This window comes from Lissotriton vulgaris, chromosome 8 (genome assembly GCF_964263255.1).
Source record: "Lissotriton vulgaris chromosome 8, aLisVul1.2, whole genome shotgun sequence".
In the NCBI taxonomy this organism is placed as follows: Eukaryota; Metazoa; Chordata; class Amphibia; order Caudata; family Salamandridae; genus Lissotriton; species Lissotriton vulgaris.
Window position 1 is genome coordinate 484,626,836 of NC_141696.1, and position 72,089 is coordinate 484,698,924.

Sequence of the window (72,089 nt, forward strand, 5' to 3'; positions counted from 1 at the left end):
AAATCCCTTAATAATATGCCCCAGAATTCTTTTAAGAGGGTATTTGTTGTCATGCAAAAGAAAGGTTTCATTAGTAACTGTTACACTAAGTTGAGGAGGAATGTTAATATCAGAGAAGATTTGGGGTGTGAAACGTAGGGGGTTACTTGCCTGTTTTTTACGTTGAATAATTCTGCGTAGGTTGGGAATTGTGGGCGTAGAACTTACTATATGTGTAGGACTGTTTTGTTATATCTCCCTGAAAACTGAGCCACAGGGTTCATTGGAGGTAGATGCAAGGGCATTCATTTCATTTATATTTTCTCTTACCTCTATCTCCATTGCAGAGGCAGAATGGTTATACTCGGTGGTCCTTTCAACAGTGTCACCAAGAGTAACCGCTCTGCCTGTGCAATGGGATGAGTAATAATGCACACACCTCAAATGACACCTCGGCTCAGTTAATCTCTCCTTACAAAAAACATAGCCACTGTAACTTACAAGTCTATTTCCCCTGCTTGATTGAAAATAGATGGCTTGCTTTCTTGCTGCCATTCTCTTTAGAAAGAAGAAAAAGAGAAAAAAATGTTTTAGTGATTTTGTGTGTGGTTGCAGTTAATTTTTTTGCCTGCAAGTGAAAAGTTAGTGTACATTAATTATTTTTGAGTTTTTTTAAACAAAATTGTACTAGGTTTTAATTGCATTGGCTTGCTAATGTTGGTTTGGAATTGTTTGCTGTTTTGATACCTTTGATTAAATAAAAGGTTAATTTTGGATAGACTTGACAAAATGAAAAAGGTTACTGTTTTTGGGTTTCTCTGTTGTGTGGTTGGATAGTTCTTTTGTACATTTTGTTCTTTATGTTGTGTTTGGAGCTTTTAATTCTTTGGTTCTGAAAAAAGTGAAGAAATGTTATAACTTTTTTGTTTGGAAAAGTTTTAGTTTTGCAAATTGTCTGCAAAAAAATAGATTAGTGTTTATGTTCTAGAAAAAAAGTAATTTTGCTTTTGCTTTTTTTAATGCAATGATACCGCTTTAAAAAAAAAATCTTTTTATTGTTTTAGGCAGAAAGGAAAAACAAACTTAAACAGTTTGACCAATTTGGCAGATGTTTGACAGATAAGACAAATCAGAAGCAATAAACACAGTGGCGACATTTATCAAAATAATACACATTACATAATTAACAATTGTGTAACCCTGGGCTGTTTCAAGGGGATAGTGACTCTTCCTCAGGGGTGTGTACAGGTGCGATACAGATCCCTCCTCTATAAGCATTCCACCTGGACCACACCGCTGACCACTTTTTGGGGCATCCACGTGCTACGCATGCAGTTTTCTCTCTAAACATGCACCAGTCAAGACTTCTTTCCCAAGCGGCCAGGGTGGGTGGTGCCTCCGCTCCCCATAGACGGGCTATCTCCTGCTTGGCCACCATTGCCCCCAGTGTGGTCGACGACCTCTCCCTGCCTGTCAGATCAGTGGGGCCCCACATGTTCAAGAGGCAACGCTTTGCCTCCGGACGAATGTCTTTGTGCAACACTTCCTGCATTACTTCATGTAGTTCCCGCCAATAACTTTGTATCTAGTCGCATTCCCAAAGTATGTGAATGAAGGTACCCATGTGTCCACAACATTGCCTGCAATTGCCCCATCCCTCTTCCCCATGCCGGGATGGCGACCTCCCTGGGCGAGGCCACCGCCTCCCGTCATTCCTTGTAATCGAATTCTAAACCATCCCTCTCCCAGTCCTCCTGCAGCCGCCTCAACGGATCAGGGGTGTAGTTGAATATTTTCTTGTACGTTAGGGAGATTGCTTTTTGGGGAAGGTATCCATCAAGCAGACGGTCCTCAAGTGGCGAAGACTCTGGGGGGTTCTGCATGTATCAGAACTGTTCCGTGTTAGAGAGTTCATACTGTTGCTGGAGCGTGGCAAAGGGAACCACGGCACCCTTGATCCAGAAGTCACCTAGTCGAGATATGCCGACCAAATCCCACTTGGTGGACCAGATAGTCCCACAACAGCTGAAAAGGGTCTGACCGTTTATTGTTAACTATCACCTGGGCCATTGGTGCCGAATAGAGGAGTATCGCCCATGATATGAAGACTGGCCCAAACCCCAACTTGGCCAGGACCGCAAGAGGTAGGGCCACTCCATGATGTCAAACGCCATGGAAGCCTCAAGGGATACTATCACCACGGGCTCATCCACAGTGGCAGCTCTGCCCAGCACCCCATGGACCCTACGCAGATTAAGGGCATAAAGTCCGACTAGTCCTGGTGGACCAGAGATGTGATCACCCGCGTGAGCCGTGTGGCTAAGATTTTGGCAAGGATCTTGGGTCCCGCGTTCAGGAGGGAGATCGGTCTATAGGAAGTGCATTTATTTCTGGGTTCGCTCTCCTTGGGGATAACGACCAGGGACGCAAGCCTCTGGTCAGGGGGAAGAACGCCAACCCTCCTGTTCTCTTCAAACATGGAGAGGAGAAACAGGGCTAAGCCATCGGGACGTAGTTTGTAAAGATCGATGGGTAGGCCGTTAGGCCCGAGTGCCTTACCCGGTCGAAGACTCTGAATAGCTTGGACTATTCATCATTGGTTATGGCACTGTCGAGGAATTTAGCATATTCCTCAGAGAGTGAGGGCAAGCAGATATCACGAAGGAGGTCCGAAGAGTCCTCCTCGCGAAAATGAGATGAGGACTGGTAAATGTTCCCATAGTGGGATGCAAATTCGCGGACTATGGCCACAGGGTCGGAGTGGACCCCACCCTGATCGTCGACCAGTTCGGGGACCATCTTGTTGGCCCTCTCCTTTCTGTCCAGCCAGGCGAGGAGTTTCCCTGCTTTGTCACCCCACTCGTATACCCTCCCGTCTCTCTCACTCCCCCAATTCTTAGCCTTGTCTGTCGCAATGCTTCTGTATTCGTCCCTCCTAAGCTGCAGGAGGTGGATTGTTTCCAGATCTAGGTCCCTGCATGCACTATTTTCAAGGGATATGATCTCTGCCTCAATGCATTCCAGGTCTTTCTGCTTTTCCTTTTTAACACCAGCAATGAAGGAGAGGGATTGACCCCTGAGTACAGATTTGAACGCCTCCCAAAGAGTCAGAGGGGAGTCAACGGATCACTGATTCTCTAGAAAATAATGGTCAATTGCCGATAGCAGAGCTTTGCGAACTGCGGGATTGCGGAGGTACCGGGGACTGATGAGCTCAAGCACGCCCACTCTAGAGTCCCCAATGACCAAGAAGCATGCCTGGTACCAGCCCAGGGACCAATTACTTGAGACCAAAGAAAAAAACAAGGAAACTAGCTGCATCGTATGCGTCACTACGTTCAACACAAAGAGCAATGGAAAAAAAAAGATTTTACAAAAGTATTGGAACTTGGTGGCAGGAGAACTACAGATGGTTCAACAACCCTTGTTTGCATTCAAAAGGGGGAGAAATATAAATGACACAGTGGTGAAATCTTTTCTGGAACCCCCAAAGCAACCAGACCTCAGAAGTTGCTTGAGCCTCCCGCCTGTGACAGGGCACCACAAGTGTGGTAATTGCAAGGCTTGTGATTACTGCCAGGAAGGTTCACGTTTTACACATAACACCAGAACATACAAACTAACACAGTTCACTAACTGTAACAGTTCACATGTGATTTATGCCATCACTTGCACAAAGATATACATTGGGCAGACAACTCAAAAAGTTAAAATAAGGATCCTACAACATATGAGTAGAATCTGGTGTAGCTCAGTGGGAGCACCATTAGTGGAACATTTCAGCACACACAGTCACAAACCTGAGGACATCAAGTGGAGGGTCATTGAAAAGATAATTCCCAATGCCAGAGGCAAGTCCATCTCTAAGTCACTCAACTACAAGGAGTGCAGATGGATACATTCTCTGAACGCAGTTCAGGATGGGCTCAATGAGAAACAGGAGACGGCTAAACAGATGGGAGAGCTGTGAAACCACATTGTACCCCCTGCATAACTGTAATTCTCATGGATTAGATCTCAAATACCCTGATCCCGGTAACATATAAGCCCTTTGCAATAGATCTTTTATGTTGTAAATAACTGAGGTTTAAACTGAAATGCAACGAGTACAGAATTTTGTTATACAGTGATCTGAACTTGTGCAATATTTTATGTTCATTTGTAATGCTTAATATTTCCAGTTGGCATGAATCACTTGCATTGACAGTTCTAGTAAGAATAATGTAAGACATTTAAGCTCGTTAGAAACAAAAAAAAAAATTGTATCCTGTAATTTTCTGAATTTTAAACTAAAACGCAATGAGTACATCATTTGTTTATACAGTGAACTCAACTGGTGCAAAACTCTATGTCAAATTGAATTTGTACTACCTGATGCTCAATATGTCCGGCCGGCATGAATCACTGTCACTGACAGTTCTGGATAGGATAATGCACGTCTACCTTTTCTAATGATTATCAAAAATGAAAGAAAGTCTTTTCACAAATTTGTTGGTCGCAAAAAAAACCTTAATTGACTCAATTCAGTGCGTTGGACTATTCCCCATTGCTTGACCTATATTGCAGCACAATCCAATATGGTGCTCACTGAAGTATAGGCTGATCACACCGGCCCGACTTATAATTAATTTCTGTGATTCCTCCACCCATTGGTCGCAGCATTATGTGTATGAGTTTAAACGGGTTGCCAGCCAATGTTCCACCAAGCTGACAGTCACTATTTGAAGCCCCAATGGTTGTAACAGTCATTTTGATAAACGTATACTTGGTTGAAAGAGAAAACACAGTTAATCACAAAGACGACACTGTCGATCTAATATCCATTTCCAGGCATCGTGGAAAGGATGCATCCCGGGGTTGCTAGGCAAGGGGAGATGCGCGGCGTCTGGCTCTCTCCGACGCCAGCAGGGAAAGCAATTGTGTGCACGCGCACAGCACGTTGCTTAGTTACGAGTTGACGCTCTGACGGCGGAACGTCCTCATGGCGTGGAAACTGGTTTATACAGGCACCGATCACACTCGGCTTCCCTGAATGACAATCGGACGGCGCGTGGACAGCGATAAGGAAACAGATCACGTTTGCTGTCTTGCTACGGCAAATCACATTAATTCCCAGGTGAGCAAGTCCCCGTAGGCTCTGCATCATGTTAGGGAACTCTCTGATTCCCTTGTGCTCTAGCGTAATACGTTGCTGGTGCTCAAATTGTGCTAGAGAATACTAGTATGGACGCGTCCAACAGCTGTCCTCCGTTTCTGTTACAGATCGCTTCTGTGTAGCGGCTGGAACTACCATCGCCTAAAGTCACTAAAGGGACACCAGGACTGACGAGGTCCCTAGACTTGATGAGTGAACCTGTACACTAGAGAGTCTGAATGGGCCACCAATTAGCTCACCCATCTGTCTCAGTACATTCAGGTGTCTTTTGAACACACGAAATGCGTATGTGGCATTGATTACCATACCCCTTTGTCTTATTAGAATCTACCCTCAAGAGAGCCAGACTTCTTGCCATTTAATACAACCTGTGATTATCTCACAAGCTAAGCCAGGGTCCTACTCACAAGAGGTCCCATAGGTGAGTCTATAACCAATTGTTGCCGCTTATTGTGTTAATTTAAAGAGTTTCACGCAAATCCTAACCTGACGGTATATTAATTTAACCAACAGGCGACACATCCCCCTCTTCCTGTCCCACAGTCCTGATGAAGACCCGCATTGACCCAAGAATTGGGCTCTCATAGGGTCGAAACGTCAACGGTTAAAAATTCATTGGACCAGCTGAGAGTATTCCACAACACAAGCTAACAGAAGTGGCACACTGGAATAACTGCAATTGAGAGCCAAACTGGCCAAGCAATCCCTTCTGCCTTCCCTTCGCTCACTTGTACATAGAATCACTAATTTATGTCACCATTGCACAACATGTCACTGCGCACCTAAAATCACGTTCACATTATTTGATGCTCCGCTCTGCAAATGTACTTGATTTTTCTTGATTTTTATGAATTGATGAAGGGTACTTATGAATGCAACTAATTCATATAAAAATCTACCTTTACCCTGTCTGGTTTGGATTTACAATATTGTTTTGTGTAAAGTTTTGATTGAAGTAATTAACGACTGATGAAAATCGTGTATGAATAGTTCTTAATTGGAAGCGATCAGGTTGCAAACCCGACAGAACCATTGTTTATACTAATCAATGCATTCCAGGTCTTTCTGCTTTTCCTTTTTAACACCAGCGATGAGGGAGAGGGCTTGACCCCTGAGTATAGATTTGAACGCCTCCCAAAGAGTCAGAGGGGAGTCAACGGATCGCTGATTCTCTAGAAAATAATGGTCAATTGCCGATAGCAGAGCTTTCAGAACTGCGGGATTGCGGAGGTACCAGGGACTGATGGGCACAAGCACGCCCACTCTGGAGTCCCCAATGACCAGTCTGGACCATAGTGGCAAGTGATCCGAGATCCCCCGTGCAAGGGGGTGTGGGCTGCAAGGGTCAGGAGGTAATCAATGCGAGAGAAACTGCGATGGGCTGCTGAAAAGAATGTGTATTCATTGTCGCAAGGGTGATGCGCCCGCCAGACATCTGCCAGACCAAAGGTGTCTAAGAAGTCTGGGAACCAGTTTTGCGCCGGGCCAACATCGCGGGGGCATCGATCAAGTAAACCAGAACCAACTGCATTAAAGTCCCCTCCCAGAAGGAGCAAACGATCAGGCAGGGAAAGCAGGTGGGTCCCTAGGTCAGTAAATGTCTTCGCTTGTAGGCCCAGTGGCACTTATACAGAGGTTAAGGTGAGTGTAACTCCCTCCCACCGACCCGTCACTGTGGCGTATCTGCCGAGTCCATCGGTGTGTGTCACTTGTGTATGGAAGGGGAAAGCGTTTTTGACCAGGGTTCCCACCCCTCTGGATCCAGAGGTGAAACCTGTGTGGGCTATCAGTTTGTACCCCCACCTGTTTAACGCTCTACATGAATTACCCACCAGGTGCGTCTTCTGTAGGAATACTTCATCAGGGGATTGAAGTTTAAGATATTGGAGAACTAAAGTACGCTTCACCCTGTCACCCAGCCCATTGACATTCCAGCTCATCAGGGTAAAACCTTTATCCCACTGCGTAGCCATGTGTGACTTTAAGTGTGTGTCTGTCACCAAGAATTATCTCAGCCAATGTCGTCGAATAAACCCCCCTCCCACACCCAACACCAACCATCCCCCTCCCTGCTCCCCTGCACATTGGGCCTAGAACTACCCATGGGTAACTTGCAGAGTGCCTGTCGCCCAACCCACAAAATTAAGTGACTTAACGGTGGGGAAAAGTGAGAGTGCTCCCTCCCTCCGCCGACCACATGAACAAGTCCAAACAACATAGTCCCCCATGAGGAACGGTGTCCCAAATCTTCAAGGTCAAGTAGAGGCCAGTAGGAAGCAAACCCATCAGTGCATCCCCAATGTACACGTAGTTATTCCCAAGAGTCAGACAGGCCCCCCCGACCCAGAGGTAAAACATTGGAAAGGGGTTACCAAGCCAGAACCAGGTGCGCATCCGTGCCTCTGGTCAAGGCTGGTTCAATGAGCATTGTGTTCCGCAGCATAGCACCAGCCCTCCAGCCAGTCCTCTGCATCCTCTGGACGGCCAAAGAACCAAGGTTTGCCGTGTGCCTCCACTTGCAGCCTGGCCGGAAAGAGCATGGCGTACTTAATACCTTTGTCCATGAGTTTCTTCTTTACTGCCAGGATGGACCTCCTCTGCCCCTGCACAGCCTGGGGGAAGTCCAGAAAGAAGGAAATAACTGCATTTTCAAATTTGAGAGGGGGGCCGCTCTGGCACATTGTAGGATAGTGTCGCGATTGCGGAAATTGAGCAGCCGGGCCAAAAGGGGACACCGGGGAGCCCCCGGTTTCGGAAGCCCCCAGGAACTCTGTGTGCTCTCTCCACTAGAAAGAACTTGGACAGTCCCTTAGGGCATAGGTTGCTTAGGATCAGGTCCACCACAAACAGTTCCAGCGATTGTGCCTCCACCCCCTCCGGCACTCCAATGATGCGGACGTTGTTACGCCTAAAGCACCCTTCATAGTCGTCAATCTTGTCCTCTTGGTATTTGAGCAATGACTGCCGATTTTGAAGCTCTGTATAGATTTGCGAGACGTCCTCGACCAGGTTGGAAGTGGTCACCTGGAGTTGCTGAACCTTCTCCCTCATCTTTACAAAGTTGGCTCTGATGAGTTCCATCGATGCCCAGACCCCAGCTATCGCCGCCATGACATCTTTTAAGGACAGTTTAGAGGGGCTCTCCTCTGCACCCCAGGTTTTGTTGTCCTGGGAGGGTGCCGCAGACCGAGCGGCCCTGGAGTAGGAGTATTTATCCAGTTTTGTCTGCTGCGTATGCTTGGGGCCCCTTCCCCTCATGGTGTCGCCGATCACCCTTGGCGTCTACCAGTGGCGACCACCAATGACCCCGGGTGCCACACAGAGGCCCAAGAGAAGGTGGAGGTGGGGGGGGGGGCAGAGAGGATCAGAGATGGTGAGGTGGAGGCCCCCCGATGTTGACTGCCACATAAAATCCACCAGGCGCCACCAGCGCAAGACACAGGAGGGTACCGGCCACTCCCTATCTCCAGGGGGGCAGCGCAGTAAGTTGTAAGGCCTTCTGGACAGTTCCTTGAAAGCTCATGGTAGGGCGCTGCTCCACTATGAACGTGCGGAGGGGTCCACTCCCCGGTCCGGCCCGCAATGGATCAGGAACCAGTGATGGCGGGGGGTGGTGGGAGGAGGCACAGCACGTGCGGCAGGAGTCCTGGCAAGAGCTTCACACAGGCAGTCAGGAGCGCCGGTGGCCACACAACAGGAAATCCATCCCCCAGATGCCCTGGCAGGCACCTGGTGGCAGATGTGGTAAAGAGGCAGAGGGCACACCGGGCGAGGTGAGAGTGTGGGAGGGAATCACTCCTACCTCCGCCACACCTCCGATGTCATGCAGGTGTGGGCACCGCCTCCGGAATGCTCCCGGTCCGCCTCCGTGAAAAAGGCCGTTCTCACCGGCCTTGCGTGGCGCAACACAGCCGCTCCCATCCGCAGGATACACGGGGACCTGAAAATTCCAGGTCCCTGCTCAACGCCACCTACAGGCTGCGGCGAAGATGAGGCTTGGGGTGCTCCGTCGAGCACATTGGCGCTCAGGTGACCGGCCAGGATAGGACCGGAACACTTCAGGGTACCGTTCCTGCTGCTGGGGCCAGATATTTTTGCCGGATGGTGTGGTCGGGCGTGTTTAGGAGCGGAGCTGCTCTCTCACGCGGCCATCTCGCTCGGGCTCGAAGCCACGCCCCTCAATGATGCAGTTTAAAAAAAATGCTTCTTTACTTGAAACCTGTAAAAAGAAATAATAATTGTGGTTTTGTATCATTTTTACCTTGTATATTTTGGCTTCTTCAGTATTGAAGGGCTTGTTTGAATGAATGTGGTTGTGGATGTTTTCCTCTACTCTTGTTGGGTTTTATGATTTTATCTGTTGAGAATTGTAAAGAAAAAAAACTGTTTGATTGCATGCTTTACAAAGAACTGAAATGAAAATGTGAAATTTACAGTTTTAATATTTCATTTAAGAACAATCAATTTGTCCCCACGTCCATCCAGCACTTTCCCATAGGCAAGCATCTGTCAGAGTTAGAATAGTAAATGTGCCCTCACCACCATCCAACAGTTTCCCTGAGGCAAGCAGCTGTCAGAGTAGGAATAGTAAATTTCCCCCACCACCATCCAGCACTTTCCCTGAGGTAAGCACCTGTTGGAGTAGGAAAAGTAAATTTGCTCCCACCACCATCCAGCACTTTCCCTGAGGCAAGCACCTCTCAGAGTAGGGATAGTAAATTTTCCCCCATTACCATCCAACACTTTTCCTGAAGCAAGCACCCGTCGGAGTAAGAATTATAAATTTGCCTCACCACCATCTAGCCCTTTCCCTGAGGCAAGCACCTGTTGGAGTAGGGATAGTACATTTGCCCCTACCACCATCCAACACTTTCCCTGAGGTAAACACCTGTCGGAGTAGGAATAGTAAATGTGCCCCGACCACCATCCAACACTTTCCCTGAGGCAAGCACCTGTCGGAGTAGGAATAGTAAATTTGCCTCACCTCCATCCAACACTTTCCCTGAGGCAAGCACCAGTCGGAGTAGGAATAATAAATGTACCCCCACCACCAGCCAACACTTTCCCTGAGGCAAGCACCTGTCGGAGTAGGGATAGTAAATTTGCCCACACCACCATCCAGTACTTTACATGAGCATGTTCCCTGAGGCAAAGTCATGAAGGATGAAAAACATATTTTTTAAACATATCACTTATTAGTTCCTGCAAATATATTATTTCGGACATTAATAAAGTTTTTTGTGTTCAGATCATTTTTTACTGTTCACTTACATTTGATTCTGTAAACGTTTGTTTGCTCTTGGTAGGTATTTGGTTTTGCTGTATGTCCAATCTCTGTTAATGTCAAAAGAAACACTTTAATATTCTTTTTTTTTGTTTATGGCTTTTTTACTTTGAAAATCATTAAGTGCTTTTATTCACTTACTTTTTAATGGAAAGTTCTTTTTAAGAATATCTGCTGAATATTTGGGGCTACTTTTCAAATTCAGTAAATGCTGTAAATAAGTTAAGTTAAATATATTACTTGAGAATAAGGTGTAATTGTTTGGAAGCTGTTTGTTTTTAAATGTACACTTCGGTCTGTAGATGGCAGTGTTCAACTGGTAAATCGGCTAAATTCTCCTGCTACTCCTGCTGTGTGTGGTTACTATGGAAGTCAGTTTACCACTGAGTACAGAATGGTGGATGGCTAGTTTTATACATTTTTTGGGGGTAAACGAGAATTTAAAAGTAAATATGTTTTGAGAACAGTTTTTTTCACATGCTTTATAGCATTACTAAATGCATATTTATTTTGTTTTGTGTAAAAATGTTCGCTAAGACGTTTCTTCTCGGAATGTCAGCCATTTTGAGTAGATGCTGGCTCTGAGGCGGTAATAAAAACAGTCGAAGGACTGTTGTTTTACGTGCTTCCAATTGATTGTATGTATAATCTCTTTTTGCCTCTGTCATTAGTGTGTATTTAAAAAAATGCTGTAAAAACATCTGTAATTTTCGTCATTTTTTCAAACATATTTTTAGATTTTATTATTAATACCCAGGAATTGTAATGAATAGGTACTATAAAAATACCCGAGTATTAAAATTAGTACATGGGTATTAATAATGTCCCCCACCCAAAACCCTTATTTCCCTTGCATCCCTTCCAAGGGGATGGATGCAAAAATATCAAGTTACTGATATTTTAGTAAAAAACAATAAAAACATATTATGCGTTGTAATGGTATGCGTTGTATTAGTATGCATTGTAATGGTATGCATTGTAATGGTAGTTTTAATATATTTCAATGAACATGCGTTGTAATGGTATGCGTTGTAAAAACATGCAACGTAATGGTAATAGCATTGTAAAAACTGTGATGTAAAAGTATGCGTTGTAATGATATGCATTGTAACGTCATATATTCCTCTGTACACTTAAGATTTTTAGATTATTCCTTCTAGATTGGATCTCTAGCCTTTCATATCACCTTTCAATTGCTTAGTCTGCTCTTTCAAGTTAGTAATTTCTAGAGTATTCTTTGCAAGCCCCAAATTTGCCTGTTTCAATGTTTCCTCCAAGAGTCTTGTCATGGCATTTTAGTTTGCCTTATTGTGTGTGTTTTAAGTTGAATTAGTTTTTTTTCTTTTTTTTCTCTGGTAGATTTTTTACACCTAGTAGCTGATCAAAGACTCCTAGCAATTAACGCATTTCATTTATTTATTGATTCATGATGAAAGAAAGCTTCTTTCATCACGTAGCAGCACTGGTTTGCAGGGTAGCCGTATGAGGAGACGCACTATTTTGAAGGTTGCAGCAGTGACTTTTATGAAATAACGACCTTTGAACAGAAAAAGGAATCCATTATGAAATGAAAAAAACATACCTGATTTCATCTCAAATACTTTTTTAGAAAACAAGGATCTATGAGAGCCTCCCATACTTAATCACCATATTCAGTGAGAAGGGATTCACCATACAGGAGTCATCATCTCGTGGCATTATATAGAAATATAGAGGGAATAATTTTTGAGCAAACCTGGATTGATGAAAATCTCAGCACTACTAACTGAACCTCGAAGGAAGATAGCTGTCGTATATATGGTGGGTCAAAAATCCCCTGGCTTCTGGTTTGTAAGGAATGTTTGTATCTGCATAGGTCCTGAGGAAGGTGGTGGACAATCCACGAAACGCGCATCGACCTTGCGTGGGACCAAATTTAACATCTTATGGTTTAAAGTCAGGCAGAATACTTTTCTGCCTTATGAATCAAGATTTGTTCAGATACTGCATTTGTATGGTGTGTGTGGATGGTTATAAGTTGGAATGAATGATATTGAATGAGTGAAATTGTGTTAATATTTGTTGTGTTTTTATAGCCAAGGGGCTAGTTATTATGAAATTGTAATTGTATTTGTTGGAATATGAGTTTTGCACAAAACTATGTATAAAAAAGATAAAAAATACTTTATAAGAAATGAAAATGAAAAACAAAGAATGATGAAACAAAATTCAAAAGAAATGTTATACACTAGTCCTGAGGCTGTTGTTGTGTGTGAACATATCGCAATATGCAAACAATGTTGGTAACTAAAATTATATAGTTCATGAGGGAATTTCTTTAGTATATTTACAGCCTGAGAGTATACACTGGTAAGGGCTCCACTAAAAATCTTGTAGGTTGCTCTTCCATGTTAGGAATTAGTGAGAAGATTGTATGGGAGCTTGTGCAAACACACCTCCATAAAGGTTATAACATGTATATGGACAACTTGTATGCAATCATCCAGAAGGGTCTGTAGTGTGAGTTACTGGAAAGGATTCCCTCAGCAGCTTGTTTGTATGATGCCCAATAAAGGCAACAGCAGTGTGTTGCAACAAACTGGTCACTGTGATATTCTCAGCTAGGAAGCAAGTATATGTGCTCACTGCAATTCATAAGAAGAGCACTTTCCAGTCACACTTTAAAAATATCCAGTTACTTCAACCACATAATGTGAGCTGTAAAATGTGCACATAGTGTTAGGTGATGGCTATGCATCTGATCCAGGTGGTAATACACAATGGATATGCTGTTAATATTCAGACTACCAGGGGACGTCTGATGTCCATCCATTACTTTCAGTTGACCGTTATTGATAGCCTTAGAGCTGTAGAAGTTGCAGCTTCTCTATTTCATCTGTTATATGGAGTTACTGCAGGACTGGTAATGTGTCAACCACATTCCTGCAACAGAGAATAATTATAATCCATACAATGCATGGTCTGCCCTTGGCAAGGAAAGAGGCAAGACAGTCATTATCACTGTCCCAAGGCCTGTGTCAAACAGGGCTATGTCGTCCCTTACCTTGTCCTGTGACTGAAGCCTCTTGGATGACGTAGATGATTTCGCAGAGACGCAAGGGACCAACTTCCCAAATAACTAACTAAAAACTTACTGAACTTTATTCACAGCAAGGTTTAAACTAGTAATAGGGCAGGAGGGCCGGTACTGGACGTTGAATGGTTGATTTGTTCTTGCTGTCGACCTGCGAAACAACAAGTACCAAAGGTATTACTGTAAGGCTGGGCAAAAGATTCTCCTAACTATCCTACAGACATTGACATTGGCTTTCCTAACCTATTCTGTCAGAGTGTGAGTGTGTAGTTGTTTTATTTAAGCACCTACCTGCGATCGGTGTTGTCTTGTCTTTCGTCCAGTATTTCTTTGTCTTGTCTTGATGGTCAAGTCGTCAGATGACTTCTGGTTATTGGTCTAGAGGTGTCCTTTCATGGGTCTTGGCATAGAGAGCTACAAAACAAAGGGGTCAATTTTAGACTGTTCCTTCGATATCTTTCCTCATAAATTACACCTAATCTTTCACTTACTTGTATTTTGCTTCTTAGAATTCTGCAAGGGGTTCCAATTGTCTTTTACTTGAGCGAAGACTAATGAGAACAGGGGCTTTGACCAAAAAACATAACCAAAGTATCTTTTTTGCACATCACAGACCACTATACGATTAAAGGTTAAAACAAATAGCGAAGGTTTGCACAATTACACAAGATTCTTCAAGCGCTAAATTGTTTGTTGAAGTGAGATCCCTTTTTTACACCACAATTACTTCTTGTAATGTAACAATGTCTAAAACACAATTTCTTCAACAAATACTCTTTAGGAACTTGTCTCTCAGTATTAAAGTCTCATCTGTCTTCTTTCCCTTTTTCTTTAAGAAAGAATTGTCCAAAAATTAACCTTGACCTTTCTTGCGAAGGGCGCCTTGTAAAGATTAAAGAATGTACTTAGCTTTCCTTTTTTTGTTTCGCAGGAATCGGAAGTAAAGAGGAATCGCTGAAAAGAATGCTGACTGCCGGATTTCTGTCTGTTCAGGTAAGTTCCATCGAGAGCACCCGGGCGCGATCCTTCTTAGAAGCAAGGCGGAAGGCAAAGCGTCTTCTGGAAGGCTGGGAGCGGTTTAAATATGTGACCGCACCCAGCCGCGCACTAGAAACGTGCATGCGTACAAAGCCGAGTTCTAGAAAAAGGCACTTTTACCTGCATGCAAGCCGGCATCTCCACTCCCAGGCAAAGGTTTCCTTAATGATACAGTCTCTTTGGCCTCACAAGGAAACATGAAAGGAAATACAAATAGTAGCATGAATGAAATGACGAAAGTTACTGAAAAATACACGCATGTCAAATGAATAAAAAGTGAAATCACACAAATCAGACTGATGCTTGATGCGTGCTGGGTGCACGGGAAAGGGGTGGGTTTTTTATGGGATTAAAAAAATGCACATTATTAAGGTGGCTCAGAGGGCTCTTTCTTTAGCGTTTTGTGAGGAAGCTTGGGCGATTCATGACAGTACTCCCTCCTCAAGATCCCCCCAAGGACTGTAGAAATGGGTTTCGGTTTGTCTGGGTGTCGTAAATGAAAAGTCCTTACAATTTTTGGAGCATGTTTTAGGTGTTCTAATGGCTCCCATGATCTTTCATCTGGGCCATAGCCTTTCCAGTCAACTAGATAGAAAAGTTCTCCCCTGACTATTTTGGAATCTAAGATTGTTTTCACTTCAAATTCTGGGTGTCCTTCTATACTAATGGGAGGAGGTGGTTGAAGTATACAGGGTTGAGAATGGAAAGGTTTAATCAATGAAACATGGAAGACTGGATGGATCTGATATTTCTGAGGGAGAACTAATTTTACACAAACAGGATTGATGACTTTTTCAATAGGAAAGGGACCTATAAATCTGGGATTAAATGTTTTGTTCCCTCTTAGTTTTAGATTCTTGGTACTTAACCAAACCTTATCTCCAGGTTTGTATTCTGGTTGCTCAGTTCGATGTTTATCAGTTGCCTTTCTCTGGGTCTCTTTTGCCTTAGCTAGATTGTATTTTGCTTCTTCTTGGACAGTAGATAGTTTAGAAACATAATCAAAAATGGCCGGTACTGACTCTATTTTGTCAGTATGCTTAGGAATGCTTTTGGGATGAAATCCATAGTTACAAAAGAATGGGGACATCTTGATTGAAGCATGTTCTGTGTTGTTATAGGCAAATTCTAAAGGACTTAAAAGACCCAACCATTTCTCAGATACACCAGGTAACATGCAAAGAAGAAATTGTTCTATGGTCTGGTTGATTCGTTCTGTCAAACCATCAGTCTGGGGGTGGTAACTGGACGACAGCCATATTTCCATGTTTAGTAAAGAGCTTAGGTTACGCCAAACTCGAGAAATGAATTGGGAACCCCTGTCCGAAATTACCACAGATGGAATGCCATGTAAACGGATTATATGTATCATAATCAGATGAGCAAGTTCTATGGCTGTGGGAAGTCTTTTTAGGGGAATAAAATGGGCCATGCGAGTGAATTGGTCAACTACAGTTAAAATTATTGTAAATCCCTTCTTGGTTTCAGGTAGTTCAACGATAAAATCTAAGGATATCGTATGCCACGGTTGAGGTGGAATAGGGAGCGGCAATAACAAATCACTTGGAGCTTGATGAGAGGATTTATTTTGAATACAAATGCTACATGTCTCTACAAATAGTTGTACGTCTTTATACATAGAGGGCCACCAAAAGTCTTGTTTAATGAGTTCGTAAGTTTTCATGATACTGGGATGAGCAGATAAAGGAGTGTCATGATGAAGATGAATGATGGTCTTCTGGAGTGTCTCTGTAGGTACAAAAATAAGATCATGAGCCAGCATCAGATTGTCTTTTTCTTGAAGGAAAGTATGATCTTTTTTCCATTGAACTAAGTCTTTTTCTTCCAAAGCTTTCTTTATTTCGCTAATTACATCACAAACTGATAAACTAGCCTGAAAACAAGAAATTGGGATTACTGGATGAATAATTTCCGGCTGGTCTTGACCTTTGTCCCCAATTCTGGATAAAGCGTCAGCCTTTAGGTTCTCTTTTCCAGGTCGATAAGTGATTACAAAATTATAATCATTGAAGAACATTGACTATCGCAACTGTCTAGATGATAAAGCTTTTACCGATCTTAAAACTTGAAGGTTTCTGTGGTCAGTATAAATTGTTACAGGATGACGAGCTTCTAGCAAGTAGTGACGCCATTCTTCAAATACTGCTTTGATAGCCAATAGTTCTTTGTCTGCGATTGCATAATTTTGTTCAGCTTCAGATAATTTTCTGGAATAAAAGGCTATTGGGTGCATTTGACCTGTGTCAAAATTTCTTTGTGACAAAATACCACCCAAGGCAAACTGAGAAGCGTCTGCTTCCACTACAAAAGGTTGGCTGGGATCTGGATGGCACAGAACAGGAGCTGATGTGAATCTTTTCTTTAATTCTTGGAAAGCATTTTCAGCCGGAGCTGACCATAGGAATTTCACGCCTTTTCTTAACAATTTAGTAATGGGAGTAATTATCTGAGAAAAGTTTTGGATACAGCGGCGATAAAAATTTGCAAATCCTAGAAAGCTTTGTATTTGCTTAACTGTAGTGGGACTTGGCCAAGAGCTGACTGCGTCCACTTTCTTTGGATCCATCTCGATTCCCTTGGGACTGATGATATAGCCAAGGAGATCAACCTTAGAGACATGAAACAGACTTTTCTCCAGTTTAACATATAGAGAATTAGAAAGCAATTTTTGGAGAATAGCACGCACTTGCTGTACATGTTCCTCTTCTGAGTTGGAGTAGATGAGGATATCATCAATGTAGACAACACAGCATACATCTATGAATTCGTGCAAAACTTTGTTTATAAAAAATTGGAAAGCTGCTGGAGCGTTGCAGAGACAAAAAGGCATTACTTGGTACTCGAAGAGACCAAACTTAGTGCGAAAGGCCGTCTTCCACTCATCGCCTTTACGCACTCTTACCAGACGGTATGCTCCACGTAGGTCCAGTTTTGTATAAACTGTTGCCTTTTTTATCTCGTCCAGTAGTGTAGGAATAAGAGGTAGGCACCAGATCTATCCTGCAGTCAAAGTCCCTGTGTGGCGGAAGTGTGTTTGCCCTCTTCTTGTCAAAAACGTCCAAAAGATCAGAGTATTCAGAAGGAACTCCATCCAAAACTAAAACATTGGGTGATTCGTCCCTGAAATCAAAACCTTGAATTATATCTTCTGTTCTCTTTAAAAGAAAACAATGATGTGAACAGTGAGATGATTTAAACTTTAGTGTCTTGGAAACCCAATCTATGTGTGGGTTGTGTTGAATCAACCATGGAATTCCTAGTATCAATTTGAATTGAGGGGCATCTATGATGTCAAAATGAATTCTTTCCCTGTGAATAGGTGAACTGTCCATTTCTAATAATTCAGTTTGTCTATTTATTGGACCTGAAGTCAGTTCCTTGCCGTCTACTGCTCTCACTGTTTCGGGGTGACTCTTAAGAAGTGAGTTAAAGCCTAACTGAAGGAAGAAGTGTGTATCGATAACATTTCCTGTAGCTCCAGAATCTATTATAGCTTCTACTTTCTTAGTGTTAGAGGCTGGAAGCAGCCCTCTTAATTCTACTAATATACAAAAATGCTTACACCCAAGGGGTGGAAGAGTAGAGGCCAAACTGGAAAACACACCCGATAAACTGACCTCGTCTTTTACCGAGTTTCCTAGTTTTCCGATCTTTCTTGAGTGATGGCTACCTCTGAGGATTTAGGTTTTATCTTGTTTGGCCGAGTCGGATATTCCTTTACGAAATGTCCGGTTTTACCACAGTAAAGGCATTGGTTTAATCTTCATCTTTTTTCTTTTGCATCCTTTGATAAAGGACCTCGTATAGAACCTATTTGCATTGGTTCTACAGAATCAATTCTGGGACTGACCTCTCGAGAAGTTGTAGTCTTTTCTTTTAAGAAAACCAGTTTGTGATCGGATTTTCCCTTTTCTCCTCTTCCTTTGGTTAAACGGTGGTTTAATTTTACCACCAAATCAATGAACTCACTGATGTCATCAGGGGGTTCCAGAATTTGGGTTATCATGTCTTTCAATTCGTCTTTTAATCCTCTGTAGAAGATTGAGTCTCTTTTATCATATGGCCAGTCTGCTTCTAGAACCAGGCGGTTAAACATAGAGATGTAATGAAGCAGATCTGAGGATCCCTGCCTTAAACTAAGAAGTTCATTGTCTGCGGATTGTACAAAGACATGTTTGGCAAACATCTTTTTTAAAGCACGTTCGAAATTCCTAAAATTACACAGAATTTGGTCATCATTCTCAACTAAAGGGACTGACCAAAGAGCAGCTTCACCGCCTAGGTAAGATAACATAAAGGCTACCTTAGAGGAGTCATCGGGGAAAGCTGATGTTTTGGCTAGGAAGTGTAAATGACACTGCTGTAAAAATACTGAAAACTTATTACAGTCTCCATAAAAACTCTCTGGTTGGGCTAAGGGAGTAGGAACTGGAGTTACCACTTGGATTTGAGTTTGGGGCCCAGAATCCAAGGAGGAACCTTGAAAGGTTGCAGGCTTCATAATTGGCTTATGCTGAGTTGCATCTTGTAAAGTTGACATATCTCTGCGTAAAGCAGCGTTTTCTTGTCTTAAATCATCCAAGATGGCTGCTAAATCCTGTAAGGTCACTTGGTCCATTGCGTCAGGGCGAAAACATTCTCGTAGGCTTTTCCTTCTGTCAAACAGGGCTACGTCGTCCCTTACCTTGTCCTGTGACCGAAGCCTCTTGGATGACGTAGATGATTTCGCAGAGACGCAAGGGTCCAACTTCCCAAATAACTAACTAAAAACTTACTGAACTTTATTCACAGCAAGGTTTAAACTAGTAATAGGGGAGAAGGGTCGGTACGGACGTTGAATGGTTGATTTGTTCTTGCTGTCAACCTGCGAAACAACAAGTACCGAAGGAATTACTGTAAGACTAGCAAAAGTATCTCCTAACTATACTACAGACATTTACATTGGCTTTCCTAACCTATTCTGTCAGAGTGTGAGTGTGTAGTTGTTTTATTTAAGCTCCTACCTGCGATCAGTGTTGTCTTGTCTTTCGTCCAGTATTTCTTTGTCTTGTCTTGATGGTCAAGTCGTCAGATGACTTCTGGTTATTGGTCTAGAGGTGTCCTTTCATGGGTCTGGGCATAGAGAGCTACAAAACAAAGGGGCCAATTATAGACTGTTCCTTCGATATCTTTCCTCATAAATTACACCTAATCTTTCACTTACTTGCATTTTCCTTCTTAGAATTCTGCAAGGGGTTCCGATTGTCTTTTACTTGAGCGAAGACTAATGAGAACAGGTGCTTTGACCAAAAAACATAACCAAAGTATCTTTTTTGCACATCACAGACCACTATGTGATTAAAGGTTAAAACAAATAGCGAAGGTTTGCACAATTACACAAGATTCATCAAGCGCTAAATTGTTTGTTGAAGTGAGATCCTTTTTTTACACCACAATTACTTCTTGTAATGTAACAATGTCTAAAACACGATTTCGTCAACAAATACTCTTTAGGAACTTGTCTCTCAGTATTAAAGTCTCATCTGTCTTCTTTCCCTTTTTCTTTAAGAAAGAATTGTCCAAAAATTAACCTTGACCTTTCTTGCGAAGGGCGCCTGTAAAGATTAAAGAATGTACTTAGCTTTCCTTTTCTTGTTTCGCAGGAATCGGAAGTGAAGAGGAATCGCTGAAAAGAATGCTGAATGCCGGATTTCTTTCTGTTCAGGTAAGTTCCATCGAGAGCACCCGGCCGCAATCCTTCTTAGAAGCAAGGCGGAAGGCAAAGCGTATTCTGGAAGGCTGGGTGCGGTTTAAATAGGTGACCACACCCAGCCGCACCCAGCCGCGCACAAGAAACGTGCGTGCGTTTAAAGCCGAGTTCTAGAAAAAGGCACTTTTACCTGCATGCAAGCCGGCATCTCCACTCCCAGGCAAAGGCTGCCTTAATGATAGAGTCTCTTTGGCCTCACAAGGAAACATGAAAGGAAATACAAATAGTAGCATGAAAGAAATGACGAAAGTTACTGAAAAATACACACATGTCAAATGAATAAAAAGTGAAATCACTCAAATCAGACTGATGCTTGATGCGTGCTGGGTGCACGGGAAAGGGGTGGGTTTTTTATGGGATTAAAAAAACGCACATTATTAAGGTGGCTCAGAGGGCTCTTTCTTTAGGGTTTTGTGTGGAAGCTTGGGCGATTTATGACAGCCTGCCTCCGCCAGGAGTGTTTTCTAACTCAATTCACTTTGTACCATTCAAAAGTGAAGTTCCTGGAAACGGACTAAAGTGGAGCATTCAGATTAACAGTATCTAAATGTAAATGGTTGTGCATTGATATGTAACTTCTCAGTCCAGTTACCTGACTAGCTATGCAGCCTTTGAAAATGTCCCATCTAACTTGGAAAGTCGTTCTAATACTTCTTGTAGGAAAGTGTCATTTTTGTATGGTCACCACCAAATATTTTTCTCCAGGGCTGCGAGTTGTACTCTGAAAGTGCACTGAGCCTGTTAACAGTCCCCAGTGCCACTGCTCTCTCCCTAAAATATGGTGCATGTGAATTGGTAACCTCATTTGGCAAGGACTTTAACCCCCTTATAAGTTGCTGGCAAGTGGTACCAGGAGTACCCAGTGCATGGGAGTTAAAGGGGTCACTAGAACCTGAAGCACTGATTGTGCCACCAAGAGTGACCCAAGTAAAAAGATGACAGCAGTCCTACCACTGCAGACTGCATGAGCAGTGCAAACTGCTCAAACTCGACTTTGCCTTCATCATGAGTGGCAAGGTCACAGCACTATTTTTAATATATGTCAGTCACCCCTATGGTAAGCCTCTTGAGCACAGGAAGCAGGATGCATTATATTAAAAGTGTGGACATATTATTATTATTTTTAGTGGCTACCCATCCAAGGTTTTCCCTGTGCTACATAGCAGAAAAGGAACCCAAAACACAACAGAAGTGACTCCAGAAGTCAAAGTTTAAAACACTCAGGTTTTAAACTTCTTGTGGAAGACTGAAAGCAAGCGGCAGGCTCTCAAGTGAAGAAGAAGAGAATTAAGCTTTGAGATAAGCATGGCCTAGATGAATATTCATTGGGTTGGGGACGAGGGACAGCCTAGAATGTTTTAGAGCCATCTCCAGATCCTGAATCAGGTGGCAGCTACGTTGGTGATTAGGTGAAAAGTATCATGTTTGATATCAAATAATTTGCCTCATCCAACCTGACTTTTTCAAAAAGTCGGATTTAATGTGACATGCACTAAGGTGGCTATCTTAGAGGTTGCCCACCTGGTTGTCCAAGCCTTTGCTGTGTCCTGTAACACAAACCAGAAATCTGATCCCAAGCCAGGAAGTGTGAACTCTCTCAGGAGTCAGAAACAAAGGCCTGCCTTGGGGAAGGTGAGTACCATTGAGTTGGGTAACAATAAACATCTGTTATTCAGTGCCAAGAGACTTATGGGTGAACGTACGCTTTAAAAATACACATGTTATGTTATGTTATGTTATTGCGGGAGGTATCTTCTCTCTCCATGACGGGATGGCTAGGGAAGTGGCACATCAAGACAGTGAGATTCAAAGATTACACCGCCTCTGATATGGAACCAAGCTTCCTACCATAGGGGAAAAAGCCAACCACCTGCCTGAGGCACATTTGCAACTCGGGCAGGTGTGAAAATTAGAAAGTCCGAAGGCGTACACCTCCATGAGGCTAGACACACCCCTAAGATGGGCTACCTGGTCTGTACAGCCAAAGAAGTGTTCTGTCATTTTTAAAAGTGGCAGAATAGAGTCTTCTGGGTAGAAAAGGTGCAACTCTTCCCAGGAAGGGGTCACCTCAGGGGAGGATTAGCTGCTGGGTCTATAAGCCCATTGCCTACAAACTCCCACACCCCTAACACCCATAATCTAGGTTTTAAGGGGCTTTCCTGGCACCAGAACCTAAAATCTGATCCCCTTGCAATCAAATGACAAAGAAGAGACCTGAGTCTGCGACTTTAGGACCTGCACACATAAAATGCACCAAAGACTGCACCTGTTACAACAACCATGCAACAGAACAGCTAGACTTGTCCAGTACCAGAGACTGGTTCAAAACGAAAGAGGAACCCCTCTGCAAGACAAAGGCAACTCCAGAACTCCCTTGGACTAGAGGTGTTATTCCCTGCAGCCTGAAGGCAAGAATCACAACCGGATCCAAAGAATCACTGGTCATCGGGCCCGCCGAGGGAATTGCCAAAAAGTAAATGATCCAGGGCATTGTGGGAAATGCAGTCTTGCCCTCCAGCAAGTTTCAGGCAGCTATCATTTTCCCTTGGACTCCAGGACGTCGAAGTGACCGAAGACTTGTTGGTGGCCAGTCTGCCTACCACTAACTTTGTCTGACACTGTGTCTCTTGGGAACCCTGCAACATCTTCAACCCAATGCTTCTGTGGTCATGTTGTTGAGATTTTACATCCCCTTCCTTACCAGCACTGTTTAAGGGGTAAAACCAGCAAATCCACATCTCCCAGTTAACACCAGGGGCAGAAAGGACAACTCTGTAGCCGGGCCTATGACCCAGGTAAAAATCAATTGACTGTCCAAGCCTGGTCCTGTGACATGCCTCATTTTCACCCTCAGGGGTTTTCACTGAAGTCGATCTGCAAGTTACGATTGTCAGTAGAAAATTTCCCCATTGAATGCAACGTTAAAGTTTTAGAGGAGTGAAATGCACTGATTTATTTTTTGACTAAAATCCACAACCCTGGTTATATTCATCTGATTCTGTTTGCTTTGGTGTCTAAATTTATATAAAAAAATCTGTTTTATGTTTAATAATTCATGTTGGATTTCTTTTGAGTTGTGTCAATTACTTATCGCCCATGTTGGTACTCATGTTCCTCTAGTAAAGTCTGATTGCTCTGTGCCACACTACCAGAACTTAGCTAGGGATTTATGAGTGTGAATTGAAAGGCCTTATTTGGGGTAATGTAAGATGATTGCATAGTGAAGCCAAACCAGCCTCACTGCATATTAATACACTTTCCTTCAGTTCTAATCTAAAAAGCACAATAATGCAAGACTATTTGTCCTCCTAAATTAGAATTGAGCCACTGCGTCACCATTGACTCCAGTAAATAGGTACACATTAGTTATACTTGTGGATTGCTTGCCACCTTCATCTTCCATCAAAATGTGGCCGAAGTTCCATCTGCCTTATTACAAGTGCATTAAAGTCAATACACTGTACAGAGCGATGGACACAATGTCTGCCATGTTTTGACAGAGTACCATGTCCACCAAACCCTAAGATAAGATGGGGTTTTGTTTTTATTGTGAGAAGCGTGGGAACCCTGGGTATTAGGAATGTTGCGAATCCCCACAGGTCCCAGAATTTTCATCACAGAAGTAAGCGTATTGATTTTAGCCAAAATTTGAGGATTTAAAGATGTCCTTAGTAAGAACACTTACTGGGGTCCATGTAAGTCAAAAGATCTTGTAATCCCCTGGATGTCTATGTTTCAGAAATGACTTGGTTTAATAGGTTTTTCTGGGTAGCAGCTAAGCCTAGGCTCTAATACAACAGCTACCCACTTCACCAAATGGATAACACTTTAACCCCTTCCATGCTCATTACGAGCTCAGCTCGTCATGCAGTACACTGCTCGTGTGCTCATGACGAGCTGAGCTCGTCATGAACAATGGGATTCAAGGGAGGTCAGCACTCTGGAGGAATTGCCTCAGCATTGAAGGTGCTAAGAAATGTACTTGATGGGCCTGATTCACAAAGGGCCTCTGCAGTTGTGCCAAGCAAGTAGTCTACCATTTTCATTGTGAAAAGTGTGTGAATAATGTATGCTAGGAATTTTGTGGCTCCCGGCAAGTTCCAGGACTTTCTTTCATAGAAATTTGCCAATAAATGTGTGATTTTAGCCAAAGTAAGATTTGCATGGCATTCTGGTAAGAAAACGTAGTTGGATCTGCACAAATCACACCACCCTTGACTCACGTAAGTTTGTAAGTTTTATGAAATGTCTGTGTATATTAGGTTTCCATGGGTGACGGCTGAGCGCATGCTCAAGTACCACAGCTACCCACATAGCCAAAATGAGAAAATATTCAAGTCAAAAACATGATGTTTCTATGTTGCTTTTTGGAGCCTTTCCTGTCAGAGTCCATAGCTGTTCAGGAGAAGTATGGGATAGACGATAGCTCTTTGGAAGAAGTTCAAAATAGTGGATAATTTTTTAATATCACTTGAATTTATCTCCATTTTTTGCTTCCAGATGTAATCCAGTGTAAGACTAAACTTATTTTGCTAACTGCCTTCTGATTTACATGATAGTATGGGCAACCGCTGTTGGACCTGCCCTTTTTGCAGGGTTATCCCCAAGCTGTTTGCCTTCTTTCTCCTATTTTTTCTAACCTGTATTAGTTGGTTTTAAAACTATGCTAAACCGTGCTAAAGTGCATCTGCTCTCTGCCTAAATTATATTGGGGGTTGGTTTCTCCATAATTGGCATATTTGATTTACTAGTAAGTCCTAAGTACAATTCACCAGGGGTACCCCGGGCCTGCAAATTAAATGCTAATAGTGGGCCTGCAGCACTGATTGTGCCACCCACATGAGTAGCCCTGCAAACATGTCTTAGACCTTCCACTGCAGTGTCTGTGTTTGCAGTTTTATACAGTCATTTCAACCTGGCAAGTGCACCCACTTTCCCACCCATCTCTTTTAGTACATGTAAGGCATCCCTAATGTAGGCCCAAGCTATAGCCATGGGCAGGGTGCAGTGCATTCAGAAGGTAGGACATGTACTGATATGTTTTACAGGTCCTAATAGTAGAATACACGTCCTGTTTGTAGAATACACGTCTGGATTGGCTGACAGTTGGGCTCTCACTCTAGACAGTCACACAGGTGGAGCTGATATGTGCCTTGCATATCCTGATGGGCCATCACCAGGCTGGGGGGCCTTCCTGAGCTGGGGTGGTGGGAGGAGATGTCACTAATCAATCAATCAGGGCGTGCATAGTGCGCTAGTCACCCATTAGGTCTCAAGGCACTGTGGGGTGGGGGGGTATATCAGCTCCATTGGGGTCATTCTAAGAACCAGGTCTTGAGGTCCTTCCTCAATTGATGCAGTGTCGGGCTTCGCCGGAGGTGAAAGAGGAGATCGTTCCAGATCCTGGCAGCGAGGTAGGAGAAGGACCTTCTACCTGCTCTGGTCCTGTATCAGCATGGGACTTTGGCTAGGGAGTGGTCGGCTGAGCAGAGGTTTCTCTCGGGGGCATGGAAGAAGATGCGGTCATTGAGGTATTGGGGTCCGGTGTTGTGGAGGTCCTAGTAGGCGTGCCTGAGCAGCTTGAAAGTTATTCTTCTTTCGACATGAAGCCAGTGGAGGCTGTGAAGGTGTTGGGTGATGTGGTTGTGCCGTGGGATATCGAGGATTAGTCTGGATGCAGGATTCTGGAGTTTGCGGAGGAGTTTTTTGCTGATTCCGGTGTAGAAAGTGTTGCTGTAGTCCAGTCTGCTGGTGACGAGTGCATGAGAGACCGTTTTCCTGGAGTCGGGGGTATCCACTTGAATGTCTTGCATAGTATGCATAGGGTGCTAAAGCATGCGGAGAAGACAGCGCTGATCAGGCGATTCATGGGGAGTGATGAGTCTAGTATGATGCCAAGGTTACGTGCATGGTCCCTTGGAGTGGGTTGGTTTCCGAGGGCGGGGGCACCAGGTGTCGTCCCATGCAGAGGGGTTGGAGCCAACGATGAGGACTTCTGTTTTCTCTGAGTTGAGGCTCAAGCAGCTGTTCCTCATCAAGGTTACAGTAGCTTTCATCCCTTCTTGGAAATTGTGCCTGGTGATGTTGGGTTCCTTGTTGAGGAAGAGGATGAGCTGGGTGTCATCGGCGTAGGAGACGATGTTGAGCCTGTGGTTTTTGATGATGGTTGAGAGGGGGGCCATGTAGACGTTGAAGAGGGTGGGGCTGAGGGAGGACCCTTGGGGTACTCTGCATCTGATCTCTGTTGGTTCTGAGAGGAAGGGTGGGAGTCTTTTTCTCTGTGTTCTGCCTGTGAGGAATGATCGTAACCAGTCTAGGGCCTTTCCTTGGATGCCAGCGTTGTGGAGTCTGGTGGCTAGTGTGCAGTGGGAGATGGTGTTGAAGGCTGCTGATAGGTCCAGGAGGATGAGGGCTGTCATTTGGCCTTGTTCAATGAGTGTGCAGCTGTAATCTGTGGCGGCGAGGATGGTGGTATTTGTGCTGTGGTTTCTGTGGAATCCGGACTGAGAGGTGTCTAGAATGTTGTGGGTTTCGATGAAGTGTGCTAGATGGGTGTTGACTGCATTTTCTGCGACCTGGGCTGTAAAAGGGAGCCGTGAGATGGGGCTGAAGCTCTTGAGGTCCGTCGATGTAGCTTGGGTGCGATGACTGTGGCAGCCCTGTGGAAGATGTGCAGCGGTCAGAAGGTGCTCCAGAGTGGATGCTATTCATGGTCTTTAGGGTGTCTTCAGTCATGAGTAGGGTCCAGGTAAGAAGTGCCTGTTGTTGGCGCCGCTGGGGGTGGAGGTTGTGACGGTGCAGATGTCTTGGTCATCGAAGTTGTGGTAAAGCATCTTGATCTTGAGGTGAAAGAAAGAGCTAAGCCTGTTGCAGAGGGCTTGGGAGGAAGGGATGTCAGTCGTTTTGCTGTTGGGTTTGGCAAATTCATGTATGATGGCAAAGAGTTCTTGGAGTTATGGGCGTTGGAGAGGATTCTGTCTTGTAGGAAATTTTTCTTTGTTGATTTGATGAGTTGGTGGTGTGCTGTGGTGGCTGTTTTGCAGGTGAAGCGTTCTACTGGAATTTTGCTGTTTCTTCACGTCTATTCCAGTGGTCGGCAGGAGTGCTTGGATTCTTGGAGTGCCATGGTGAACCAGTTAGCTTTCTAGTTGTGTCATCTCATGGTTTTCTGGTGGGGGGCGAGTGTGGTGGTGCAGTTGATAATCCATCGGTGGAGTTTGCTTGCAGAGTTGATGGCGTCTGTCATAGTTGGGGGTGGAGTGCTGGTGAGGGCAGAGGTGAGGAGTTCTTCGGAGACTTTGTTCCAGATTCTGCGTGGGAGGTTGCATGCGTACTTGTGTACAGTGGGTTTAGTAAAGGAGAAATGGATACAGTGGTGATCAGTCCAGAGCAGTTCTGTGGTGTGGCTGAAGAAGATGTTGTTTCCTCCTGCGAAGATGGGGTGGAGTGTGTTCTACTGTGTTAGTGGGGGTGGAGACAAGTTGCTTCAGCTCTATGTTGGTGAGGTTCTCTAGCAGGGCAGTGGTGTTGGGTTCGCTGTGGTTGTCCAGGTGGAAGTTCAGGTCTCCGAGTAGTAAATAGTCTGTGGAGGCGGGGCGTGGGGTGCAATGAGGTTGGCAATGACGTTGATGAACAGGTTGAGGGGACCAAGTTGTCTGTAGGCAATTGTTTCAGAGCGCGTTTTTCTGGGGTTGGTCTGGATCTGGAAGTGAATGTGTTCCATGGGGGGCGAGTCAGTGGTTGTCAATCGGAGGGCGCTTTTGTGGGATGGCGGTTGTAATGTCAGGTGCGAAGCTGGCGTTGGTCCAGGGGTCTGGGGGTGGGTGAAGGTGCGGTGGCAGCGGCAGCAGGAGATCGGGCCTTGGATATTGCTTGGTGTCGAGAGCTGGCAGATGTTGTTGTGTCCAGGATTGAGTGCGTGGAGAGAGCTGGGGTCGTAGTGGCGAGAGGTCAGGGGACCTGGGTCCCTGGCACTGGTCGGGCCACAGACGGGCACAGATGGGCTTGCCTTTGGTGTGTCATCAGAGTGCCAGCCGTGCAGCAACCACGATTAAGTTGGAGGAGGGCCTGGAACATCTTCCAGGAAGGAGCTTGGGCTCAAGGCAAGAGCCTTAACTGTGGAGCTGTGCGGGGGAGAGCTGTGACACTGACCAAGAAGGTCAGAGGTTTTGCTCCTCTTGCAGCGCAGTGGCCGCCATTAAGTAGGGGTCGGGGAGGGCAATCAGCTGGAAGGTGGGAGCGACACGCTGGGGAGGAGAGGCCGCGGCAGCAGTAGCGGTGGGGAGTGAGCACGTTAAGAGGGAAATGACGCAAAAAGAGAAACGACAAAGAGAAAAAAAGGCAAAGAGAAAGAGGCAAAGAGAAAAAGGCAAAGAGAAAGAGGCAAAAGAGAGACGAAGGCAAAAAAGGACACAGAACAAAGCAGAATGGTAGAAGAGCAGGGTGCTCTTCCACTAGACCACCAGGATGAGGCGCAGGCAGGAGCCTGAGGGTGGAAGAGTGCCTCAACACCTTCTTAGAAGGAGCTCGAGCTCAAGTTCAGAGCCTTAATGGTGGAGCAGTGACATTGACCAATCAGAGGTCTTGCTCTTTGTGCGGCGCAGTGGCCGCCATTGAGTAGGGGTCGGAGGAGGGTGATCAGCTGGGAGGCTGGAGCGCCACACTGGGGGGGGTCTTGGGGTCAGCAGTGGCAGGACGCATGGGAAAAGGGAGAAAGGAGGGCAAGAAGGAAAAGAGGCAAAAAGAGAAAAGGCAAATAGGAAAAAGGCAAGGAGAAAATGGCAAAGAGAAAAAGGCAGAGAGAAAAAAGCAAAGACAAAGAGAAAAAGGCAGAGAGAAACAGGCAAAGAGAAAAAGGCAAATAGAAAAAGGCAAATAAGAGAAGACTGTAAAAAGGACACAGAGCAGAGCGGAATAGCAGAAGAGCAAGGCGCTCTTCCACTAGACCACTAGAAATGAGGTGCAGGCAGGAGCGACACGCTAGGGAGGAGGGGCCGCGGGGGCAGTAGCGGCGGGGAGCAATGGAAGAAGAGGGAGCGGGAAGGGCAAGAGGGGAAAGAGGCAAAAAGAGAAAAGGCAAAGAGAAAAAGGCAGAGAGAAAAAGGTAAAAAGAAAAAGAGGCAATAAAAGAGAAGAAGGCAAAAAGGACACAGAATAGAGTGGAAGAGCATGGTGCTTTTCCACTAGACCACCAGTGATGAGGCACAGGCAGGAGTCTGCCGGTGGAGGAGGGCCTCAAACACCTACCTTGAACGAGCTTGGGCTCAAGGACAGAGCCTTAACCGTGTAGCTGTGCAGGGGAGAGCAGTGATACTGACCAAGAAGGTAACATAAATAGGGCTGTGCCTGTCCTCACACACAAAGCTGCTTCAAAGCCCTTGTAGTGTGTCTGGAGCCAGGTCAAGGAGAGGCAGGCTCTTGTGCACTACAAAGACTTCACTTTGAAGTTTGCCAACGGGAAACGGGGTATAAGTATTGACTTCTGACACCCCAAAATCAGAATACTTCTGGACTGAGGACATTCTTCCAGGAAGAAGAGCTAGATGCTGTAGGTGGGACTTCCACTCTGCCTGTTGCTTTGTTGCGCTGGCCTGCTGCTTGCTACTTCTGTCCGGGGAGTGAAAGGAATGGACTTTGCGTTCTACATCCTGCTCCAAAGGTTCTGTAAGGGCTTGTGTGTGCTTGCCTCCTGTTAAGAATTCTCAGGCCCATCAAAGACTTCACCTGCCAGTGCCTGGGCTCTCTCTTCTGCTGAGAGTCCTGACTTGCCAAGTGGTGCCAAATCCAGTTCCTGGGTCCATGGAAGTGCAACCTGGGGATCTGAAGGAGAAAATTAACGCATTGACTCCCAGCGAATGTTTTATCGACGCATTACTGAAAAAAGAGAAATCGATGCAGCACCGTCTTCACTGCTATTACATCACTGCACTAAGTCTGCCTTTTTAACTCATCGTCCCTCGACCCCGATTCTTCATCAACACTGTACCGCAGGAAGGAACCGAGGCCTCATGTACAGAATTCGATGCACCATATCCCCTGCCAATTAGAAATCAACATATCACCTTCCTGGCTAGTAAGGACCCTGCGCATCACCTCCCCTTCCAGTAAGTAACCGACACATCATCTCCCCTGTGTAGTAAGGAACAAACGCGTTGCTTTGCATTTCCGGCGCCTCACCTCACCTGCGCCTTGCATCGTCTTCGATTTTTTTACGCATCTATGGTACTTTGTGCTAAAACAAACGCATTAATTGATTTCTAAGGACTAAACTTGCTTACACTTTTAAAAGTGATATTTTGACTTGTGTATGTTGAATTTTTGTTGGTTTGGTCTTGTTTTATTGAGATAAATGTTGGCTATTTTTCGTGTGTGGACTCCATTTGTAGTGTGTAACTGTGTGTGTGTGTATATGTCTGTACACCTACTTTATACATTTCCTCTGAGATAAGCCTGACTGTTCTTGTCTACCTACCAAGGGGGTTGAGCAAGGATTATTTTAGCTGTATGACTCCCTTACACTGATTAGAGTGAGGGTCCCTACTTGGATAGGGTGCAAACCACTGCCAACTAGAGACCCCATTTCTACCAACCCCAAATTCAGAATCGTACAAATAACCAGTATTTCTAAACTTAGTAACTACGGCAAATTAAAAAAAAATCTAGATTTCCCTCATATCCATTCTTCATTTATTTCATTTTATCTTGTTAATTCCTGATTGGTCGGTACACGATGAAAAACATTCTCATCTGCAACTCAGTTGTTGGGTCTAGGTATCCGTAGCTTTTGAAAAAACATTACATGCTCCTGCAACCAGAAGAGTATGCTGGAATAATAGTATATTACTTATGTAAATACGCCATCGGGGCACAATATCACAGATGAAAACTTCGACAGCTATTGATATTCAAGGAGATAGAAAGCACAAAAATAAGAAAAATCAACTACCAATTAGAAAAATTCAAAAACTGGTAAAATAACAGATTTTTTTTTTAAACTCTGCTTGTTCCTGAAAGCTTTGAAGAAGATGTTAGCACAGCAAACGTTTTCTTGATGCCATTTTAAAGAAAACATCTGCTTTCTTGCACAACACTTTCTTACCAACTTTAAAAATAAAAAAATCTATCTTTGAGCTATTTGGCAATTCTCTCAGGGGAATCTGCATACCCTTAGTACACACATATTTGCACTGGATATATTCATGGAAACAAAGCCTCAGGACTAGGGGAGTTGTGGGTGGAGTGAGGTTGAAAAGCCTCAGCAGTTAAGGAGTAACTATTATTTACATTTTGATATAGCTGTAAATAAAACCTGTCATGCGCTATATTATGTGTCTTTTTTTCTTTTTTAAAGCAGATATATAATGCAAATACTCATGTGATTTGTTATGAGGGGAAGACAGCAGCCACTGTTAAAAGTCACCGAAATACTTTTCCAAGGAACCCATTAGACTTTCATAAATGTCTGCCCCGCGGTCAGGAGAAAGCTCTTTAATAGACTCAGCTGAAGGATACCAGATATTTGATGAGTAGCGTGATGTCATTTCCATCAGCTGCTGCAGGGTAACAGTACAGAACAATGTAAAGCAGCAAGGAGGAAGAAGGAAGGGGAGGAGGGGGTCTCATACTACATGGAGATATTAACTACATAAGCTTTAAGGCTCGATGTAAAGATGCCATCTGGTGGTTTTTAAACCTGTTGTGTACCACGGTACAGGAAACACGTGCTGGGTGAGAACCTGGGGCCTCATTTATGAGGCCATGCGTCACTTTTACGCCGCCGGTGCGTCACTTTTTTTTGCGTAAAAAATGTGCCTTGTTGCACCAAATTTACAAAGTGACGCATCTAGGTAGATGCGTCACTTTGTAAACCCCTGCACCACATTATACCTGCGCCAGGTATAATGTATGCAAGGGAGGCGTATTGACGCAAGGAAGGGTCGTAGAAGTGACGCAGTGAAATCTATGAGATTTCACTGCGTAACTTTTAGGACGACGTTGCATCAAAATCTTGCGCCTGCCTCACAGCAGGCGTAAGACTTACGCAGGCCCTTTTACATGGGGCTTGCCCCATGTGAAAGGACGCATTGCTGGAGTTGCGTCACTTTTGTGACACACTCCAGCAATGCGTCACTTTTGCGCCTACAGATACGTCAGAAATACTGATGTATCTGTAACTCCTTGCGACATGATGCGTCATACTGTAATTATGACGCATCATTGGTGTCGCAAGGAGGACACAGTGAAAAGTGACGCATTGCTGTTTTCACGCAGCGATGCGCCACTTTTCATAAATGAGGCCCCTGGTAGTTGGGAGCGGGCATTTATATAAACTATCGTAGGATGACAATGCCAGCAATAAAATATCGAAACTAACGAGGCTTCTTGACTTTTGAATTTATTCAACCTGTCAATAAGTGAGAATACGCGAGAAAAACTCATTTGAATGAGTATACAGCACTGATGAAAATACTGAAACAATGGCAATCTCACACACCCGAAAAAAGTGACCACGCTGCTTATGGAAGGAGTGAAGGATGAAAACTACAAAATGCAGCAAATCTATACAGAACTACTTCTTCATGTAACATAAGAGTGTGGACTCTACTCCAAAAGATGTGTTAATGTAAACTTGGCAGGAAGGCCACACCCATGGACAAGTCGGCCTCTGGACCAACAGTACACTGAAGGGAACCCATACTGGCACTATCTATGAACTCAAACCCTACACCTTATTATAGATAGCTGTTCATTCCGATCAAAAGCAGCTAAAGATTCCATTAGTACATGGGTACTCACAAACATTTGCTCTAGGGCCACAAAGTACTGTCTGTGTCGTGATGCCAGCAGGGTGGCTGTCGGGGTCAATGTGGGTCAGGAATTGTGTAAGGAGGTCTAAAACATGTTATATAAAGGGCCAAACATTTATTTGCAAGATAGTACATGCTTGCCCGTTTATTTAACATTTGTTTCTGAATATTAGTGCCCAGCAACTAAACGGGGGGGGGAGGGTGCATGCAAAGGTCAAGAGGGCCGCAAGTGGCCCCCGGGCCGTACTTTGAGTATCACTTGAGTATCACTGCCCTAGGACAAGCTGCACACATTACTTTAAATTCTGATTCGGTCATTGTACTTTTCCAATGGGCACTATTCCAAATGAATGAAAACATACTCTGTATTAATTTCAGCCAGTACACGTGATTGAGGTCATTTCTTAACAAACACCGAAAAAGCCTGCAGAGATGTGCAGTGGGAATTTTACAAGGACGTGTTCTACTTCAAGTTTTGTAAGGTTGTTTTCCTGACGAGGGTAAATTATCTTGTTGGTAGTTTCAATAGTGAAGGAACAGAAATGAACTCTAGGGTCTGAGCTCCAATTCGCCCATTGGAGCGGGCATAGTAAAAACTGTTAATAAGTGTGAGAAATCACCCCATCTTCTCAGAAGGGCTAATGTATTTTGAATGGAGTCATTACAATCCTACTCAGCCTGGCTGTTGTGCTTTGAAAGGGGCAGAGCCATGATGTATCACCTTATGTGGTATGACTTCAACTGGAAAGTACAGTCCCTTGATAGCAGGACTACTTTACTCGTAATAGAACAGTATGGACTGACATCTTCTGAAACAGACAAACTACCAACAGATGCACTAGCTGCATGTCTATGCAAGGCTGTCATGCTTTAACTGAGACTGTGTAGAAAAATGTCAGCACGGCCACTATGTGTATAATAAGGGATCTCCCATTCTTCACACAATACCTTTAGAGGACACCGGGCCATATGTATCAAGCCTTTTGCGATTTGTTAAGGCCGAAATTCGCAGAATTCCGGCCTTAGCGAATCGCAAACGGCCTTTTTACCGATTTTGAAATGTAAGAAACATTAGCAAAATAAGGAATCGCAAAAAATGACGTTTCCTTATTTTGCTTAAGCATTTAAGTAATCGCAATTTTGCGATTCCTTAAATGCTATGTATGAAGCTTTTTAGACTTGCGATTTCAGGTTTAGAAATCGCAAATTACCACCAACTTGTAGTTGGTGGTAATTTGCGATTTCTTGTAAATATGCACAATTGTGCATTTGTGAGGGTGGCATATGACGCACATACATGCCCATTGGGCATGTATGTGCGCCATATGCACACACATGTAATTTACAGGGGTGCAGCAGGGTGTCCTTGAGAAACCCCTGCACCCTTGCAATAATTCTCAAATTGCGATTAGCAAATTGCGAATTCGCAATTTGAGAATTATTTCGCAATCATTCCTATGGGCCTCCTAAATAGCGATTCCTTAAAAATCGCTATTTAGGAATCGCAAAACGGAACTATGATACATATCTCCCAAGATCCAGCTCTTCCAAGCAGGAATTTCAATGTAATAAGGCAGTTTGAGAACATTTCAGAAGGGTTGTTATTCTTTTCACTTAGCAGGAACTTTATATTTAAGGAGGGCTGCTATTATTTTTAAAGGATTCACAGCCTTGACAAAGAGAACAACATTTGAATTGGAATGTAGGGCCAGATATACTAAGCACTGGTCGTAAAATACTGGTTGCAAATTACCGCCATTGTCTTTGCTACCAGTGTGGTGTTTTGCAGGCCAACCTATGTACTAATAGAGCAGTTCGCAAAAACAAATTGTAGTGGATCGGCATACCGCATGAATGTTAATGAGGCAGGCTGAAAATCGCAACCCACAATCATTCACTGCTTTCACACGGATGGTGGCCTCCTGGAGTCAGCAAATTGTCGTATCAGTTTTTTCTTTTTAATAAAGCCAGGTAACTTTTTTTAATGCAGCCTGTTTTCCTTAACGGAAACAGGACTGCATTTAAGCAGAGGAAATGGTCAAGTGGAAAACTGCTCCTCTTAAAGAAAAAAATGTTTTACATTCACAAAGGACGAAGGGTAGCAAGGGGCCCCCCTTTCCTTTTGCGAATGGGTTACCACCTCCTTTGAGGTATTGGCAAAATATCAATGCTTTGTAACCTGCTTTCGGGAAAAGTGTTTTAGCATTCTCAAACACACTGATTTACTGATGTGGAGGGTTTACAAATGGTAAAACACTGTGCACATCTGGCCAAAAGATTTTTTATTTTACAATTCTGTATTTGTGAATCGCTGCTATTTACAAATACAGAATAGCAAAACAAAATATTAATACATGTGGCCCAAAATCTCTACAGCCATACTGGTCATCAATTTTCTGAATTTCATCATAAAAATCTCTTTCAAAGCTGTTTGCTTCACTCAAAAAAAATTCCACAAACATGGACCAGAACATCTACTTATAAAAAACGAATTGTGCCATGAAGATGCAGATCAAATATCCACCTAGTGCAACGGAGTCACAGGAGGAAGACCCTTCCTATTTTTTGCCACCTTCCTGAGAAATTCCCTACAAGGCATGATTCAGAAGATCACTTAAGACCCCATCTTCAAGAAACTTCTAAAAGGAAACCTGTAGGTTAGATGTCCTGAATCTACTCACACTTTGGGGTCGATTACGATGGTGTTCGTATAGGCTCCGAATGGCATTAGGTTAGTCCGAATCCGATTCGGAACCTGCCTTTCCGATCGACTCTGACACTTTTCTGAACGACCTATTACGTTGGTTTCAAACCGTTCGGACTTTCCAACTTGGGTCCGAACACCATTCGAAGTAAATGAGTCGCTCGAAGCTGAATCATAGAGGTCTACCGACTGTGTTTCCGACCTAGCTATTAAGATTCAGACAGCCTTTCCGAATCAGTGGTTCAAACATGGATCGGCTGTTGGAATCTGACTTCCGGGGCCCATAGCAGGCCCCCCTTTACCCAGGGCCCACTGAATGGTGCCCATGGGGTACCCATGGGACCCCTCTTTCCAACCATGCACAGTGTGACAGGCACCGCCACAGGGTGCGCAATTTTCCTCAACCACCCCTTTTTTTAATGGGAGCCTGTGTAGTTGGTCGGAACACAGGCTCCCGTTGAAGTCGATGCGAGTCCAACCGAATGATGTTCGGAAGCATCGTAATTGGTCGATCAGACTCATAGAACCCGATTCGGTCGGAAACAATTTCGAAACCGATTCAGTTGGAAGAGTTTCCAAACTACATCGTAATCGACCCCTTTTTAATAATACTATGAGGTTTCTTCCCTTTTGCCTGCCTAATTGTAAATTCAAGAATTCAGCAAATTGTTAAATTGTAGTCCTCTTATTTTCCTGATTGTCTCTGCAGCTGTTCATGGACTATTTGAAAGTGGTACATGTGGACAGGGCAGCCAAAACAGTTATGACATGAGATTCTTGATGTGGCCAGAGAAGAGGTTCAACATATACCACATCCTGCCTTAATTGAAGCTGCAGGGACCCGTGCTTTCCCCCTCACCACAGAGGCACTCTGTGACACCTGCAATGGCACTCATACTAAAGTTGGTCCTACACCCATTTTATCACCCACATGGGGTTTACTTTGACACAAACACCCCCATGCAAATGAATAAATATAAAAATAGACCAATAAGGGACATATATAGTGAGACAGGCTGATATGAGTACAAGAGGCACATGAAACCTAGGAAACAGATAAAGCCAGGGGCACTGACACAGGGACACAGATATGCCTAAATTGAGACAGGGAGAAAATGGCACGAGAACATGGATACTGGATTAGGATAAAGGCATGCTGGTAGGAAAAGGAGACAAAGTGAGTGGAAAAGGAAGTCATTGACAGTATGCTACATTGATACAATTATACATGAGACATGGTCACATGGTCATGGGGAAACAGGCAGTGGGGGAGGAAGACATGAGACACAGACGCTGGGGCACAGAGGCCTCTACACTAGGATGGGGTACATGGAGAAACATTGAGTTAAGTTCTATAAGATCTAGATACTTGGAAAGGGAGAGATGGATAAAGAGACTGAGAAAGACAGAAGGGCATAGACATGCACCTGGGAGACATGGTAACTGGCATAGTGATAGGATGATGTGGACAGGAACAAAGTGACGTTGGAATGGTTAGTCACATTCGCTAGGCAAGGACACAGTCATGAGGCAAAGGCACAAAGGGCAGAAGACATGGACCTCTGGACTGGAACACAAGAACACTGGTCAGTGAGATAGAGACATTAGCAGAGGAAAAACAGAAATTGAGACACCAAGACAGATGATAACTCTGAGATGCTCTCAGTGGGATGGGATATATGAGGTGGAACTTACACAACCACTGGGAAATAGATACATTGATACTAAGAACGAAAGGAATGCATGATGTTACAACGCAAAATATTACAACTCATGCTTTTACAATGTGGTTTTTACAATGCAAGCTCCATTACAACACATGCTATTACAACACAAGCCATTACAATTCATGCACCATTACAAGGTAATTTACTATTCTAACACCACCTGGTGCTTACCTCAGGGAAGGTGCTGGCTCGCGGTATAATTAAATGTATAGAGGGGTCCCCGTGGGAGGGGAATGGTTTCAGCACAAACAATAAAGAATGATTTGGAAAAAACTCAAATATTACTCAAAAATCATGGATGTTGTCATTTATTCAACAACCACACTTTATACAATTCAGAGCAAAATTTATGATCATTTATGAATAGAGACGTGAATTGGGAAATTCGAAAAGGGCCCCAAAGGGGGGGAGGGGGGAAGGGGGGGTGTGCTCAAAGGGTATGTGAAAGATTATAAAGATAGTACATAGATTTATACATACAGTGTCAATACACAATCAACAAAGGTTTCACAAAATATTTCAAAGAACCAAAACGACGTTTCGACCCCTATTTCTAGGATCAGTTTATTCCTTTGCTGGGGTCTTCATCAGGACCGTGATAGTGGGGAAGGGGACGAGGGGGGGCCGTCCTATTTAGAAAGAGAAACTTCGGTCAGATGATGGAGTATTAATTAATAATAACCAAAACAGTGATAGTACTGTACACCAAAGGTGGCATTCATTAAAAACAATTGGAGGCCATGGAGTTTGGGTCGAGAGACCTCAAGACTGAGGGATCAAAACAGCGGAATATGCAACTAATTCATAACCACGCTGGCGAAATTAATTGATACATTACATCAGGGGCAAATTAGCCAAAACTGAAACTAAAATAGTATCCACAGTGCATCTAATGATGCAAAAGGGCACTTAATCACAAAAGGGCAGTTCAACAAGCATTATAATTGCATCCTGTGGGGACAGATGAACGCAATATACCTGTGTCAGAATGTAACAGGGCTCACTCTCTGGTATTCAATGGTGTAGGTTGCCTGTGTGAAGCAGTTAACCTGCTGGGCACGTCTAGCTACAACCAAAGGAGTCGTATTAGTCACACTAACCACCACTGAACTCTGTGTTAAAACAATTTACAGCAAAAACGGGTTGGTTTGATTAGGGTGTTTACCTCGATATATCGACCCGCACTACTGCAGAAATGCTTAGGCGTTGTGTAGCGCAGGGTTCGGTGAACTGTAAAATAAAATAAATAACCAGGTACATATTGAATAAGACATAACCGCGGTGCGGATGTCTAGAAGATATACTCTGTAATAACGTGCCTCCATACCTTAAAATGGTCCGACAGACTGGGGACCAAGACGGTGGGTTCGTACTATTATCGGCTCCGTATGGTCACGTAATGAACCTAAAAGCAATAGTGGGAGCGCGTCAGTGACTTCGTATGCTAGCCAAAGGCAGCTAAGGGGAACACGACTCTGTCGATTTCTACTTACTTTAGACAAAGGAGAGTGAGGCAACAGAGCGTCTTGCTACACTCGGGTCCGGGTCTGCTGTATACGGCTACTTTAAACAAAGGAAAGCGAGGCAACAGAGCGTCTTGCTGCGCTCGGGTCCGCTGTGTACCGCTACGCGAAGCAGCTGGGCATATCGCGTTAAAACACAAAATCCGCAAAGCACTACGCGGAGTTTGGGGGCGGGGCCAGGTTGAGTGACACGGGTCGAAGAAATCTTTGGTAAGTTGGCATATATTAGCCAACTTACCAAAGATTTATCCACCACCTTTCTATCCACCACTGCACCCATCGTTGATGTCACCCTAAACGATAAAATCTCTCGTCTAGAAAGACTGGAGAAGAAGCTCATACGTACAAGATTACACGGCCACCTTTTCACCAAGTGTTTGCAGGAGAACATCATACCAGTAGGGTTACAAATTAAGATTGAACCTGCTATCTTCATAGACATCCCTAAATTTAAAGAAGGGTTCAGTTACGTGGCCAACAACTGCTCCCGGCACTGGATGGTGCTGGGAGTGGAGACAGCCGCCGAACAAGTAGTGTCACTCAGTAAAGAGATAGCGGATTTAAAGGCTGAGATACTTGGAGACAGTACCTTGACCAAAAGCAAGGAAGCCCTTGAGAGCCTAGCAGTAACCATTAAGGAATTTGACATCACCGCTCAGACTAAAAAACTGGAGAAATTGGCAAGAGATTTAAGAAATTTTGACAAGAAATCTGTGTATCCATATCTGCAGCCTGATTACTACAAACAGGACACCCAAGGTCGTTTCTCCAATCGAGGCAGAGGGGGTTACAGAGGAAGACGGAATTTTACCACCTTTTCGGATTCCTCCTACAGCTCCGGCAGTGACAGTGAGGCCGGACCAAGCACTTCTTATAACTATCCATCTGGTGATTCCAACTACCAACAATATCCCCCACAACCCCATTTTTTAGAGCAGGGCCGTGGACAATGGCGTCCTCCTCGAGGGAGAGGTACCAACTGGAACCGGGGCCAAGGGAGAGGCCAGAACCAAGGTTGGGACGGGAACAGAGGCAAATCTCAGAAACAGGTGACATTCCGCACAGAACCACATGGCGAGATTTCGACCCGGAGGAACACCTACCGGTGGTGATAGCAACAACCACGAACACTCCTCCGCAATCCCGGACCAGAGATAACCCTGTGATTAATATCTCATCTTACCAGCTTAAAGAAGATGAAGTCAAGGTATTAAGTAAAGGGCTCTCTTACGTACCCACAGCTACGGCCAACAAATTCCAATTGAAGATTGAACTCTGTAGATTCTTCAGGAAGATTCGCTTGCGATATTTCTTTCGGAATCAGACAACTACGCGGCAAGGATCAATCACTGGCCTTAGGGAGCCATCAACTTTCTTCCCACCAACCTATGCCATGAGCCCGAGAATTCTTGCTTTTGAGGATATAGTCACACAGGCTGCTGAACAAACACTAAACACCAAAAAGTTTGTCAGATTCAATCTTAGTCAAAAAGAAAAACAAGCTCTCACAGATCTGTCCTCCAACAAACAAGTCATTATTAAACCCGCCGACAAAGGCGGAGCAATTGTCGTCCAGGACCTGTCAGAGTACAAAAATGAAATCCATAGACAACTACAAGACGGAGTCAGCTACCAACAGATACCCAATGATCCAACTAAGGAGATAGCTAATATGATTCTTTCCATTACACAACAAGGTTTGGAATCTGGCTTCTTGAGTGACCAAGAGTTTAAATTCTTGAATCAGCATTCACCGAGACTGGCAACTATTTACACTTTGCCTAAGGTGCATAAAAACCTAGATCACCCCCCCGGGCGACCAATTGTATCCGGGTGTGGCTCTATACTAGAGCCATTATGCAAATACATAGATTTTTTCCTAAAGCCACTTGCCTTAAATACAAGAACCTACTTACGTGACACCACCCAAGTAATCCAACTAATTGATGAGAGGCCTTTTGATCCGAATACTATGCTGTTGGTCACCTGTGATATCATATCACTTTACACTAGCATCCCTCAACAAGAGGCTCTAGACGTCATGGAGGTTGCATTAAACCGCAGACCGGCTCCCTTCCAGGTTCCCACTGAATTTATTATCGACCTGCTGAATATAGCCATGATGAAAATTTTTTTTATTTTTCAAGAGAAATTCTACGTACAATCAAAAGGTGTAGCCATGGGCGCTACATTTGCTCCCAATTTGGCCATAATTTATATGGATCATTTCGAGCAGGAGTACGTTTTCTCACCGAACAACCCCTTTTCATCGATGCTGTCCCTTTGGGTCAGATACATCGATGATGTTTTGTGCATATGGCAAGGAAATAGTGAACAACTGAACGAGTATCATATGTGGCTGAACCAAAGGAACACCAATATCCAGTTCACCCTTGAATCGAGCAATCAGGTTATACCCTTCTTGGATATCTCCATCTATGTGGCAAATGGACAGCTCCTCACAACTCTGTATAGGAAACCGACTGAAAGAAATTCTCTACTACAATATGGTAGCCACCACCCCAGAGGCCTCAGAGACAACCTTCCGGTGGGACAATTTTTGAGAATTAGAAGGAATTGCTCAACTCGTACGGATTATCTCAAGGAATCAGAGATCCTCAAAGATCGCCTGGTGTCACGGGGGTATCCATCACAAATGATCAAACGTGCCAGAAAACGAGCCTGGTATAACCCGCGGGAAAGTCTGTTGAACCCTGAGAATCGTACAGATTCCGAGATGAATAGGATGATCTGCGTTACCACCTACACTACAAGGAGCAATGATGTCAAAAAAGTGATTAACAAGAATTGGCCTTTGATAGCTCAAGAAATTGGCCAACCGCAGCTTCCTCTCCACTCCTTTAAAAGATCCAGAAACATTCGGGATATGGTGGTTCACTCGTATCTGGAACCAGAGAGTTCTCCCACACTTACCAGCCTATGGAACTTACCACCTGTGACAGGTCACTTTAGGTGCGGGACCTGTACCGCCTGTGAGACAACCATTCAAACGAAAACCTTTACCCACGGACAAAAGACCTTCAGACTCAAACATCACACCAACTGTAACACCGATGGTGTGATCTATATAATAATGTGCCCATGCGGCAAAATATATGTGGGGCAAACACAGCAAAAAATCAAGACCAGGATCTCTGCACACTGTAGTAGATTGCGTTGTAAGGTCCTAGGTGCCCCCCTGGTAGACCACTGGCAGACCGCTGGACACATGGTAAAAGATCTACGGTGGCTTGTAATTGAGAAAGTTTCCCTAGGAAGACGAGGTGGAAACCTAGCTGTGGTGTTAAATGTACGAGAATGTAAATGGATGTCCTTGCTTGACTCAATTAAAAATGGCCTAAATGAACAAGATGGCAGCTTTGCACAGCTGGCAGCCCTGAGATGAATAACACACTGATTGCCTTAATCCACACTGATACTCTCCTGGTACCCTATGAGCTTTCTCCGCCCTTCCTATACATGCTTGAAACTCATTTACACTACCCTGCTGGACAGGTGCATGAGTTTCTTCTCATAAAGCAAGTAAGTATTTGCAATGTTTACACATAGTTTTCCGAAATAATATGACCCTGTTGACCACTTGCCCTAATCACTGTTTGCATGTAGGCAACTCGTTTACACTATCCTGCGAAGACATGTGCACGAGTATTCTCTCCATAAGGGCAGACAGTATACCTAAGGTTGACATAAGAGTGCCTGTACAATGACCACTCGCCTTCACTCCCTTGCACGGGTTGTGCGCGAGTCCTTTACACATTTTAACTCACACATGTTACTTGCATTTTATTCTTTGTTTTTTGAAGTAACTCCTCATTGAATTCCATGTTTATGTTAAATCTTTGATCAATAAGCCACCACCTTCATAATTTACCGAGGTTCCCAATAGACCAAAGTCTTTCTTCCATTACCTCTTCGACCCGTGTCACTCAACCTGGCCCCGCCCCCAAACTCCGCGTAGTGCTTTGCGGATTTTGTGTTTTAACGCGATATGCCCAGCTGCTTCGCGTAGCGGTACACAGCGGACCCGAGCGCAGCAAGACGCTCTGTTGCCTCGCTTTCCTTTGTTTAAAGTAGCCGTATACAGCAGACCCGGACCCGAGTGTAGCAAGACGCTCTGTTGCCTCACTCTCCTTTGTCTAAAGTAAGTAGAAATCGACAGAGTCGTGTTCCCCTTAGCTGCCTTTGGCTAGCATACGAAGTCACTGACGCGCTCCCACTATTGCTTTTAGGTTCATTACGTGACCATACGGAGCCGATAATAGTACGAACCCACCGTCTTGGTCCCCAGTCTGTCGGACCATTTTAAGGTATGGAGGCACGTTATTACAGAGTATATCTTCTAGACATCCGCACCGCGGTTATGTCTTATTCAATATGTACCTGGTTATTTATTTTATTTTACAGTTCACCGAACCCTGCGCTACACAACGCCTAAGCATTTCTGCAGTAGTGCGGGTCGATATATCGAGGTAAACACCCTAATCAAACCAACCCGTTTTTGCTGTAAATTGTTTTAACACAGAGTTCAGTGGTGGTTAGTGTGACTAATACGACTCCTTTGGTTGTAGCTAGACGTGCCCAGCAGGTTAACTGCTTCACACAGGCAACCTACACCATTGAATACCAGAGAGTGAGCCCTGTTACATTCTGACACAGGTATATTGCGTTCATCTGTCCCCACAGGATGCAATTATAATGCTTGTTGAACTGCCCTTTTGTGATTAAGTGCCCTTTTGCATCATTAGATGCACTGTGGATACTATTTTAGTTTCAGTTTTGGCTAATTTGCCCCTGATGTAATGTATCAATTAATTTCGCCAGCGTGGTTATGAATTAGTTGCATATTCCGCTGTTTTGATCCCTCAGTCTTGAGGTCTCTCGACCCAAACTCCATGGCCTCCAATTGTTTTTAATGAATGCCACCTTTGGTGTACAGTACTATCACTGTTTTGGTTATTATTAATTAATACTCCATCATCTGACCGAAGTTTCTCTTTCTAAATAGGACGGCCCCCCCTCGTCCCCTTCCCCACTATCACGGTCCTGATGAAGACCCCAGCAAAGGAATAAACTGATCCTAGAAATAGGGGTCGAAACGTCGTTTTGGTTCTTTGAAATATTTTGTGAAACCTTTGTTGATTGTGTATTGACACTGTATGTATAAATCTATGTACTATCTTTATAATCTTTCACATACCCTTTGAGCACACCCCCCCTTCCCCCCTCCCCCCCTTTGGGGCCCTTTTCGAATTTCCCAATTCACGTCTCTATTCATAAATGATCATAAATTTTGCTCTGAATTGTATAAAGTGTGGTTGTTGAATAAATGACAACATCCATGATTTTTGAGTAATATTTGAGTTTTTTCCAAATCATTCTTTATTGTTTGTGCTGAAACCATTCCCCTCCCACGGGGACCCCTCTATACATTTACTTATTGACGCCCAGGTCCCCGTGACTGCTTGGGTCAAAACCCCCCCCTTTATAATGGCTCGCGGTATAATGGCATGCACTGTAATGGAACTTGCATTGTATTGGGTGCGTTGTAAAGGCATTGCGTTGCAATGCCTGTGTTGTAATGTATGTTTCCAGAACTAAATACATGGAACAGCGAGACAAGGACAATGTGACAGCGAGACACAGACACTTTGACAGGAAGTTAAACTGAATGCCACAGGGAAACAAGGACATTGTTAAATGCTGGCATGGCTGGAGAGGCAGATACTGGATTTGGGAAGCACATGTAGAGAGTCAGGCCCTGTACAACACAGACTACTATGAACAGGGAGCCCCGAAACAGCGGAAGGGAACATGTACAACGTAGACAGTGTCAACACAATTACACTCAGAAAGGCACACATGAGCACTGGGACATTGAGCTACATACCCTGCAAAAGTGAGTCCAGGCAGGGTGATTGATAGCAACACCAGTCAAATATTGACACAGTAACACTGAGGTAAGCACACTGGAACTGAGAGAGACAGATACTGTGACAGGGCACACTGATACATTAGTATAGGGAGAGCTATGGTAAATGAGATCATGTGCATCACCACCAGACAAGCACCGCAGATCTGCTCACTCCCCCCCACTCGATATGGCTGCCATCACCATGAACGCACACTAGAGCTCCACAGCTCTCTATTTGGGGAGAGACGAAATTGAAGTATAGCCTTTTATGTCGCCTGAAGCGACTTGCGGATCTCCTAAGAGTGCAGAAGGTTAATCCAACTGGGAGGCACAAGCAAAGGAAACTGGCTGGGAACCTCAGTTGCCAGCAAAACCTACATAATGCCTACTTGAGATGTTCACAAGAAGCTTGCAATCCATTTTGTGCTCTGCCTGGAGGAACTCAGCCTGTGATGCCCAGAGAGCTGGGAAACCATCCGAATAGTATTCCAGGCACGTCAAGGTGGTACTAGTTGGTCTTCCCATTCACTGTTACAACAAGGCACAGTGAACATTGGGGGCTGCATATTGCCAGAAAAACTCAACCATACCTACTGAACCTACTATAGCCTTGAATCTACATCACCAATTCACACTTGCTCATGGATAAATATATCACATTGTAGCTGACAAAGGGCCCTGGTTACTGGCAGAAAAATCAAAATCAAAAAGTGCTGAGCTAGAAAAGAGACTATCACTACCTTAGAAAAAACAAAAGCATTTCTTGCATTGAGGGGTGGGGGGTTTGGAGATGGAGAATTATGGTGTCTTGTGAGGCCCGCAGATTGGGCATCCTGCAAAAAGAGACGATCTTTCACCTCCCCTACGGCACCTTGAATCCAAAGGTGCTGCAGCCCAAATAGACAGCAAGGGGGTAAATATAGATAAGACTTACCAAGATGTTGATCTCTTAGTCACTCAGCTCCCAGAGCCAATGTTAAAGTGTCATGCATTGGATGCCCTAAAAAACTGCAACAAAGCAAAAGAAGGCAGGTATGTAAAGGTTCAGCTTTAGACCCTAAGCAGATGGTTATATACTTTAGCAGCCCACCTACGGCAGTGGTTGAAGCACCCAACAGTGGAACACCTGAACCTACTGGGTCTCAGAATACAGTAGTAAAACATACTCTATGTTCCTCAATAAGGGGTATAGAGCCCCATGGACACAACAGTTGATAACCATATGCAGTCCAAGAGAGAAAGAGGGGACATCTCTCACTTGCAGTCAGGCTTTCAGGAACAGAAAGATCCCCCACTCGCAAATTCGTTGAGCATCTCAAATGCAAATGGGGGAGAGATCATGCAGAGAAATTCCAAAGGGGCATCACTCATTGGGAAACCCCATGCCATAGTGCAGACACCACCTAGTTCTGTAGTACAAATCCCCACCAAAACAGTTGAGACACTGTTGACTACTACCTATTTAGAAATACAAAGGTTGGAAACCAGCCAGACCTCAACATGATGCTTAAAATAGAAAGAATGACTCTTATTCAGATCAGCTTGAAGATTTCCAAGCTAGGGTTTCTGGTCTCGAAGATACTTGAGGATAGCTGTTAAAAGCAACTTTCACCCACTCAAAAGAACTGAGTAGTATAAGCATGCAACTCAAGAACCAGGAGAATTGACTTAGAGAACAAACTTAAGGTTCATTGGAAAACTCAAAAGAAGTGCAAGCAGAGTTAAAAGAGGATTTAATTAGAACTCAAACCCTGCCTGGGACTAAAAAAGAAGTTCTAACTACAATGAAAGCACATTGACTACTCTTCACAGAATACCCTAACAATGCATGCCCACAAACAATGCTTGTGAATTTCGGGGACGATAGAATATGAGAGTGAGCCCTTTCTAAAGCGATAAAACAGAAATCATTTACATTCTCTAATGAATTCAGCTTCCAAGTTTTCCTTGACATGACGTTTGAAATAACAAACTGATGAAAGGAGCTATGCTGTTAATACCACCTTTCCAAGCTGAAGAGATTCAGGCTAATTCATCCCAGGCAGCAAGATTTTCAGTCCTTGCAAATGGCGCCTCAAATGTTTTTCATGAGATAGAACCAGAACAGAAATACTTGCAACAAATCCAGCAAAGAGAGGCAAGGTGACTAAATGGAAAATCAATTAATTGTAAGAACATGCATCAGTTTTGTCAGTTTGAATATCATGTCAGTCTCTTAGTTTTCAACAAACATATTGAGTGCTTGATTAACATACTGGATCTTGGTTAAGTTGATTTAGGTAGATTGAAGTTAAAAAGTGCATGGGAATAAAGATTTTGTCCATGGTGCGGGTAGGATAGGGATGGGAGTAGTAAAGTCTGTCTACCAGTATATCAGATGTGCACATGCAATACAATATCCACTAGTGTTATTGAAAAATAGCAACTGGTGATTTAGGGGGGTGGGGTATTGTGTAAATAAAATTTAATCAATTTTATTTTACTATAGTCCAATTCTGAACAATCCGAAATCTACTTATGATCTAATGTATCACTTAGTGGATTTTCCTAAGAATATATTAATTGGAAGCAATTTTAATCTCCTCCAGTTGGCAGAACTGGGTCTGGTAAGTCCAGAGCTGTACAAAGAAAGCCCAAAATGGCTAGATCTATTGCTAGGCTTAAGAAAGAGCTTGGTCTAATGGATGCCTGGTGAGCAGTGAATTGCCATGAAAAACGATACCCAATTTATATGTCTTGCTTTCAATCCACCTCTTGAATCAACTCTTTTCTTTAATGTTATAACCTCATTTATTCCAAATTGCTTTTCAGAACACAGCTAATTGTTTAGAGAGAGTCCTTACATCAAAGACTGGACCTTCATATGGACGATTAGAAAAAGCTTTAGTTTCCAATAATTGCTCTTGGAAGAGATGGACAACAGAACTCAGTCAGTGTTTAATGAGAATAATGGATTCACCTAAATAGAAAACGACTGGGAAGCCTATAAAGCAACTATGAGGGGAGAGATAACTGCCTTCTTGCCAATATAAAAAAATGAGAGTAAATTAAGCATAAAGAACTATTAGATGCTTTCTATTCAACTGAGGTTAAACTCCATCAATTTGACCATAGGAAGAATTATTTTAATAGGGAGACCACAAAACTAGAGCTGCATAACTTTTGTCACTCACAACGGAAGTTCTCAATGTCAAAACTGTGGCTAACTTTTGTACGAAAATTGGGAAACCAGAGTCCTCAAAACCCCAAACCACCCTGACCAAGATTAGAGACCAGATCTATGGTTAGAGGAAGTCATCAAATTGAAAATAAAATCTTGAGCATGTTTGTTAAATTCATCAAGAGCATTTAAATCCTGCAGATAGCCATATAACAACCTTATTGGATAAAGACCTAATTCCTTTACTTACGGTCAAGGCAGCAAATGATCCTGATCACCCCATAGAACAAGAGCAACTAGAGAAAGTAGTGGTGTCACTCCCTAATTGCAAAGACGTTGGGGAAGACAGAATGGTACCAGTATCAAATCAAACAGTTACAAATTCCCTTAACAAGTTAATTAACGATCTACTGACAGGGGGTAGTATTCTGCGCTCTTTTAGAAAATGAATATTGATGAGTTTTCCTATAAAAGATAAACACTTAGAAGATTTCGATTTCTTCTGACCAACAGCCCAGCTAAATGCATATTATAAAATCTTTGGAAAATTCTAACACTAAGAATAGCAGTGGTAATTCAGAAATTGGTTAATAGGGATGAAAATAGATTTATCCTACCCCATCAGCTGAACAACAATGCACATTTTTTAGCAGATGCTATTGATAAGTTCACAACAAATAAGATCCCAGCAACAGTGCCATTCATAGACGTCGAGAAGGGGTTTAACTTGATGAGCTGTTAATATCTGTTTACAGGTTTGAAAACCACGAGCTTCCAAGCCAGCTCATCAAGCTGGCTTGGAAGTGTGGCTCACTGGTTAGAAGCAGCAGACCCTGAAGCAGAGATCAGGCCCGGGACCAGGGTTCAATTCCCAACGCGCCAGGGTCTTGGGCTCAATGTCCGCGGACTCGATAATTCTCGCCTCGGTGCCTACTCTAATCATGGGTCCCATGCTGCAACTCTGGGCAATAGCTTGCTTAACCCTTTCGATGCTCATGACGAGCTCAGCTCGTCATGATGCACAGTTGAGCTGTGCTGATGACGAGCTGAGCTCGTCATGACACCAGCAAAATGGTAATTCTCAGCACAGGAGGGGGAAAACGCCTAGCAGCCAAGGTGTTAATCTCCACAACGGCCCCAACAGCGCTGGGATGCCTGGCTTCACCTTGGGGGTGCCCAGGAGGGGCATCTCACAGGGAGAGCCAGGACGGGTTCCACAGCGGAATACAGCACCGGGACGCCCCGTTGCTGGGGCAGCTGTGCGCTTTACAAGTATACTACACACACACATACACACACAAGCCAATTGACTGCATAGGGGAGTCTTTTGCTGAACGCTTACCGTGCCACAGCGGGTTGCACCGCATTGCTAGTGGAGAAGGAGGAGAGGAGCTCCAGTCCTGCTGGTTGCTCTACCAGGCTGAGGGGGTCAAGAACTACATCCCCCAACAGCCCCAGCGATGCGTTCGCCGCCTATGTGCAGGAGAGCACCAGGAGGCGCCTAAATTGCGGCCAAGGCTCCCGCAGTGTTGCTGGGCCATGCCCGGGCAAAGCCGAGGCCAAGGGTGGGCCCATCTGCGCCCATCCACGGCTGGACAAGGCAGGGCCACCCCCTTTGGATGAAGACAAACAGCAATTCGTGAAACCTGGTAAGATAAAATTATTTGTTTCCCTGTTATCGCAAACTATTACACTGACTAACGATGGGCAAAAGGAAATTATCACTAAAGGGGAAACTGCCCTCAAAGAGTGCGCCAAGCACCAAATACTTGAAATAGGTTGTGGGGCTTATCAATAGTGAAATTGTCCATGTCGAGGAGCAATTGGCAGCTACACAAACAGCACTTGATGCTGCCTTAAAAGAATCTGCACTTGAAGGCGGGAAGGCCCCCGCTATAAATGTGTCTAATTTGGCAAACACAGGGGAGGAAATTGAGCTGTTTGTAGAAAATATCTCTGCAAAAGAAAATGTCTAATCCATGCATGTTAAATACATCTCTGGAGATTTCTTTTCCAACGGATGACACGCTCCCAATATCTCCCCCAGCCAAAAAAAACAAGAAATAAGCCCTGCAAATCACAAACAACGCTGCTGAGAAGTCCAAAATTAAATCTAAATCTAAGCATAAAAAGGGCATTACCAAACCAGGGATGATAAGGAGGGAAAATAACACCACTAGCCCAAAGTCACAAGACCTTGAGACATTATTTAAAAGACTTCATGTCAAATTGGACAGTATAGAAAAACGTCTAATGTCAGAAATAAAACTGATACAGAAAGACATGGCCTTTCTAACGGAAATGGTTATTGACATTTTACCCTCCAAATCTATGAACAAGGTTACAAGTATCACCAAACTAATCTATCCCTAAGCCAATGGAAAACGTCAGAGAAAACAGGGGCCAAACTATCAACTGCCCTATTAATCAAAGAGAGAACATTTTTGCTGTAAAGGACCCCTTGACACTACAAACTTCACCCGGTCAAATTCCACATAAAGCTGATATCCCACCCCATACAAAGGAACAGCAAAATATACAATTACCCAGGACAATCAGAACCAAAGAAGATTATAATAACACCCCCCACAGGAAACTCCATACTTTTATTTTAAATAATGTCCCAAAAACAGTGATAAATCAGAAGGAAACATATGAGTCCCTGAAAAATAAAGTAGTTCATTGGTTTTCTGTTAATGTAATGTTGGAGTGAATATATTGCAAGAAGCGATCATTATGATAAGGAGAGTGATTAGGGTGGGCAAATCCAGAAAAACATGTTGGGGGGATTGTATTGTTGTAAACTTTTTAAGTCATGAACTGGTGGGTGATTTGTTGAATGTTTTATCGAACACTGGGTATTGCCCTGAAAATGTTAATCATATAATGGCTGTCCCACTGGGCTACGTTTATAGGCCTAGTCATAGCAATGCTTACGGAAACATGAGTCAACGCTCATCACATTCTATACCACTGCACAATAGATATGCAAAATTAAGAAGATGCAGTGAAATAGAATGGCTTAGAAAGGATTTGGCTAAGCTATCTGACATGAAAATGGATTACACCATTATTAAGAGTGTGGTAGCCATAGATGTTAACACAATCGCACAAAAGGAGGTAAATTGACTAGATGGCACCTTGCATAGTAATGAGGGCGATGATGATACATGTAATCTGGTAATGACTTTAGAGCCTGATGATTTAGCAGCACCATCACAAAAAGGTGATTTGGATAAACACATGAACAGCAATATTGATTATATTCCTACTTGTAAAACGAGGAAAGCAGGTCCTGGTATACACCAAAGTGAATCCCTAAACCTCATGGCATGGAATGTCACAGGGATCAAAAATAAAATTAACAATGTGGTTTGGCTTAAAACGCTAGATGGGTGCGCAATAGTTCTACTCCAAGAAACATGGTGCACAGAACCTTTTTTTTTTTTTGGTTACCAAACTGTTCAAATGCTAGTCCATCTAGGATGGGATGAGCTAAAGGAGGTCTAGCTACTTTAATCGCTACCACGTCACCCCTGATTTTAAAGAAAACACTTATTTCATCAGAATATTATCAGTTTTTGCTTCTGCACTCAGAAGGAAAGCAGGTTATCATTGAAATAAACTTGTATAATAATGTATTTGATAACTCAAATAGTAAAGTATTTGGGCTACTTGAAAAAGATCTGGATCACTTCCTGGAGGTGGTAGGTGGTGACTGTGTATTAATATGGGTAGGGGACTTTAATTGTGTTAAATGTATTTATGAAGTAGGAGAGCCCTGCGGATATATTGATCATCTAGGAGACAGGATACCCCACTTCTCCCACAACCTATATGGGGAATCCATTAACAATGCGTTGCATAAATATGATTTGGTGATCTTGGAACCCACTTCGGGGGGAGGAGAAACTAACATATAAACATTTGTAGGAGGAAGGTCATCTTCAAATATAGACCACCTTACTGTTTTAGCAAACTGCAGCGAATTGGTAGAAAAAGTGCTGATTAACATCAGCCTATTCAGTGATCATTATCACTTAACAGTATCATTAAGACTAAATCTGACCCAAAAGGAACAGGGCAAGAGATTGGAAAATGATATTGATACGCAGGGGAATAATGGAGTGTCAATAAAATGGTCAGGAGTAAACACGGTTGTAATTATGACAAAGCTTAAAGAAAAAATACAAGGGGATCTAGAAATCTGCCTGGATAGTTCTGCCCCGATTAGGCGATTATAACTCCTTTCAATAAAATCATAACTGAAGTTGCCGGTGATTTAACTAGCAAAAGACAGAACAAGGTGCGTGACTCTAATCCTAGATGGTTTAATCACGAATGCTCTAAGCTGAATGGGGATTTGAAATTGGCTTTTAAGCAAACACCTAGAGATAGCGCAAGGATCTTCAATTTGAGGAAATCCTACAAAAATACCCTGAAAGAAAGAAAAAGGGAGATCCGTGAAGGGGCAAAGGAGAAACTAATCCAGGCTGCAGAGATGAAAGACTCAGCACTCTTTTGGAAAACAATTCATCATCCCTTTTTCAAAGATAACACAACAGTAAATATTGATACCCGCCAAGAAAGACCCCAACCACCTCCGATGCATACTACTGAACACCCGCTCCGCACGCAAGCATGCCGTCGAGCTCTGGGATCTGCTCGACACAACATCCCCAGACGTTGCCTTCCTGACAGAGACCTGGTTTAAAGACTCCTCGGCACCCGACATCGCCATAACCATCCCAGATGGCTTCAAGATCACCCGCAGAGACCGCACCAATGGAGTCAGAGGAGGAATCGCCATCGTCCACAAGAACAGCATCAGGGTCTCGACTAGCACCGAAGATGCGCTCAGCACCGCTGAACACATGCATTTCCAGATCCACACAGACCCTAAGTCCACCCTCAGAGGCACCCTTGTCTACCGACCCCCCGGACCCCGCCCCTTGTTCAGGGACTCCATCGCTGACTTGATCAGCACGCACTCCCTGACCTCCACCGACTACATCTTCCTCGGAGATCTGAACTTTCACCTTGAGAACAACAACAACAACAACTCCACAACCCTGATCGATAACCTGGCCAACCTCGGACTGAAGCAACTCATCACAATGCCCACCCACTCCGCCGGCCACACGCTCGACCCCGTGTTCCCCTTAAGCCTGCACGTCTCCATCAGTCACACCATCGAACTCCTCTGGACTGACCACCGCTGCATCCACTTCACCTTCCAGAAACCCACCACACACCACAGCACCCAACAGATCCCCCACCACTGCTGGAGCAAAATCACTGAAGACCAACTACATGCAAACCTCGCTCTCAGCCCACCCACCGAACCCTCCAACACCGACGACGCTGCCCACAGCCTCAGACGCTGGATCGAGGACTGTGCCAACACCTTCACCCCGCTGAAGAAACCCCCCCACAGAGACACCAGCAAGAGGGCCAGCTGGTTCACCCCAGAACTCCTAGCCTCCAAGCAAGCCTGCTGGAAACTAGAGAAGAAATGGCACAGTGAACAAACTCCGAACAGCCACGCAGCACACAAGGATGCCATCCACAACCACCACCACCTCATCAGGGCGGCTAAGAGGGCCTCCTTCAAAGACCGCCTCAACAACAATGCACACAATAGCAAGGAGCTCTTCAACATCGTGAAGGAACTCTCCAACCCTAGCTCCAACACCAACGACATCCCGCCGTTGCAAGCCCTGTGTGACTCCCTCTCCACCTTCTTCCACCGCAAGATAACAGACTTCCACGACAGTTTCAACACCCAGACAGCCCCAACAGACAGCAACACAACCGACCCCAGCACACCATCAACAACGACCCCCTGCTAGCCCGGGCCAGCGTGAGCATCGATGACACCATCAAGACCATGCGCACAATCCACTCCGGCTCTCCGTCAGACCCATTCCTGCACCATGTCTTTAACAGAGCAAGCAGCTCCATCGCACCCCACCTGCGCAACGTCATCAATCTCTCCCTCGAGACCGCGACCTTCCCAGAGATCTGGAAACACGCCGAGATCAACGCCCTACTCAAAAAAGCTAAGGCAGACCGAGGATACCTCAAGAACCTATCTCTCTTTGCTCCCCTTCCTGGCCAAGGTCATCGAGAAAACCGTCAACAGACAGCTAACCCGATACCTCAAAGAAAACAGAATCCTGGACCCTTCCCATTAAGGGTTCCACAGCAACTACAGCACCGAGACTGCCCTCATCATGGCCACCGATGACATCAGGACTCTGCTGGACAACGGCGAGACCACAGCACTCATCCTCCTAGACCTCTCTGCCTCCTTCGACACCGTCTGCCACCGCACTCTATGCACACGCCTCCACACCGCAGGGATCCGAGACGAGGCTCTGGATTGGACCACCTCCTTCCTCTCTGGCAGAACAAAGAGCGTCCACCTCCCCCATTCCGTTCCAAAGCCTCCGAGATCATCTGCGGCGTACCCCAGGGATCCTCCCTCAGCCCAACGCTGTTCAACATTTACATGGCCCTGCTCGCACATGTAGCCCGACAGCACGACCTCAACATAATCTCCTAGGCTGACAACACTCCGCTGATTCTCTCCCTCACCAAGGACTCCATCACCGCCAAAGTCAACCTCCACGAAGGAATGAAGGCTGTTGCCGACTGGATGAAGAACAGCCGTCTGAAGCTGAACTTAGACAAGATGGTGGCCGACGGCACTTGGGGCAGCCGCAACACCCACCAACCATGTACGCAACCCGGGAATCATCCTTAACTCAACGCTCTCAATGACCAAGCAAGTCAACGCCGTCTCCTCCTCCTGCTTCAACACCCTCCGCATGCTCCACAAGATCTACAGATGGATCCCGATAGATACAAGAAAGACAGTCATCCAGGCCCTCGTCAGCAGCAGACTCGACTACGGGAACGCCCTCTACGCGGGAGCCCCGACCAAGCTCATCATACGACTACAACGCATCCAAAACGCCTCGGCACGACTGATCCTCGACGTACCACCCCACAGCCACATCACCCCCCACCTGAGAAACCTGCACTGGCTCCCCGTCAACAAGAGGATATCCTTCAAGCTCCTCACCCACGCACACAAGGCACTCCACAAGACTGGCCTAGCCTACCTCAACAGACGGCTCTCCTTCTACATCCCCACCCGCCAGCTACGCTCCGCCAACCACTGACTCACCACCGTCCAGCGCATCCGAAGAACAAGTCCCGGTGGGAGATACTTCTCCCACTTCGCCGCCAACACATTGGAACACCCTCCCACTGAACCTACGACAGACCCAAGACCTACTGACCTTCAGGAGAATACTCAAGACCTGGCTGTTCGATCAGTAGCGCCCCCCCCCAGCGCCTTGAGACCCTCGCGGGTATGTAGTGCGCTTTACAAATGATTGATTGATTGATTGATTGATTGATTGATTGATACTGTAGTAGCTCCGGAAGATTGGGTTGCCCATTTTGAAGGCATTTTTAACCCATACGGTGCAAAAATAAGTGAGACTAGAAAAGGAAATGTTATATTGGTAGAACTCGTCAATTCTTTACCAATATCGCCAGAAGAGATTAAATTAGCTTTACAAAAAAGTGCGAATGGTAAAGCTGCAGGCCCGGCTGGGGTACCCATAGATGTTTTTAAGTATAACATGGATTTCTGGATACCTATTCTAATGAATGTTTTTAACGCCACTATTGGGGGCTTTTTACCAGCTACTTGGGTTGAAAGTATCATTGTACCGATCTTCAAAAAAGGAAATAGAGCAAAGGCCAATCACTACCGCCCAATATCTCTTCTTGACTCCATGTCAAAACTGATGGGCCGCATAATGCTAGAAAGACTTAAAAATTTGGCCAACGAGGAAAATAGACTGACTTATGTACAGTATGGATTCAGAAGAGGTATTGGGATGCTAGAACAATGTTTAAATTTAGAGTTAATAATAGGGAAGTATACTATAGCAAAGAAAGGGGTGCTACACCTCTGTTTCGTTGACCTCACTAGTGCCTTCGATTTAGTCAACCACTACCAACTATGGCAAACATTGAAAGGTCTAGGGGCCCCCTCTGATTTAATTGCATACTTATCACAGATCTATACCCATTTAACATCTAAGGTACGGTTCAGAGAGAGGGAGGAATGCTCACCTGATTTCAGGGTAAAGAGTGGCATCAGACAGGGTTGTGTATTAGCACCCCTTCTGTTCTCCCTTTATGTTAACAATGTAGACCCCTTTCTACAAAATCTTAGTGTAGATGCCCCGAAAGTTGGGACTCGCTCAACCCCCATACTGCTCTATGCAGACAAAGCTGTCCTACTATCAAGGACAGCGAATGGCATACAAAATCTCATAGAAAACTTTGCCCTGTACATGACAGATAAAGATTTTAAATTAAACCTAAAGAAAACTTTTTTAATGGCATGCGGGGGCAACAAGCGTAAAAACAAACAACATCATGTAGGTGGAGTTTTAATGAATAGAGTTTCATCTTTTTCTTGTTTGGGGAGGCTTTTAATAAGAATGGTACATGGAATATCCACATCGAATTATGTAATATGAAATTTTTAAGATCAATAGAGAGCATTTTTAGACTTTCGGCAAAAATAGGTAACCCATCCAAAATCTTAGCACTTTACCGGAGCAAATGTATCTCAGGGGTTTGTTATGGAGCTCCAATTTGGGGGTCAGGTATAACATCGTTTCCCTACAGACCCAAGAAATTAAGTTCTTAAAAAGATTATTGGCAGTCCTTAGTGCAAACGGAAATATATAATCCATAAAGAACTAGCAGCTCCGTATATCAGTGATATAATAAATGTTGCTGGTCTCACCTTTTTTGTACGGTGTTTGGTCGAAGAACGAAACGAAATTCACAAAAGAATTAATTATGGACTGTTAAGCACTCAATCAAAGTAAAAAGATACCATGGCTGGAGTACATTCACAATATTCTAAAATACTGCAAAGTTGACATTGATAGGAAAGACCCCACTTTCTATACAGGAGCTTAGTAAACAGGAACTTAAGCTGAAATACTTAAAAAGAGCAAAAAATGAATGGTTTGCTAGTCAAAAACATTGCGTCATACTATTCACCACCGCTCGTGAGGGGCCTACAGCCGTACTTAACATTGGTGAAAAACGTACAACAGAGATTTTACCTTAAAAGGCTAAGGATGGGTACTCTACACTATTTAGTTGCTTCCCTAGAATGGAAAAATTGTGTCACAAACTTCCAAACTGCCCATGTGATGGAAAATCTATGCAATCCACAATACACGTTATTCTTTTTTGTAGTTTTTATAAGGATATCTGGAAATTAGTTTTAAAACCTCTCTTTTTATCTAATATGCTTTTTAACTATAAATACGCTTTTAACTTTGTATGTAGCCTGGAAAATGTGAAAGTTATAAGTCTTGTCACTCGTTTTATACAACTTACAGTTATGAAATGAAAAGATTATTCACATCTAGTACCATCTCTTATAACCATGTATTCCTTGCTAAGATGTTCACTTTGTACTTTAGGTTCTACTGTGCACCTTTTTGCACCTTCACTTTACCTCCCAAGATCGAAAGTAATGTCCCTTGATTAGCCTATAATGCCTTACTTCCTTTAGTCCTTCAAGAGTGCATAATAACTGTTTCAAGGATTTTAAAATATCTTATAATAAATTTTATAAATGTATTTCAAAAAATCTTTTTTCTGTATTTGAATGAACTGGAATGATAATGTAAGTATAGGATTGTTTTTATTTTAGTATGCTTTTATGGTTAGATTTGTTGCACCGAATACAGCTGATTTTGATTTGACTGCATATTTGAGGGATCTACTGCAGCACTGGTGCTGAATGGAAAAGACATTCCACATGTAAACTAGATGCACCTTTACTGTTTGCGATTTTTATACAACCTTTAGCTTGCGCCCTGAGAGAAAATTAGGGAATTAAGGCGGCAACCTCTGGCATTCCTAAACTGAAACTGTATGCCGGTGACCTGGTGCTGTATTTCCAGTCTGACATTAATGGATTTATTAAACTCTTTAACTAACTATCATCCTTTGACCGCTTGCAGGAAATGCGATAAATACCAATGAAATGGAAATTGTACTTTTCAGCACTGATGTTTAATCACTACCCCAATTTATCATGAGAAACCAAACAGGTGCTTAGGATTAGAGTCTCAGCAAACTTTGAAGATTTATATACATTACTTTACACCTCCCCCCCTTATTCACTAGATTACATCTCAGCAGGACAGGTGGGACAAGCTACCAATGTTTATTATAGGCAGAGTTGCTATTGTCATAATGAATAAACTGCCTCTTTTAAATTTTTGAGTTATGGCAATTTCATGATACTTAACTAATACTTTTTTCCAGAAAATCAACTCAGTCATAAATAGCTTCATCTACAATAAACATTTACCTCATCTAAGTATGTCAGTCAGTCAGTCAATAAAACTTTATTTGTTTTTTTACAACCATAAATGTAAACACATACAGCATATCATTCAATAAAAAATATAAGGAAGATGAACAAAAAGTTTGAGGAAGTGGAGGGGAGAGTGGAGCTGGTAGAGGAAAGGACGGGAAGACTGGAGGATGAAGTAACTGACTGGCAAAACTTTAAGAGGGACCAGACAAAGATAGTGGAAGACCTGCAATGGAAAGTGGAAGACTTTGAAAATCGTCAGAGACGGAACAATGCAAGACTTTTGGGTCTGGAGGAAGGAGTGGAAGGGCAAGATGCAAGGGGATACGTGATCAGGCTATTAAAGGAAGCCTTCCCTGAGGCTAGGTGGAAGTGGGAGGATGAGGTACAAAGAGCCCACAGATTTCCTCTGACAATGAAAAAAAAGCAAGGAGGGCCACAAGACAATATGCCTAGAGCAATGTTGTTTTTTTTTGGTAACTTTCTGGCAAGACAGGAGGTGATGGAAAAAGCTAGACCAGATTCAAAAATAAAGGCAGAGGGAGTGACATTCTTTGCAAGACCTGACTTTTGCCATGTCACTGTTGAGAGGCGATGGCGTTTAAGACAGTTAATAACTCCATTTCAGCAACAGGGAGCCGAAGCATATTTGTTTTTTCCGGCAAAACTTAAAGTTATCAATGGTGGTCGCACAAGGATGTTTTTTTCTGAGATAAAAGCAGGGGAGTACCTTGATGAGTTAAAGGAGCAACGCAAGGGGAATTGAGTGGGACCACTGTGCCCTCGGCCTGGTTGCCCCCTCGCTCCCCGCCTGCCTCTTACCTGCTGCCTGCCTGCCTGCTGCCGATCCATCCCGGCGCCCCAGCCGCAGCAGGGCCGCCCGCCTCGATCGCCGATCCAGCCCGGCACCCCAGCCGCCGCCAGGCCGGCCGCCTGGATTTTCGCACCGGTTTTTGACGCGACCCCGCCCCACCGCCTGCCGATAGGCCCACGCGCTCCCCGCCTCCCGCCTGACCCGCCCTCCCGGATCCCTTCTTATGACGACCCTCAGCGACTGCGCAGCGGACGCGCGCAGCGGGAGCGCCGACTGAGCGCCGAAGGTGCGCCAAAGGTAAGCCCGTCTGCGCCCGTCCGTGCCTGGACCGCGCCCAGTGCCAGGACCCCTGGCCCCCGCAGATCCCAGCCCACCCACCGGACGTACGACGCCACCACCCTCATCGCACTCAACGACGGACGAGTCCCGGGATGCTACCGTGCCACCCCGTGGCGCTCCCACGGACCCTTCTGCTGCACCGCCTGCAAGTTCACCTGCATCCGGACCTGCCTCGCACCAGCACCCGCCAAGACGAACACCAGCAGCAACCACCTCAAGTGCATCCTGCTCAACACCCGCTCAGTCCACAGACACGCCATCGAACTCTGGAACCTCATCGACACCACAGCTCCTGACGTTGCCTTCCTCACGGAGACCTGGATGAACGCCTCTTCAGCGCCCGACATCGCCATCGCCATCCCAGAGGGCTACAAGATCACCCGGAGGGACCGCACCGCCAACCAGATGGGAGGAGGCATCGCCATCATCCACAGGGACACCATCTGCATCACGACCTACACCGACGACATCCTGACTACCGCCGAACACCTACACTTCCAGATCCACACCGGCCCGAAGACAACCCTCAGAGGCACCCTGATCTACCGACCCCCGGGACCACGCACACAATTCAGCGAGGACATCGCCGACTTCGTCAGCCCGCATGCCCTCCCCTCCGCTGACTACATCCTCCTGGGGGACCTCAACTTCCACCTGGAGAACAACAACGACCGCAACACCACCACCCTGCTCGACAACCTCGCCAACCTCGGACTCAAGCAGCTGGTGACCAACCCCACCCACCTCGCCGGACACACACTCGACGCCGTCTTCTCATCCAGCAAAGACATCGCCTTCAGCCACGCCACAGGACTCCACTGGACGGACCACAGCTGCGTCCACTTCACCTTCAAAAGAACGACGATCCACCACCACCAGCAACAGGTTGCTCGAAGAAGCTGGAACAAGATCACAGCCGACCAGCTCGCCGCTTCCCTGAGCCAGCACCCTCCCGCCAGCTCAGCGAACCCCAGCCAGGCCGCCGACAACCTCACGAAGTGGATCAGCAACTGCGCGGACGAACTCGCCCCACTGAAGACCCCGCCCAGCAGACCCGGCAGCAAGAAGGCCCCATGGTTCACCGACGAACTCAAGAGCTCCAAGAAGAACTGCCGAGCCCTCGAGAAAGCCTGGAGAAGGGAGCCAACACCGGACAACATGACCACCCTCAAGCTTGCCACCCGGAAGCACCACCAGCTGATCCGCGACACCAAGAAAACTGCATTCAAGGACCGACTGGACAACAACGCACACAACTGCAAGGAACTCTTCAACATCGTGAAAGAGCTCTCCAACCCCAACGCCGGAAACAACGACATCACCCCATCGCAAGAACTCTGCAACTCCCTCGCCTCCTACTTCCACAACAAGATCGCGGACATACACAACAGCTTCAACACCCAACCGACGAATGCCACGTCCGACTCAACCGAACCACCGCCCTCCACCACCACCCTCCGCGCCTGGACTCCTATCAGCACCGAAGACACCATCCGCATGATGAACTCCATCCACTCCGGATCTCCGACCGACCCCTGCCCTCACCACGTCTTCAACAAGGCCGACGCTGTCATCGCACCCCACCTGCGGGACATCATCAACACCTCCTTCGACACCGCCACCTTCCCTGAGAGCTGGAAGCACGCCAAACTCAGCGCTCTACTCAAGAAACCAACAGCGGACCCCACCGAACTCAAGAATTACCGCCCCATCTCGCTCCTCTCGTTTCCAGCCAAAGTCATCGAGAAGACCGTCAACAAGCAACTGGCCGCCTTCCTCGAGACGAACGGATCCCTCGACCCCTCACAGTCTGGCTTCCGAGCCAACCACAGCACCGAGACCGCCCTCATCGCTGCCACCGATGACATCCGAACCCTGATGGATAACGGAGAAACAGCGGCCCTCATCCTCCTAGACCTCTCCGTGGCCTTCGACACCGTCTGCCACCGCACCCTAGTGCAGCGCCTCTACAACGTCGGAATCCAGGAGAAGGCACTGGAATGGATCATCTCCTTCCTCGACGGAAGAACCCAGAGAGTCCGCCTACCACCGTACAAATCAAAGGCCACCGAAGTCATCTGCGGCGTACCCCAAGGATCCTCGCTGAGCCCAACCCTCTTCAACGTCTACATGAGCCCCCTCGCGGCCATCGCACGCCAACACAACCTGAACATCATCTCCTACACCGACGATACCCAGCTGATCCTCTCCCTTACCAACGACCCCGCCGCCGCCAGAGCCAACCTTCACGAAGGAATGAAAGAAGTAGCCGAGTGGATGTCGACCTGCCGCCTGAAGCTGAACTCGGACAAGACGGAAGTCCTCATCCTGGGATCCTCGCCCTCCGCCTGGGATGACTCCTGGTGGCCCCCCGCCCTGGGAACTGCACCCAAACCGACAGACCACGCACGCATCCTGGGCTTCATCCTGGACTCCTCCCTCTTCATGACCAAGCAAGTCAACGCAGTCTCCTCGTCGTGCTTCAACATCCTGCGCATGCTACGGAAAATCTTCCGGTGGATCCCCACCGAGACCAGGAAGACTGTCACCCAGGCCCTCGTCACCAGCCGACTGGACTACGGCAACGCCCTCTACGCCAGAACCACCACCAAGCTCCAGAAGAGACTCCAACGGATCCAGAACGCCTCAGCCAGACTCATCCTCGACATCCCACGTCACAGCCACATCTCCGGACACCTAAGAGACCTGCACTGGCTCCCGGTCAACAAGAGAATCACCTTCCGTCTCCTCACCCACACACACAAAGCCCTACACGATCAAGGCCCGAGCTACCTCAACAACCGCATCAACTTCTACGCTCCCAAACGACACCTCCGATCAGCCAGTCACGCCCTCGCCGCCGTCCCCCGCATCCGAAGAACGACAACAGGAGGAAGGTCCTTCTCCTACCTGGCCGCCAAGACCTGGAACTCCCTCCCGACCGACCTGCGCCTGACCCAAGACCACCTCGCCTTCAGGAAGAAGCTCAAGACCTGGCTGCTCGGGCAGTAGCAGCACCCCCCCCCCCCTAGCGCCTTGAGACCCTCCGGGTAAGTAGAGTGCTCTATAAATGTCTATGATTGATTGATTGATTGAATAAGATTAAGAAGAATCTAGATTTTGGAATATGTTGCAAGATTCATAGACTATGTATATATATATGGACTAACTGGGAGGGAGAGGGAGGGCGACACTACAAAGCAAGCAGCCAACACATAGGTCAGGATTGACCTATTTGCCTGTAGAAGGGGGGGAGGGGCTGCTGTGGGTGGGAAGGGGTGGGGTGGGGGAGGGGGGAGGGTGGAGGAAAGGAAGTAATAAAGATGGAGAAACAACACAAAAAAACAAATTGGTATGAGATAAAAACCGTAACAAGAATGAAAAAGCGGGTAATATTTACAGGAGGAGATTATAATTTAATATGGCATTAAGGATTGCAACGGTGAACATATGCGGTTTAAATGATGGAGGGAAAAGACAGAAGGCGGCGTCACTGTTCAGACAGTTAAAATTAGACATGATCTGTATACAGGAGACACACATATTAGGAAAGGAAAATTTTAGGCTGGAACAGATGGGATATGAGTTGCTAGCTAATACAGGGCAGGACACAAGAACAAAGGGAGTGGCTATACTAGCAAGGAAAGGGATTTTTAAACTTAGAAGAAAAAAAGAAGATACTGAGGGGAGATGGGCTATAGTTGAAGGGGAAATTTCTGCAGGAAATTTAACAATAATATCAGTATATGGCCCAAATAACGATAACCCGGAATTGTTTGAATGGCTAGAGCAAGAGCTCGCAATTTGGACAGAGCCAGTAATTCTGTGTGGCGACCTTAATATAAACGGCTTGCATGGGCTAGGGGGAGTTGGAGGGGGGAGGTATGTAGGTAGGAAAAAGAAAACATGCAATGCCGTAACTAATATGATGCAAAATAATGCTCTATCAGATCTATGGTCTAAATATAATCCATTTGGGTCAGGGGGCACATTTTATTCAGCTCCACATAAAACGATCGCAAGACTAGATTATATCTTAGTGTCTAATGATATTATAAGTGGGGCCCAGATAGAGAGATTGCCGAGAATGATCTCAGATCATAACATACTGGTAATAACTTTGCCCAGGAAAGATAGAGGGAGTATCAAACCCTTTTTATGGACCTTTGAGAGAAGACTATTAAAAGAGGAAGAATATATTAATAGGATGAACGAATGGATCACACAATTCTGGGAAATCAATAGGGGTTCAGCTCCAGTTAAGATTGTCTGGGATACATTTAAGGCGGGGGTAAGGGGGGAAACTCAGAGTTATACTTTGAAAAAGAATAAGATGGGGAGAATAAGGATGGATAGGTGGGTAGAAGAGTTGAATAGACTAGAAGAACAACTAAACAGTGCAGTGCTGAGGCAAAATACAAATGAAATAGAAGGTCTATTACTAGAAATAGAAGTCAAGAAAGCAGAGACGGGAGAAGCACTGATGGAAAAAGCAGCGGGGAACTATCTTGCTAAGAAGGAAAGGTGTTATGAGTACAGTGAGAGAGTAGGACACCTTTTAGCCATTAGAATTAAACAAAATATGGCAGCAGGAAAAATCAAAGAAATTAGAAATAGTGCTGGGGTAATTGTAGATAAAGTAGAAGAGATTCAGGAGGTTTTTAGGGAATTTTATTAGAAATTATATGTTCAGAACTCAGAGGATATAGGAGAAGGGGGTAGGGAATATCTGACAGGGATATCACATGAGAAACTGGACAGAGAAGATAGGGACAAATTAGACCTGCCACTAACACTGCAGGAGATAAAAATGGCAGTGGGCAACTTACCAGGAGGAAAGGCCACAGGGCCAGATCAAATACCCGCAGAATTTTATAAAGTATTTTGGGAAAAACTAGGAGAAAATATGCTGGAGATTTTTAGACAGGCACAGATGCAAAAAACAGTGCCACAGTCCTGGGATGACGCAAATATCATAGTGATATTGAAAAAAGATAAGCCCCCTCTAGACCCAGGGTCATATAGACCTATTACCCTCTTGAATGCGGACGCAAAAATTTATGCCAAAGCATTAGCACAAAGACTGAGTCGAGTTATTGAGAAAATAGTAAGTAAGTCACAACATGGTTTCATCCCTGGTAAAGGTACCACTCAGCATACCAGACAGTTAATTACCATATTAGACGCTGTCGAGGTAGCAGGAGACCCTGTCGCAGCCATATTTCTTGATGCTGAAAAAGCATTTGACAGGGTCTCCTGACGATTCCTGTGGGAAGTAATGGACTGGTTTGGCATAGGTAAAGGGTTCATCAGTGCTATACAGGTACTGTATCTGCAGCCAAAGGTGAGGGTGAAAATAAACAAGTAATATACCAAAACGGTAAAAATTACAAGAGGAACTAGGCAGGGATGCCCGGCATCACCCCTACTTTTTGCCCTATATCTAGACCCGCTACTCAGGAGATTAATAGGTAATATTAACATCATGCCAGTTGTGCTACAGGGGGTAGAGCATAAAGTGTTTGCATACGCAGACGATGTGGCACTAATAACTCCGGAACCAGGAAGGGCGTTAAGGGAGATAGAACAGGAAGCAGCAACTTTTGGGGACATATTAGGATATTCAATTAATAAAGGGAAAACCCAGATCATTATAAACAAACATACATCCTTCGCGGACCCCAGAGTGGTAAAGGAGGCAGTGTATCTCGGAGTAAAAGTGTCAGCTGATTTGGCGGAATTAGTTAAAATAAATATGGAATCACTATTAACTAAGGTAAAAAGTAACACAGAGAGAATTCATAAATTACACTTGACTCTAATGGGACGCATAAACGTAATAAAAATGGTTACATTACCGAAATTTTTATATCTGTTTAGGGCTATACCTCTATTTTTTGAACAGCATTGGTTTAACAAGTTAGAAAAAATATTAAATAGGTTAGTATGGGCGCAAGGGAAAACTAGAAGGGCTTATAGACACTTGACACTTACACGAGAGAGAGGGGGGTGGGGAGCACCGGATTTTAAATTGTATTATTGGGCTGCTGCTCTGCAATATTTCCAAGGATTAATTGGAGGGAAAAGGGAACACACCAATGTGTATAGAACTATATTGGGTGAGGCTGCGGTTGATGGGTTTCTGAATACGTCTAATTATAGACTTCTGAAGAACACGAGGTTTAAAACACTAAAAGCTGCATACATGATATGGAAAGGTGTGGGGAAAAAATTGGGAATTGGCAGATTTAGTAGATACACTAGGATAATAGATAACGAAACTCTCCCGGGGGATATATTTAGGGATGGAACGATGAAGATATGGAATGATAGGGGCATTAGGAAAATAGGAGATCTCCTGGATATAGAAGGGGGGATAGTACAATTTGAAGAATTACAAAATAGATTTGGAATACCCACCAACACTTTCTTTAAATACTTACAGGTGAGGAGCTACCTGAGGAACAAAAAGGGTGGTCGAATAGGCTTTAACCACTGCAGGTTATTGGACTGTATAGAACAGAGCAAACAATGCAAGATACGGCAGTTACATGCAGAACTGTATGCATATAAAATAGATGATAGAGAGAAGTTTTCAAAAAAATGGATAGAAAAAGTGGGGACCTCTCCGGAAGGATTCCAGAAGTCTTTAGAGTTAGGAAGATCGGCTCTATGCTCGGCAACGCTGCAGTCACAGCATTATAAAACATTATACAGTCTCTATCATACGCCGGCAAAAATAGCACAGTGGGGCGGGATAAATGGCATAACATGTCCTAGATGTAATTCTACGGAGGCTGATATAATACACATGTTCGCCCATTGTCCACAATTGTTTACTCTGAAAAAGGCCATAGAAGAATTTTTAGGGAATACACTCGACATCAAGATAACATTAAACAATGAAATATTATTGTTGGGGGTAAAGACCGAGTTTGAAAATGGCCCTACAGAGTTTTTATTTATGGTGGCAGCTGTTTATAGAATTTGCATAGCACGAGCGTGGCTAGATAAGACACCCCCTACATTTCAAACTTGGATTTCTAGAATGTTAGCCTCATATAACTTAGAGAAGGCTATTTATGAGAGGAAAGGAAAAGGGGCAAAAACATTTGGAGAGAAGATCTGGAAACCGATAACAAGATGGAAACATAAGCAAAATAGGGCAGGAGTGGGCTAAACAGCTGTATGTAGGAAAGATTAACTTGCGAGTTGAGATATATAGACTTTCTCTTCTCTGTTATCTTTTCCTTTCATTTGTGTTTCTTTTTCAGTTTTTTATAAAGTTTGTGGAATACCGTTCTAAGAATGCATATGTAATGAATTTATCTCATACTATAATAGGATACATAATATATATGTTTGGTGTTGTAAATCTGATGATGGTAATTTGGGGGGGCAAAAATTGTTTAAAAAAAAAATTACAATAAAAACATTAAAAAAAAATATATATATATAAGCAAGTAAATATCATAAAATATATAATACATGTCTTGCATGCCTAAATAGCACATTTTCTTTAAAATAAAAAGCAATTATTATCTTAAGTTTTATTAGGACCAAGTATTCCATTCTTGGGCACCTAGTCCTTCAGGTATGTCACATACAATTGTGTTATCCTTTAATAACTCATTCACCCATTATCCTAGAGATCTAAATTTCATCATTACTCTTTACATTTGAGGAACACTTTAACTTTATTTATGAATTTCCCCATGGCACAGGAAATATCTAAATTTGTCATTCCCACTAGAAGGTTTACAGCTTGCATCCTATTTTTAATCTCATATTTTTTTTAAATCGGACCTAAAATTTCCCTTCGTATATCTAAAATCTTCATACAGCCTAATAAAATATGTAAAATATCACAGGTGGTACCTAAAGTGCAAGTGCATTTACCATTGCTATCTATCATTGAATTTGTAACCCCTTTATTCGCATAGCAGGGGTTTATCCCAATTCGCAATGTTAGCACTTCACGCCTTAATCGGAAACTAGGTAATCTGTCTACATAAAGGTAATGCAAGTCATTTATTCAGGCCAAGATCATATGGGACACTGAGGTTTTCCGCGAGAGGTACTCCTGGTCATGTGTATGAGACATTTCAGTTCCCAATGACCTAAGTTCTTTCCTATCTATCGTTAAATTAAGTGACTGAGGGCACATCTTTAGTTTAAACACTCCATACGCTTCGCTTACTGAGGCTCTTGTCTCTTTTGCCCAGGTCAACTCACTGTTGGGAATTTCACTTTTACACCACTGTGAGATTTTTTGGGCCTCACCTGACCCTAAACGCTGCCAGAAACGTAATAAAGCCATGCAGGCTGTTATGGCCCATGAGGTGGTTCCCAATTCTAATCTTGCCGCTTGTGCCATAGTCGATCTAGGCAGCGAAAACAGGCTTTTAAGGATATTTCCCTCCTCTTTGTCCCAACCGTTTTTGCCACTTAAATAGAGTACCTCTGCGCCATACAGGAATTGTGGAGGGACCATTGCTATATAGGCCTTTATAACCAGACTATCAGACATATCTCCATATATACTGTTAAATCTTTTTAAGCACTTCACAGAAGCCACTTTCCTCATTTTTAAAGTGTCCAGGTGGGTATACCATTTCAGGTTACTCGCAAACCACATCCCGAAGTATCTATATTCTGTTACTTTCTCCAGCAATTCTGTGCCTAGATACCAGGAAAACTTTATTTTGCTTCTTTCAAAGCATTGGATTTTGGTCTTCTCCATGCTCACCACTAATTTTTTATTTAGACCTAGGGGCATATTATCAAGGGGGTTTATCTCTGCTTTTTTGGCTTTAAAAGCCAAGAAAGCGGAGATAAAATTATCTCCCTATTACCTAGCTGTCGCTAACACCAATTAGCGACAGCTAGTAGGAGATAGCGACCATCTTGGGCCCCACTTTGCATGTCAGTGATATTTATCACTAATGACATGCAAAGTGGGCGTGCCAAGATGTTAGCGACTGGAAACAGTCGCTAACATCGCTATCTCCTATTACCAACTTTTGGAGATATTCGCGCTAAGTGCGAATATCTCCAAAAGCCAACACCTGCCCTGAGCAGTTCTTAGCCATGTTATCCAATGGGAGGTGGATAACATGGCTAAGAGCATTAGCTCGGTAATGCATGAATATTGCTGACTTTTCAGCGATATTCATGCATTGCGGCCGATTTTTATCACAATTGCGATAAACCTTGGTAATACCAAGGTTTATCTGCGATAAAAATCGCCGCAGCTCAGCTGTAAATTTTTCTCTCTAACCATGCAATAGCGATAATTATCGCTATTGCTTGGTAATATGCCCCAATATTCTTTAAACATGTTTAGTTTTCTTTGTAGACCAATCTCCGTCTGGTCCATAATTACCAACTCATCTGCGTATAATAAACAGGAGAAATGGTTTCCTCCTAGTTTCGGGCTAGCCCGTCTAACCTCTCTTAATTTTAAGTGCAGGTCGGCTATAAACAGGGAAAAAAGCAAGGGGGCAAGGTTGCACCCCTGCCTCAGGCCATTACCAATCGGGATCCTGCCAGACAATCCTCCCTCCTCATCCAAGATTATCTGGGCCAAGTTTTCTGTATGTAGGGCTTGGATCAAGGTCAATAAATCACCTTTAATTTTATACCCTACCAGAGTTGACCACTGCTGCTCCCTGCTCACAAGATCAAATGCTGCACGAAAGTCCACAAAACAGAAGAACAAATTGCCCCTCTGTTCGATCGACTTCCGCGCATTGGACCAGAGAGAAAAACAGTGATCAACCATTAAATGTCCCTCTTTAAAACCTCCCTGTTCTGGGGCACTATCTGTTTTTCATTTGCCCAATACTTGAGTAGCCCCAAAATTACTTTGGCGAAAACATTTTCGCCTATGTCCAAGAGATTTATTAAACAATAGTTTTTAGGGGAATTTACATCACCTTTTTTATGTATTGGTCTTACAATAGCCCCTTTCCAACTATCTGGCATAATTCCTGTATTAAATATCCCCTGGAACATATTTGAAAATAACTCCGCCCACCACTCAGGATTCGTTTTTATAATGACAGCCGGCAAGTTATCTGGGCTAAGTATGTGAAAATTAAATGTGCCATAGAAAAAAAGAGGGCTGACTTTCTCGGACTGGAAGAAATATTACTTTTTTAATAATAAATGCTAGATTTTACAACATATGTTTGCCAATCTATTGATGATCATATTATAAGAGAAATTAAAAGTGTGAATTTCCCCTATCCAGATCTTCTCATTCCTGTTTGTGAAACACTAAATTATTTACAATCCGCACTATTTCTATCTTTAAGCAAAACAACAACTTTGCCAGTTCCTGAAGTCCGCATGCTGTAGGCAACATTTCTACTCAAACTGATATGGCCTCAAGATCTTTAAGGAGAAATATAAGATGGGAAAAGCTGATCTTGGGAAATTAGGGAGCTGGTTTTAAAAAAAGCAAACTCATTTCATGGGAAAAAGGTAAAATTAGACTGCCACTTTCGAGAACTGGGAATAAACTCCCTGCTTGCAAATCTGCTGCTCTTTGAGTAAATACAAACCCTTACATATTGAAGTCTTAAAGTAAATTATTTGGATGTGTCTAATCCATCTAATACTTCAAGAAAAGTAGGTCAGTGGGTACAATGTTTGCAGTTTTGACATTTGAAAAGTTGTTTTGCGAATTGTAAAACAAATGGAAAAATGAAACTGGTAGACATTTGATTTACTTGGAAGGTTAGAGGTTCAATCGGACTTTGGAATATCCTCTGTCATACTCCTGATAGAGAGTCATATGTCCAAAGAATGTTGTTGTATTTCAAACACCATGCTTTAATAACAGATAAAAGTTGCTGCAAGTACTTGCACACTGCCCAGACCAGGATCGTGCTTGACTTGAACATTGAACTGCTGGGACCACAGCTCAATATATCACTCATCCGGGACACAGACCACCCGAGTTACAGGTATGACCCTTGTAACCCCAAGCACCTATTCGTTAACATGGACCATCTGCAATTCTAATTTTTCACCTTGAGAAAGCCCAAGGACTGCACGCTGGGAAGGTGTGAAATACATGTTGGCGGAAGTGTTTTCTTTAAAATCTGGTTTACAACGTTTGAAACAGCAATTTATATTTAGTAATAAAGCAGTGTGTTTGAAATACAACAATGTAGTTTGGACAAATGACTCTCTAGCCAGAGTATGAGCAAGGGTATTACAAAGTCCGATTGGACTTCTAACCCTCTTAGGGCCAGATGTAGGAGCCCTAATACCGGTCGGAAATGGACGATTTCAGCCGTTTCCAACCGGTATTAGGGTTTTCAGATGTAGGGGCATGTTATTTTAAGAATCAGTAATTTTACCGATTCGGTAAATATACCGATTCTGTAAAATACTGAATCGGTATATTTACCGAATCGGTAAATCCATATGTAGGTGACACTCCTGAGAGTGCCACAGGCCCTTAAGAGTCGGTATTTTACCACACAATCCTATTGTGTGGTAAAATACCGAATTCAGGTGTGCATGCACATCTGTGCATGCACACCTGTGCAATATGACACACAGACATGCCCTTAGGGCATGTCTGTGTGCCACATGGCACACATGCCTGTATTTGGGGTGCTAGAGGGTGCCAAAGTGACACCCCCTGCACCCTTGCTGGAATCGGTATTTACTGAATCGGTAAATACCGATTCGATAATGCCCATTGATTCCTATGGGCTTCAATGCCCATAGGAATCATTGTTTTGTAAAAAAACAATGTGCCAACCACACACTTAATTTTGATCCTCTTCTTTTGAGGAAGAAACCAGGAGGAAACTTCAAGGTTTATCTGGGTATTCAACTTTTACCCTTTTACTTTTTATTGTTATCAAATTCTCAATTTCATGTATGAGAAAAACACTTTTTCGTTTTGGTTGGTGCCCACTACTTATGAGGAGAGCCGAAGCAAATAAATAAACATAACCAGGTATGCCTCGATGAGCAGTGAGTGCTCTTTCTCTTCTGTCTGTGCAAATACAAAGTTTTACATATTATCCTTTGCCAATTGCAGGCTCTAACCCATAATACCGAAAAGGAACATTGACATATCAGAGGGAATAAAGATTTGATCCCGTAAGGTATGTCAAAAAACTTGTGCCCCGATAAATGATAATAGTGAAGTCAGAAAAGTGATAATACCTTCATTTTGATTGTAGATATACAGCTAAGGATTCCAGTCCAAACTATATTCTTCCTGAGGACCGGAAACAGCTGGTGTACAGGTAAGAGTAGTGACGTTGATACTGCATAGAAGGTAGCAAACTAGCTCTAGATTAAGAAGCTAAAAC